The sequence below is a fragment of the Borostomias antarcticus genome (genome assembly GCF_949987555.1).
Source record: "Borostomias antarcticus genome assembly, chromosome: 11".
NCBI lineage: Eukaryota > Metazoa > Chordata > Actinopteri > Stomiiformes > Stomiidae > Borostomias > Borostomias antarcticus.
In genome coordinates, this window is record NC_140244.1 from 13530407 (window position 1) to 13602288 (window position 71882).

The 71882-nt window shown below is 44.2% G+C and overlaps 2 protein-coding genes across 13 annotated transcripts; both read left to right on the forward strand.

Moving 5' to 3' along the window:
• Positions 1-2529: 2529 nt before the first annotated feature.
• Positions 2530-23945, forward strand: dennd6a (DENN/MADD domain containing 6A). 2 transcript variants are annotated; one of them, XM_084445612.1, is made up of 20 exons: positions 2530-2810; positions 3125-3163; positions 3280-3322; positions 9671-9783; positions 10345-10425; positions 10867-11049; positions 11184-11324; positions 11483-11542; positions 11630-11685; positions 12343-12465; positions 12813-12908; positions 14049-14143; positions 18639-18704; positions 18839-18903; positions 19088-19177; positions 19303-19356; positions 19486-19595; positions 21117-21219; positions 21310-21384; positions 21684-23945. In XM_084445612.1, exons 1-20 carry the CDS (start codon positions 2583-2585, stop codon positions 21813-21815), a joined length of 1953 nt encoding a protein of 650 aa, XP_084301738.1. In that variant the 5' UTR covers positions 2530-2582; the 3' UTR covers positions 21816-23945. The 2 variants fall into 2 exon arrangements, with proteins under 2 accessions (XP_084301738.1, XP_084301737.1); XM_084445611.1 differs by having other exon boundaries at positions 10867-10972; positions 11245-11324.
• Positions 23946-34982: 11037 nt separating this feature from the next.
• On the forward strand, positions 34983-53097 carry znf740a (zinc finger protein 740a). 11 transcript variants are annotated; one of them, XM_084446294.1, is made up of 21 exons: positions 34983-35118; positions 36657-36825; positions 37139-37321; positions 37604-37753; positions 38429-38555; positions 38831-38914; positions 39651-39734; positions 40486-40569; positions 40980-41063; positions 41482-41565; positions 41913-41996; positions 42777-42860; positions 43594-43677; positions 44100-44183; positions 46519-46602; positions 47044-47127; positions 47678-47761; positions 48202-48318; positions 48748-48831; positions 49295-49413; positions 49765-53097. In XM_084446294.1, the coding sequence occupies exons 2-21, from the start codon at positions 36781-36783 to the stop codon at positions 49936-49938; spliced, it is 2007 nt and encodes a 668-aa protein (XP_084302420.1). In that variant the 5' UTR covers positions 34983-35118; positions 36657-36780; the 3' UTR covers positions 49939-53097. The 11 variants fall into 11 exon arrangements, with proteins under 11 accessions (XP_084302420.1, XP_084302423.1, XP_084302425.1 ...); XM_084446297.1 differs by having other exon boundaries at positions 48202-48285; XM_084446299.1 differs by lacking the exon at positions 47044-47127.
• Positions 53098-71882: the final 18785 nt, after the last annotated feature.

The following is a 71882-nucleotide window of genomic DNA, read 5'->3' on the forward strand; positions in this document are numbered from 1 at the left end:
ACCTAGGTGCTGGTTCTCACTGGTACTGGTACGATATTAGACCTAGGTGCTGGTTCTCACTGGTACTGGTATGATATTAGACCTAGGTGCTGGTTCTCACTGGTACTGGTACGATATTAGACCTAGGTGCTGGTTCTCACTGGTACTGGTACGATATAAGCCCTACTGTATGTGCTGGTACTCACTGGTACTGGTACGATATTAGACCTAGGTGCTGGTTCTCACTGGTACTGGTACGATATTAGACCTAGGTACTGGTTCTCACTGGTACTTGTATGATATTAGACCAAGGTGCTGGTTCTCACTGGTACTGGTATGATATTAGACCTGTGTGCTGGTTCTCACTGGTACTGGTACGATATTAGACCTAGGTGCTGGTTCTCACTGGTACTGGTACGATATTAGACCTAGGTGCTGGTACTCACTGGTACTGGTATGATATTAGACCTGTGTGCTGGTTCTCACTGGTACTGGTATGATATTAGACCTAGGTGCTGGTTCTCACTGGTTCTGGTATGATATTAGACCTAGGTGCTGGTTCTCACTGGTACTGGTATGATATTAGACCTCTGTGCTGGTTCTCACTGGTACTGGTACGATATTAGACCTGTGTGCTGGTTCTCACTGGTACTGGTACGATATTAGACCTAGGTGCTGGTTCTCACTGGTACTGGTATGATATTAGACCTAGGTGCTGGTTCTCACTGGTACTGGTATGATATTAGACCTAGGTGCTGGTTCTCACTGGTACTGGTATGATACTAGACCTAGGTGCTGGTTCTCACTGGTACTGGTATATTAGACCTAGGTGCTGGTTCTCACTGGTACTGTCCATTCAGGTGCTCACAGAAGCTTTGAGCTGATATTCAGGAAGTTCTGCAGGAGCACAGGCAGTAGAATGAGGTGCTGATGGAGGCTGTGAGGTCATGGGAGGCTGGGGCAGTAGAGTCTGTGAGGTCATGGAAGGGTGGGGCAGTAGAGGCTGTGAGGTCATGGGAGGCTGGGGCAGTAGAGCCTGTGAGGTCATCAATCAATCAATCAATCAAAGCTTTATTTGTATAGCGCATTTCATACCCAGAGGCAACACAATGCGCTTTACAGAGAACAAGGGAGGTGGGCATACGACCCACTCTCTACATATTCCAGAGTGAAGTAAAAAAAACAGTAATCACCCGGGGGCCAGATAAGTGAGCTGTAAAAATGTGTCTCTGACCCCTCTCAACAAGGCGATCGAGCAAGCTCCAGGAGTATGTTTGTCTACCGGCTAAGAACATTTATAGAGCAATAAATTACATGAAATTTCATTTTCAGAGTAAGAGAAGCTAAAAAACAACATAGGAGAGACATGGCAAACACTGGTGTGTGTTTGCTATGGCCCAGAGGGTGTGAGGTCATGGGAGGGTGGGGCAGTAGAGGCTGTGAGGTCATGGGAGGCTGGAGCAGTAGAGGCTGTGAGGTCATGGGAGGCTGGAGCAGTAGAGGCTGTGAGGTCATGGGAGGCTGGGGCAGTAGAGGCTGTGTGGTCATGGGAGGCTGGAGCAGTAGAGGCTGTGAGGTCATGGGAGGTTGGAGCAGTAGTGCTGGGAGCTGAAGAGGAGGTTGGATCTGCAGCAGCAGCATCTCTGGTGTCTGAGGACTGGGAGGTTGGATCTAGTGGAACTGCCACTCTGGTAGCTGAAGGCAGGGTGTTTGAGTTTGATGGTGCCATTGGTGCTGTTAAAGGCACAGAGCTCTTTTTCCCCATCAGCAAGAGTTTTCAGTCTGTCAAAGTGGCTTTCAAACTCTTCCAGTTTTCTCTGAGATCCTTGAACCATCACTGTGCCGGTGTTACAGAAATTGATGTTGAATGTTGGTACAGTGTGTGTGTATAGCTGTCGGGTGTATTAGTTGACAGACATTTGAAGGTCATGATGTTGCTCAGGGAGAGTGGAAAGCCAAGCTTCTGGGTGCTCCGTAAAGATCAGCAGGTCCGTTATTACTGCTCTGTCACCTTCCCTTTTAAAGTCTGCTATAAGAGTCTCAGGATGGTCTCTAAGCAGCTTGCTTCTGTATTTCTTTCTCCCTGCTTCACTGGTCATGTCCTTTGGGTAGTCGATCATAAGACTATCTAGATTCCATCCATCTGTTTGTTGTTGTTTTGGGTACATTTTCCCCACTCTCAGGAAAGTTCTGTAGTTAATCCTTCTTATTAATATCCTTCTTATATGCTTATTAATTCTTTTCCTGCTTCCGTGTAGGCACTCTATAGCAGAATAAATTGAGTGTCCCCTCCTAATACATCCATGGTCCCCTCTTGGCATTCCATACTCTTTGGCTGTATCCCTTCTAGCCACGAACCCCCAACAGTGGATATCTGGCCACGACCTCCCAGCGCTGCGTGGTTACGTTACGTAAAATTACGTCATACGTTATCCTGCAAAGCAAAAGTGGCTCGGCTATCAAGTTAGCCAGATAGCTAGCTAGCTGTTTTAGTGTGTCTAATGAGACTAAGAGGGAATTGAGATATAACAAGACAAATAGTGATTAGCAGTAAGTTAGCTATAAAAGTTCAACCGAGCGATTGTTCATCGCTACGCATTGCTATGGCTTTGCAGGGCTCTGAAGAGATAGGTGAGCAAATCGAGGAGCCGGAGGAATTGGACGAGCAAGATGTGAGCATCTCACCGGCCGAGGAAATAACGCTACCTACCGGACCTGGAGCTGAAGATGATTCCTCTGACTCCCTCCTCTTACCATGGGATCGGTTTTCAGCCTGGCTACACTGTATTTGTGTGGTTGGTTTCGATCTTGAACTCGGACAGGCGGTAGAGGTGAGAGCGAAATACTGGACAGAGTTTGCATGCTTTGTTTTGCTTTGGAGCAAGCTACCGTTAGCTGGTGCCAGTTAGCTAGACTAGCACTACAGTTAGCTAGCTAGCTAACATTAGCTAAATATGGTTGATTTTGCTTGCATATAGCATTATGTCGAGTAACAATTTTACCTCTTTAGTAGCTATTCAAGCTACACACACAGATAGCTAACTAAGTATCCGCACCCATTAGTTAGCTAGCTAGCTACGCTGTTTATCCTTTCTTTGAGCACCAAGCTAACATAGTACCTGGCTAATTAAAACGTATATTGTAGGTGATCTACCCGCACCATTCCAAACTTTCAGAGAAAGAGGTAAGACATATACTAGACAAGTTCATGTACATGCCACAAATATGGGACTTGATTAAATGTATGATGTATGCGGCAAAAGCCTAAGCAGCATCTAACCAAGTTACGTCTTCTTTCAGAAAACAAGCATTTGCTACCTGTCATTCCCCGACTCCAATTCAGGTAATGTCACACTGTTCCACATTAAGATAAAATAAGACATACTTTATTAAACCCCAGGGACTGACTCACGCGTTACAGCAGCAGAAGAGGTACTGAATAAAATCAAGAATCAAGAGTCAAGTATTCATAGCATACATAGTGCATACAATACAGCAAAACATAATAATAAATATAACATGCATAGTGCATGCAATACAACAATAACAATAATAAACATAACATACATAATGCATACAATACAGCAATAACAATAAACAAATGAAGCATGCAAATACCTATTGAGCTATACAAGCTAGACTATATAAAGTGACAGATGTGATATAACCATCCAATGGTTATATAACAGTTTTGTGTGGGTCGGTGGATAGATAGAGGTTTCCGTGACTCCCGAGCTGGGTTACTATGGGATGTAATTTATAAAGAAAGACAGATGTCCAGGGTTTCTGTCAGTGGAGGAACAGAGATGTGGCTGGGAGCGGGGAGGTTGCCAGGAGAAGAGGACTCCTGGGGTGTAGTTGATTCGATGTACACAGCGTCCCTGGGAGAACTGACCCTGCCTGTCTGATTAACTCACTTAAATTGAGAGATTGTGAGCACTTATGGAGGTACACCTAATGCCTTCCAAGAGGAATGTAAAGTCTGTTGAACTAGGCCTATATTCTGTACTGATTATGTATGCAGGGAGTTTTCAATAGGAACTAACAGGCATAATATCATCTGAGAAAGCCCCTCCTTACTGAAATGGGAGACAGCAGGGGAGTAGTTAAACCTTAATTCTCCCAGAGTCCCGGGATGCTTATAGCTGAATGCAAAGAGCAGCTGGGTTGATCAGTGAGTTTGTGTGCATGCATGCTTGCATGTCTATTAGACCAATGACAATCAAATCTTGCTCATGTGCCAGACAGATGTATATGGCTTTCTGAAGCGGATAATCAGACTTCCGTCCTTCTGTAAAGGTGCACCATAGAGAAAATGGTAGCCTATATTTATGAATCCTTTATTTAAACAGGGTTTAATCTCTTCTTGAGACCTAGGTCTCGTTTACAAAGACAAGCTGTGAACAAGTGAAGGAATACTCCCTTACTTACCTCCAGGCCATAGTCAAACCCTACCCTACCCTACCTCGGGATGAGGGGTTGCCCTGTCACGAGAAGGCACCTGCGGTCAATTAATACAGTCTTAGCTCTTTTCTCTCCTGGCCCCGCAGTGGTGGAATTAACTACCCACTGACGTCAGGACATCTTTAGGCTCAAAACTCACCTCTTCAAGAAGTACTACCAGGATCCTCCCTCTTTATATTTTGCTGCTCTTGAACTTTGGCTTTTGTACTTTATGCTCTTAGACACTTGTTTAAAAAGGAGATGGACCTGTTCTGGCAAGCAGTAGTACATTGACTACCTATGCAGGTAGGGTTAGGGTTATTGGAGTGGTTATGGAGTTGAGTAGGGCTGAGAGGGACAGTGGTGGAGTTGAGTAGAGGGACAGTGGTGGAGTTGAGTAGGGCTGGGAGGGACAGTGGTGGAGTTGAGTAGAGGGACAGTGGTGGAGTTGAGTAGAGGGACAGTGGTAGAGTTGAGTAGGGCTGGGAGGGACAGTGGTAGAGTTGAGTAGCGGGACAGTGGTGGAGTTGAGTAGGGCTGGGAGGGACAGTGGTGGAGTTGAGTAGGGCTGGGAGGGACAGTGGTGGAGTTGAGTAGAGGGACAGTGGTGGAGTTGAGTAGAGGGACAGTGGTGGAGTTGAGTAGAGGGACAGTGGTGGAGTTGAGTAGGGCTGAGAGGGACAGTGGTGGAGTTGAGTAGGGCTGGGAGGGACAGTGGTGGAGTTGAGTAGGGCTGGGAGGGACAGTGGTGGAGTTGAGTAGGGCTGGGAGGGACAGTGGTGGAGTTGAGTAGGGCTGGGAGGGACAGTGGTGGAGTTGAGTAGGGCTGGGAGGGACAGTGGTGGAGTTGGGTAGGGCTGGGAGGGACAGTGGTGGAGTTGAGTAGGGCTGGGAGGGACAGTGGTGGAGTTGAGTAGAGGGACAGTGGTGAACACGTGCTGTGTTAGAAGTGTCCGGGCTTTGTGGATAGAAAGGCATGCCAAGTTCTCTTGAAAACGGTTAAAAGGAGCCTGTCACTGGTTGGTTGTGCCCTTCATTTAGTTGTCAAATACACAATTCAGAATGTGACACAGCCTATTTATCTGAATAAAACACAAGAGAGCACTAGTTTTCTTTGTAGTGACGTGTGCATCTTGTTTGTGCTATGTTCTAGATTCAGGCCTAGTTTTTTGAGGATGCACAGTAGGATTGGGCCAATATGTCATCGTCCCTCGCCCATGTTAATAGCCAAATACGATGGTTGAGAAAACATTGTTACATCGTGTTAAAATAATGGCAGGGCACTTTTTAAACACTTAAATCCACAAAAGGATTGCGTGGCGTTTGCAGCGGCAAACCCCGTGCAAATGAGACAAAAAAATAGCATCCAATCCACAAAGCACATGCAAAGGGGGGAAAGTATTGCAAACTGCACCGATGAGCAACTAGCTCCATGGCTGCGCCAGGCTCATTTGAATGTATGTAAATTAGGTGATTCCCTTCAAAATTGCCTCAAATAAGCCTTTTCCATTTTTATTAGGCTAACTAATTCCGCGATTCTGTCCGTTGAAATCATAGGGCCCTACTTCAAGCTGTAGGCCTATTTCTGATTGGCAGGTTTAGATTGACTGACAACCTAGAAAGAGCCAATCAGAACCTAGACTTTCCAATGGGACCTGAAACCTAGAGGCCTATAGACCTACCTAAAGATAGAGAATATTATTATGAAATTCCCGGTTCTCATTTTGTAATTAAAAGGTAGCTTTGCCTACCTTAATCAAAAGACAAAAAATACTGTGTAAATACATTTTAATAGGCTTATAAAATAATGAAAATCAGTAGGCTATTTTATAGGATTAGGCTTTTATTTTTATTTTTAAAACCACAATAGGATGATGTCATCGTGATGTTTGGATGTGCACATTGTGATGTTATATTTGAGTACATATCGCCCAACCCTAATGCACAGTTCTGTTGAAGGGCAGAGTTAAGGTCAGTATTCGGGGGAGAAACACATTTAGCTTCATTTATTTCTGTAGTTTTCACTCCAAATGCAAACATCCTTCCACTAGGCTCTTGCCGTGGGTTAGGACAGTCATTGGAAGAGTGTGTCTGGCAGTGCGTACTGTAACATTACTAATGTATGTTGGTGTAGGTTATCTAGTGTTGGGTCCCTAGTTCTTTCACCATCGCCACGGATCACTCTAGACCCCCGTGGCTGATACTGTCACAAGGAGATTGTATTACAACCCCTCCACCCCCCATCCTTGATCCCTGCGCATCTCCCCTGCATAACATGGATGCTGGAGTCAATACGAGTCTGGTCCTGAAAAAGGCTCACTTACATGGAACAAGGTTAGGCTGGTCTATATGAATACAGTGAGCAAAACCTAAACCTGAACTTGAATTGGATTGTGGGATAGTTCAACCTATAGGAGGAAGAAGCCAGTGCGAGGTTTAGCCTGTATTTACAGAGTTCAGAGTTCATCTCCTTGTTGACCTTGGTTAAACCACACCACTGCTTAGGGGTCCGAGCCTGGCTCATCTTAGAGGTTCCTAGATCAGCAGCGTTACACTGGAATAGCACACAGAAGCCTGTACTTATTAATCCTTTATTAAGACGCCCTGTGAACAAGCAAAATAATACAAAAAGCAGGTAGGACATACAATGAATCAAATTAAACCACATTAAAAGGGTTTGGGTTAACAAGAAATCAGTATTATTACTAGTCCTCCTAGGAAACAAGACAGCAGTATTATTACTAATCCTCCTAGGAAACAAGACTGCAGTATTATTACTAGTCCTCCTAGGAAACAACACAGCAGTATTATTACTAGTCCTCCTAGGAAACAAGGCAGCAGTATTATTACTAGTCCTCCTAGGAAACAACACAGCAGTATTATTACTAGTCCTCCTAGGAAACAACACAGCAGTATTATTACTAGTCCTCCTAGGAAACAAGACTGCAGTATTATTACTAGTCCTCCTAGGAAACAACACAGCAGTATTATTACTAGTCCTCCTAGGAAACAAGACTGCAGTATTATTACTAGTCCTCCTAGGAAACAAGACTGAAGTATTATTACTAGTCCTCCTTACCATGGAGGGTAAGGGTTAAGGAGGAGGAGGGTGATGTCATCACTTTTCCCTTTCTGTCACACCCTTCAGATCAGGCACGCACACACACACACACACACACACACACACACACACACACACACACACACACACACACACACACACACACACACACACACACACACACACCTTGCTGTATGACCTGTCATTATGACCGAGCCGCCTGCCTCCAACTTTAATAGGACTGTGTTCAGGTGCCAAGTGGTTTGCCTGATTTTATTTTGCCTGACATGCCTGAGTTGGCAGATACTGATTGGTCCCGTTGCACCTGCCACCTTCAAACCCCACCTCAAGTTTGTTTGAACAATCAGGTGCCAGCGTGAGCGTGTGCCACCCAGAAAGAGGCAGGGCCAGCGGCTTTATCTATGGCTCCTAGTGGCCCTGCCCCTGCTGGGGAATGTAGGAGGGTTTTCCACTGGGTAGTCAGTGGGAAGGAATCTTTGTGTGTGGTGTGTGGTGTGTGTGTGTGTGTGTGTGTGTGTGTGTGTGCGCGCGCGTGCGTGTGTGTGCGCGTGTGTGCGTGTATGTGCGCGCGTGTGCGCGCGCGTGCGCGTCCTGATTCTCAGACCACGAATGTCTTGAACTCTGGCCTGCCTTTCTTCACCCAGGCCTGAGATGTCTGTGTTTAGGCCGGTGTTGAATCTCGTTGTCTTTTCTCTATTGTCCTTGATTAGCTCTGCGTTGTGTTTTTTGTTTCCAATAAAAGAAGGACCCCCAATCTCCAAATATACCACACAGTCCAGTGTCTCCTTTCTCAGGTGTTCCAAATGAATCTCTACAACACGGGATTTGAGTCTCAAGCAAAAGCGGTTTATTCCAGAAGGTATAACATACAGAAGAACATGGCGATGTCTAATGCACAGATGACCTGTCTGGATGCTGGCTGAACCCAAATGAAAGAACATACAACTGAACAGTGGTTTTAACCCCCAGAGAGGAGAGGGAGGGGTGGGTGTCCCACACCCCCCTGCGTCCTTCGAGACAAAGCTGTCTCTCTCTCTTCTCAATCATGCGGCCTTGCAACTAAGATAGGATGAGGCGCCTGACGCCCTCGTATCTAAAGAGTCGGTGTTTGTGCACCACATGAGAGACTGTCACCCTTACCCTAGACAGCTATCAGGTAGGGACATTTCCCTATGCCTAGACCCCCCTTGGGTAGCAGCATGACTCCCCCTGTCGTAACCTCCGTCTCCAGGAACCCTCGGGCAGTCACACAGGAGTCATACACCCACACACACTGGAACCAGCTGACAATGTTAATGATTGACAGTTCTTTCTAGCAGCCAGCTCTAATACATTTTCATCACCGGTATCTATCCATGTCTGAGATGTCTGTGTTTAGGCCGGTATCTATCCATGTCTGAGATGTCTGTGTTTAGGCCGGTATCTATCCATGTCTGAGATGTCTGTGTTTAGGCCGGTATCTATCCATGTCTGAGATGTCTGTGTTTAGGCCGGTATCTATCCATGTCTGAGATGTCTGTGTTAAGGCCTGTGCTAGAGGGAAGCCGTCTCTCCTTAGGAATGTAATGACTGTTAAAAAAAGGTTAAATTACAAGTTTGTGACGCTTCTACACGTGATTTTTGTACCAGTTCCTACCTGCTCCATGTTCTCTCTGTGGTCTGTGTGTTCATCAGAGACAAACATACCTCTCATGTCTTATACACACACACACACACATACTCACGCACACACACACACACACACACACACACACACACACACACAGGCTGCGTTCCAAATCACGTACTTCCATACTATATAGTATGCCAAAAATGTATGTATGTCCCATTACATAGTATGCCACATGTACTGTAGTATGCCAAAAATACCAGCATGAACATCCGGTCGTATTTTCCAGCACACTTTTCTGGCTATTCTGACCCACAATCCTGTGGTCAGTGGAAATGATGTCACATGTCACCAGATACGTTTTGATGAATCCCAGCTGTGGACGAATGTCACTTCATGGACAGAGACGGATGTGGTCAAATCAAGGCACAAGGGTCAGCTGTAGTATATACTGGTAGTAAAAAGTATAAGTATGCGGAACGCAGTGACACACACACACAGCAATGCCGAACATGAGGCCTTGACATTATTGATGCGTTTCGTCTTCCCGTTGACAGGTTGCCTTGGCGACACACAGTTCTGCTTCCGTTTCCGCCAGGCGTCGGCCAGGAAGTCGTCTCTGGGATGTTTCCTGGAGCAGTTTGACAGGGACGCCCCTGTCTGCCTCAAGGTAGGCCTGCCTGTAGGGCTGCTAGACCCCCCTGTCTGCCTCAAGGTAGGCCTGCCTGTAGGGCTGCTAGACCCCCCTGTCTGCCTCAAGGTAGGCCTGCCTGTAGGGCTGCTAGACCCCCCTGTCTGCCTCAAGGTAGGCCGGCCTGTAGGGCTGCTAGACACCCCTGTCTGCCTCAAGGTAGGCCTGCCTGTAGGGCTGCTAGACGCCCCTGTCTGTCTCAAGGTAGGCCTGCCTGTAGGGCTGCTAGACACCCCTGTCTGCCTCAAGGTAGGCCTGCCTGTAGGGCTGCTAGACGCCCCTGTGTGTCTCAAGGTAGGGCAGCCTGCCTGTAGGGCTGCTGATGGCAGGGGGGACAGTTACAATGATACGGCCGGCTGCGTTACAACCTTTATTACATTAGAAGATCCCCTTAATAGATTTACCACCCAGAAATACACACACACACACACCTACAGTATATACTAACACTCAGTCATTCTCACATTGTCATAATGACAGAATCATGGTGATATTGCTCGTGTGTGTGTGTGTACATGTGTTGTGTTTTCGTGCCCCCAGAGGGACCAGGGTCATTACTACGGTTACGTGTACTTCAGGCAGGTGCGGGACAAGTCGCTGAAGAGGGGCTACTTCCAGAAGGTGAGCGTTGCTCTCTCCCACCACGCCCTGCAACAACACACACATTATTCACCTGTTGGGCTATCAGGCCAAATTTAATCACAGATTTGAATGCTACAATTGTTTAACTGGATATTCCCCCCCCCCTGTCTTGTGTTGGTCTGGTTTGATCTGCCTGTCTGTCCGTCTGTCCGTCTGTCCGTCTGTCCGTCTGTCTGTCTGTCTGTCTGCCTGTCTGTCTGTCCGTCTGCCTGTCTGTCTGTCTGTCTGTCTGTCTGTGGTTGTGTCCTGTCCGTCTGCTTGTCTGTCTGTCTGTCCTCTGTCTCTGTCTCTGTCTCTGTCTGTCTGTCTGTCTGTCTGTCTGTCTGTCTGTCTGCCTGTCTGCCTGTCTGCCTGTCTGTGGTTGTGTCCTGTCTGTCTGTGTGTGTGTCTGTCTGTCTGTGTGTGTGTGTGTGTGTCCAGTCCCTGGTTCTGATCAGCAGGCTTCCCTACGTCACCTTCTTTCACTCGCTGCTGAAGCTCGTCGCTCCGGAGTACTTCGCTAAGCAGGAGCCATGCCTGGAGGCGGGTGAGTCTGTGCTCTCTCTGTGTCAGGGGTCAACCCTACTCTGGCATATAGACCGACTGTGTCAAGTCTGCTTGGATGTATAGCTGGCCTAAGGGTTGTGGAGGTGACATTGGGAAGGTTGTGGTTGATCTTCTTCCTGTTGTTTTTCTGGCATCATTATTATCACTTCTTTTGTGTCTGTTCTTGACATTGTCTAATCTAGTGAGGACAGATATTTGGCTGTTTTGACGGAACCCGTGTTTGTGTTGTTTTGTTGATTCTGTATGGGACAGCTTGCAACGACATTGACCGATGGCCGACGCCCAACCCGGGGAAGATCCTGACCCTGCCTACCATGGGCGTGGTCATGAAGGTGTGATTGGCCCCTCCCACTGTATAAAACACCTTGTGTAAAGCACTTCACCATTGTGTACTACCTCGTCCTTTATGTAGCCCTGTTAAGGACCTTAAAATGCAGAATGGAAGTGCAAGCGTATGTATTGTAATTGTTTGGTGACCGATTGTCTGTAGGTTCGGATCCCTACCTGTTATGACAAGCCAGGGACATCTCAGCTGGTGCAGTCCACACAGGTGATCACAACAAAAAGACACTCACTTTACCTCACCATGTTTTCACACAGCAGATTTTCATTACTTTCACTATTTGCTTGTTTACAGAATGATAGCCTTGTGTCTATCGTGCTTCCCACCATCCATGAGGTGGATCTCTTCAGGTGAGCCACTGTCAGCTGCTTGTTCTGACCGCCACCCACACCTCTGTCTGTGGACTTGGACCTGTATGATGTAGTGACAAATAAAGCCTTTGACTCTGGATCTGTCATATCAGGCCCACAATGCTAACCTATACTGTCCTCTGGTGGTTGAAAGTGGAACTGCATTCTCAGTCCAGCAGGATGGGTGGCCCAACCCTTCTCATTTGGTGTTATGTTTATGGACTGGTTACATTCCTTGCTGCCATGGTAACCTCAGTCTCCGGGGAGCTGATGTAGGGCTACTCTTTAGACCTCTGTAACATCTCTCTTCCTCCCTCTCTCTGTCTCCCTCTCACTCTCTCTCTTTGTCCCTCTCACTCTGCCCCCCCCCTCTCTCTCCCCTGGCTCTAGGTGTTTTTACACAGTCTCTTTCTTTCTCTCTCTCTCTCTCTCTCTCTCTCTCTCTCTCTCTCTCTCTCTCTCTCTCTCTCCTCCCCTGGCTCTAGGTGTTTTTACCCAGTCTCCCTCTCTCTCTCCCCTGGCTCTAGGTGTTTTTACAGTCTCTCTCTCTCTTCTCTCTCTCTCTCTCTCTCTCTCTCTCTCTCTCTCTCTCTCTCCCCCCTGGCTCTAGGTGTTTTTACAGTCTCTCTGTCTCTCTCTCTCTCCCCCTGGCTCTAGGTGTTTTTACCCAGTCTTCTTCCACATTCAGATGTTGTGGGAACTGGTGTTGCTAGGGGAGGCGCTTGTTGTCATGGCACCATCACCAGCAGAGTCCTCGGATACAGTGCTGGCATTGGTCAGGTGAGACTGGGAGGGGCTAGGAGAGAAACAGTGCTCTACAGAGCTGAACCCTGACCCTAACTCTGACCTTACATCTGTATTCTAACCCTGACCCTTTGAAACAGCGCTCTATAGAGCTCACCATTCTGCATGTGGATTCTTATGTGCATATACTCAGCAGGATGCAATGTGTCGTACTGTTCAGGGCTCAAGTCCCATGAGTGCTCCTAGTTTGATGAACGTGTATGTATCTTTGTACGATCTCAAAGGGCCTATCTAAAGGTCCACTGCTGACCAATGTCTATAAAACATTATTTGCCTTCTTCTCTGTCTAACATAGTTTTCTGTGTGTGTGTGTGTGTTTTTAGCTGTATCTCCCCCCTACGCTACTGCAGTGATTTCAGGCCCTATTTCACCATCCATGACAGCGAGTTCAAAGAGTACACCACCCGGACACAGGCTCCGTGAGTATCCACTCTGACCTCAGGTCAGCCAGCCAGCTAGTAGTCCATGATTTCCTACATTATACGATGTTTGTTTGGTAGTGAATGGGCAGATGCTTGTTTAGTAGTGACTGGGCAGGTGCTTGGTTAGTAGTGAATGGGCAGGTGGTTGTTTAGTAGTGAATGGGCAGGTGTTTCTTTAGTGGTGAATGGTCAGGTGCTTGTTTAGTAGTGAATGGGCAGGTGCTTGTTTAGTAGTGAATGGGCAGGTGCTTGTTTAGTAGTGAATGGGCAGGTGGTTCACGTTTCTCCACTTTTAGGGTGTGTGCACACTATGGGTATTTTAAAAATACGCTGTGGATTTCAGCATCTTATTTTCCATTCAAAGCGATGGGAAAAGATCAAAATGCGGGCGGATATTGAAATGCGCTGCGCATTTGCGCTGTGCGCTGGCCAGAGCAGATTCCTGAAGTTGAAAATAGTTCAACTTTTTGAGAAATCCACTTGACGTGGAGCGTATTTTTATCAGACGACCAATCATGACGGAGGTGGGATAGCAGGCACGGAGGATATCCTGAACCCATTATCGAGTCCGACCAACTCTCTCCTCTTCAGCCTCTAAATAGTCTACAGCCAGAGCAATCTTTCTACTTTTTGACATGACAGTAAAAGCCAAAAAGTTGAGAAGTGCAAGTAAATAATGTAACGGTTGGTTACAAGATAATGTATCGAACTTGGGTAGAGTCAAGAATGTTGTTATGGAAACGAAATATGCTTCGCGAGAGCTGCATCTTTTTTTCAACACAAAATCCGCTCTGGGTAACTTATCTGCTACATAAAATATCGTCAGTGTGAACACAGCCTTATGTTCACTGCTGGTTCTGGTGGGAGTATTGACTGGCTAAGAGGCTTTAATTTGACCTGGATGTCAGTGTTGCTGTGTGACTCAATAGGATTGTCTTTGATTCCCAGCTCTCCTCCCCGAGGCTTCAGACTCACACCTGATATCAGATACGGCTCCGATACTGGATCTGCTGTCATCCTGTCATCCTCACCCGCCCGGATGTTTACATGCCTGTGGGCGTGTGAGTGATGCTTTGTTAGAGGACAGCGTTTGACTCGCTCATATTCTCTCTCTCTCTCTCTCTCACACACATACAGGCCCTCTGTGATTCTTGGCGTGACGAACCCCTTCTTCGCTAAAACGCTGCAACACTGGCCTCACATCATTCGCATTGGGGACATGAAGCAAGCAGGTAAGCTTATAGCAGCTCATACCGGTTTGACATTACAACTAGAAAGGGCGCTCGGAGAGCACAGACCTCCGTCTATGAGTGCATGTCGTGGCTCTGTGCACGCGCAGGTGTGTGTGAGCAGGATATGTTTGGTATTGCTGCATTATTTAGGTTGAGAACTTCATGCCAGTCCAAACCCTGTGTCTCTCTGACCTTCCCATGTCGAGATATGACTGTTTCAATTCCCCCCATTGACAATGAATGTCCAAAAAATGAATGGAGGTCAATAGCCAGCCCACCCGTGTTTGGGTAGCTCGTGGACCCGCCCCGGGATTTGGATCCGCTCCTAAATGTAACGCTTTCTAAGTTGGCACATGCTACACCCCTCCAACCTTGAGTTTCATGTAAATCGGTCCGGCCAAATTTGCGTAATCCTGCTAACAAATAAACAAATGGACACACTAGGGATGTGCGCAGCGACTATTTTCACTGACGACTAGACGGTGATTTTAGTCTAAAACAGATTCACCACCACTCAGCTGACTACACGACTAGTCTAAAACAGATTCACAACCACTCAGCTGACTACACGACTAGTCTAAAACAGATTCACAACCACTCAGCTGACTACACGACTAGTTTAAAACAGATTCACAACCACTCAGCTGACTGTATGACTAGTCTAAAACAGATTCAGACACTCAGCTGACTATACGACTAGTCTAAAACAGATTCACCACCACTCAGCTGACTACACGACTAGTCTAAATAGAATGCAAGTGCAAGTCAAAAATTCAATACAATAAACAAACACACCACCACTAAGGATGTATGGCCTAACAAGCCTCAAAAGCCAATGAAAACAAGTGAGTCTTCAACTGTGACTTGAAAACCTCTAGGGTCTAGGCAGACCTAATGTCCAAGATGTCCAAGATGATGGCCCAAATGTAAGCTGTGATAAATGTAGCTGTGATTGTCCTTCAAATAAAAATATAAATCACTTTGGAGTAAGTGTGTGCTAAGTTGATGAAATTTAGAGAAGTATCAGACAACACCAAAATAATAAAGCTGAAAAAATTCAACATGGGCCTGAGGGGGTTAAAGGACTGGCTCATTTGCACATTCTTGACCCTCCCACACACACGCACACGCACACACACACACACACACACACACACACACACACACACACACACACACACACACACACACACACACACACACACAGTTGGGCCTGAAGTACCCAGCCCAGTGATTCTCTTCATCCCCTCCCACTCTTCCTTGGTGCTGTTCAGCTGGAGTTTGCTCTCCTCCCTCTCTCTCTAGCTCTTTTTGGCTCTCTGCAGCTCCCTCTTCAGTTCCTTCTGGACTGACCTGGCCTCCTCTCTGTCCTTAGCCATAAAGGCCCTCTTTTTGTGCGTGGCTGTAAGCCAGCCCACCTAGGATAGCGTTTGTCCGGTTATCCGCTTTTTTTCTTCGTCTTTCTCAGATTATTTGTTGCTACTTTCCTACGTTTTCCATTGTTTCAGCACTAGTGCTCACTAATCACTTCACTTCAGTCACTAATGCTCTTATTTCTTTTTGGTTTGCTTTTTTGGTAACACTTTACAATAAGGGTACATTAATAAGCATTAGTTAATGCATTATTAAGCATTAAAGGACAATGCTCGTTTTTGACAACCTGGACCTTATTTACGGCATATTATAAGACGTTTCACTCACCGAGATCACTTTGGTGTAATTCGGAGGCCTGTAGAAGAAATTTTAAATCCAACGCGAGCCAAGTATATCCATGTAATGGCGGCGGACGGGGCACTGAGAATGCAGCTTCTAAAAATCTATTTTCTGCTGCGAAACGGTTGTTTTCATCAATCTGTCTTTATGAATCGCTAGTTGTGCTTACATAGAGCGTAGGCCTGTTGTGGTTTTTCACATGCCTCTGTAATATGATCTTTACAAACGTCTTTAGAAACGAAATAGCTTCTTCACTTGCTCCAGCACGCATGCGCACAGCGTGCTGGAGTAACGCTTGCGCGCTGTGCGCATGCGTGCTGGAGCAAGTGAGGAAGCGATTTCGTTTCTAAAGACGTTTGTAAAGATCATATTACAGAGGCATGATTGATGAAAAGAACCGTTTCGCGGCAGAAAATAGATTTTTAGAAGCTGCATTCTCAGTGCCCCGTCCGCCGCCATTACATGGATATACTTGGCTCGCGCTAGATTTTAAATTTCTTCTACAGGCCTCCGAATTACACCAAAGTTATCTCGGTGAGTGAAACGTCTTATAATATGCCGTAAATAAGGTCCAGGTTGTCAAAAACGAGCATTGTCCTTTAAATAACAGTTAATTACTTAAGCTAATTTCTCTATTAACCATTTACTAATGATATTTATGTTAACTAAGGTTAACTCACCTAACCCTAACCCTAACCTTAACTAAGGTATTAATTAACATTAGTAACCTAACCTAACCCTAAATAAGCATTAGTTAACTAATGTTTTTTGTGACCCTTATTGTACAGTGTGACTGCTTTTTTTGTATCACTGTGTATCGCCTAAACACAAAAAGTGGGGATGAGGGAGGCTGTGGAGAACCTCCAGGTCTGTTTCCAGACCACAGACTGGGACTTGTTCACGGAGGACTATGGGGAGGACGTGGACGGTCTCTGCTGCACTACACACTGTCAGGTTCTGTAAGGACTGCATCATGCCCATCAAACAGGTACGCTGTTTCCCCAATAACAAACTGTGGATCAGGAAGGACATTAAAGCCTTACTCAACAGAAAGAAGAGGGCCTTTATGGCAGAAGACAGGGAGGAGGCCAGGTCAGTCCAGAAGGAGCTGAAGAGTGAGTTGAGAAAGGCTAAGAACAGCTACAGGGAGAGAGGCTGGAGGGTCAGCTGGAGCAAAACAGCTCCAAGGAGGTATGGGATGGAATGAATCACTGGTCAGAGTGTCTCAGGCCCAGCTGTAGGGGGAGGTCAAGAACACGCTAATGAGCTGATTCAGCTCTTAAATTGGTTTGACCTGGCTATCACCCCCCACCCACACCCACCCCTATGAGCTCAAATGGCAGCCCAACGCCCCCTCCACAGCCCGCCTCCAACCCCCCCACCCCCACCATCCATGCATCAAAGAGCCAGGTTAGGAGAGAGCTTAGGCCTGGCTCACACAGCAACGTTTCCAGAACGTTCGGTTCTCGTTTGCACCTCGCAATTACACGGCAACGGCGTTAGAGTTTTGAAAACCTGTGAAATTTCGAGAACCCTGCGAACAGTGTTTTCATTCTCATTTTCCTGGATTCCGTTGTCGTGTAAACAAGCAAAAGTGATCTCGTTTTGATAACGATGAAGGACGTTCGGCTATTGTACAGTTAAATTATAACATCATTTTAAAGCCCAGAATGTGATTGTAGGATTCAATGTGATTACTTAGTCGAAATAGGCTACTCTTGTCCAACCAAGATTCTATATAGATCTAGCCTATTAGTCGAGCAATAAAGCTTGTTAGACAAAAATAGGCTATAGGCTTTATTACATTAATAAAAAAGACTACAAGTTTCCTAATGATATGATTGGCCCCGCCCAGCAACCGCTGCCGGAGGGTATATTTTCGGTTGTGTGTTATTTCGTTTGTTCGGTCGGTCACATAGCAGGATTATACAAAAACTACCAGAGCGATTTTCATTAAACGCGGTGGAGGGGTGTAGCATGGGCCAAGTTGGAACACATTACATTTTGGTGCTGATCAGAATCACTGGGCAGATACAGGAATGAGAAGAAAAGAAGATTTCCTATACCGCTGGTGGCTGAGCGGTAATATATCAGTCTAGCAATGTGTCGGCCCGGGTTCGATTCCCGGGTTCGGCTTTTGATATCAACTTTGTTTTTTGTTGCTGTTTACGCCCAACATTGTCTTATGTTTCTATGCATGTAAAACAAAATCATATCTGACTCATGAAAAACAAATCAGATAAACACTGTATTAGGAAATGTTACATTTTCTTAGCCTGGATCCTGTGGTATAAGCCTACATATAAATCATAAGCTACCTGCACATCTGGGCTTAAGTTTTGCCCCTTGAGTGTCAGGTTTCATTAACTACCAGAGCGATTGGAACATCCCACAAACAATTTTCTACTAAATGCACTCTGATATCATATGAAAAAAGACAGAGACAGTCAAACCGTGCTGCTTTCTTATCTATTAATTTTTTATCAACTTACACATTCTTGTGCGGGTGCTCTGAGAACACTTTCTAGTCTTTACTTCTTCTGCTAGGCGTACCCATAGCCTGGTGGCCGAGCGGTTAAGGCGTTAGTCTCATGAATGTCCTGATGGACCGCGGCCTCTTGCCGGAGGGGACTGGGATCTAGCCTGCTTTCAAAGAGATTGTGACCGGAGTGGGAGCGGTCCAGCATGCCTGACCTCCCCAGTACCCCCACCCTCCCTGGTTCATTTACACAATCCCACACAAATATGTGCACCAATGTGTGTGTGTTCGCTTTGTCTCTAGGGGAGATGGCCAAACAGATGAAGGTGAAGAAACTGAAGAATCTGAAGACCCTGGACTCTAAACCAGGTGAAAGATGGCAGAGGGCTTCAGCCACGTCTAATGATACTCATGGTCTACCTCTCTGTCTTTGTTTCTATCTCTTTCTGTCCTCAGGTGTGGTTCTCGCTGACTGTAAGAGTGTTATTATTGTAACGTTTCAGGTGTGTACAGCGCATACAAGCCCTTCCTCAATAAAGATGAGGACATCATCAAGCAGTTACAGAAGGTAAAGTCTGCTCTTTGAGCTCTGCTGCAGCTTCAGCTCTGTCATTCATTCATGGTAACAGTAAGCAGTCTTTTACCACTGTGACAAAAGTTCTCAGCAAACAAAAAGTTCAGTATGAAAAAGAAAAATCAGTATGTTTTCAATCTTGCAAAACGATCTGTTTGTTTATTTATGGAAACTTCAGGGAATTCAGCAGAAGCGTCCCTCGGCGGCCCAGAATGCCATTCTCCGGCGCTACTTCCTGGAGCTGACGCAGAGTTTCATCATTCCACTGGTGACCATGTTATACATTTATGTTTCATGTGTGTGTTGTGTACAACACCAAGGCATGTTGCCAGTTTCCTGTTGCTAGTCAGTGAAGGTGATTGTGCTTCACATTCTCCATTCTCGTCTGGACAGGAGCGCTACGTGGCTAGCCTGATGCCCCTACAGAAGAGCATCTCTCCCTGGAAGGTGAGCAGGAAGTGGTATGGGTCACATCTGCGTGGTTCTGCTGTATGCTAGTGTGTGTTAGGTGTGTATGTTCATGAGTGTGTATCACACACCTCCCGTCGTGTCTGACCTGTGTGTGTCTTCCCCTAGAGCCCTCCCCAGCTGCGTCCGTTCAGTCAGGAGGAGTTTATGAAGACTCTGGAGAAGGCGGGTCCTCAGCTCACCTCGCGCCTTAAAGGAGACTGGATCGGCCTCTACAAGTAGGAACACCAACTGGTTTATTTCGTTCAGAAGAAGAAACTGTTGTGGGTCCTCCTTACATGCTGCCAAAGTGGCACAATCGTTACTGCAGCAGACTTGTAACATGGTTCGCAGTTTCAACTCCCTGTCCTACCATTTGATCAAATAAAATAAAATAAAAATGTATTTATAGAGCACGTTTAAAACGACAGCAGTCGACCAAAGTGCTGTACAAAGGTGGGTCTTGGGTAAAAACATTTCTCAACAAAACAATACAGACATTGAACATGAACAAGGCTTGGGCACAGACTGGTTTAAACACCAGGGAGGAAAGGTGGGTCTTTAGGGAGGATTTAAAAAAACTCAAGGGTCTTGGAGGATCTAACATGGAGGGGCAGGTTGTTCCATAGCCTGGGGGCAGCTGCCGCAAAGACCATGTCGCCTCTAGACTTAAGTCTAGTTTTAGGCACCTCCAACAGCAGTTGGTCAGCAGACCTGAAGGCTCTGGCTGGGGTGTGGAGATGCAGAAGCTGGGAGAGGTACAGAGGGGCCAGGCTGTTAAGGGCTTTAAAAACCATTAGCAAGAGTTTTAAATCGATGTGAAAGCGGACCGGGAGCCAGTAGAGTGGGCCAGGACTGGCGTGATGTGGTCACACTTTTTCTTGCCTGTGAGGAGGCGAGCGGCAGCATGCTGGGCAAGCTGCAGGCGGCTGAGGGAAGACTGATCCATGCCAACATACAGGATGTTACAGTAGTTGAGTCTAGATGAAGGCATGGATCACCCTCTCTAGGTCAGTAGCAGAGAGGTAGGGCTTTGTCTTAGCTAGGAGACACAGTTGAAAAAAGCTTGTCTTTACTACAGCACTGATCTGTTTATCAAAATAAAATCACTGTCAAAAACCACCCCAAGATTCTTCACAGATGAGCGAATGTTGGAGCTCAAGGGGCCCAGGGCATCGACAGAGCAGTCTGAGGGAGTGTGTCGTCCAGAAAGGATGATCTCGGTCTTTCAATGCTAGAATTAACGTAAGACTGTTACAGACGACCAGAAGAGAGGATTAAACCCCCCCGGCGATAAAAATTAATGATCAGAGAGGGGGAGATCAAGAGCAGAGACATGGAAACCCCCTCCATCCCTACCAGCAAATCGAACTTTGATTACATCCAATGTTCATTGGAGTGATCAGGTCATCCACAGACGGACCTCCATCTTTGTCTCCAGTTATCCCGGTCCTCCACACACCTGGCCATCTCATCAGTGGTCTCCACTACCACATCCATCTTGATTATGTCCATTCATGTTTTAGTAGGACGTCCTTGTGACTTGCGTCCGTGCCATGGAGATGGCTCCCCTAACACTAGCTTGCTGGTCGGAAGCTCACGGTGTGTGTAGCAGTGCCCAGCCAGCCTCATTCTCCTTGCTGCTGTCTTCCCACTCACCCTTGACCTCTCTCCGTACAGATCTTCAGTACTGATGTGCGCGTTATGACTTTTGTCCAGTGCTGCACATTCAGTTCCTGTGTCGTTGTGTCTACCTGCAGACAGTTCCTCAAGTCCCCCAACTTTGACGGATGGTTCCGGAACCGGAGGAAAGAGATGATGCAGAAACTAGAAGCCCTTCACCTGGAGGCACTCTGTGATGAGGTCAGCAGGACTGAATCTCTCTCTCTCTCTCTCTCTCTCTCTCTCTCTCTCTATCTCTCTCTCTCAAATTAATTTCTCTCTCTCCCTCAGGACCTGCAGATGCGCATCCAGAAACACACCGAGGTTGAGACTGTGGACCTGGTGCTGAAGCTCAAGGACAAACTGGTCAGTACTCTTTGTAGGCTCTGCTGCATTCTTTGCACAACCGTTTGCCATAATGTCTGATTTTACCCTGTTCTGTTCATTTCAATAGTAGTAGTATTAATATAGTATTAATAGTACTGTAGTGGGGTGTAATGTAGAGGTAGTAGGTGTATTTTTTTTAAAGAAAATTATTTTTTTATTAAACCTTTATTTTACCAGGGAAGTCCTATTGAGACAGAGGTCTCTTTTACAAAGGTATGTAATGCAGAGGTAGTAGAGTCCTTCCTCACCGTCCTCCTGTTCGTCTCCCTCCCTCGCAGACCCAGGCGGAGAGGGAGCAGCTGCCGCTGCAGCCGGGGACGCTGGCCAAACTCCAGGCCCACATCCAGGCTGTGATCCTGGCCTTGCCAGAGGACCTGCAGGGCATCCTCCACAAGCCCGCCACACCCTGACCAGACAGCTCCCTGACCAGACAGCTCCCTGACCAGACAGCTCGCCAACACACCGGGGGTGCTTCGGCCCAACCGCTACCCTGGTCCGGCTGAACTGAACTGAATTTTAAACTAGACGTGTTTTTAAAGTGCACTTGGACCCTTTAGATATGCGTGCTCACACCGTGTGCAATGCTGGCATTGCTGTAACAAAAAAACAAAACCTAACGAATATGCAAACGGTCATCCAGTAGAGGAGGGAAGAGGTGCATTATCCTGTGAAGAAGGGCTGTTTGACCACACACACACACACACACACACACACACACACACACACACACACACACACTCCCAGCATTAACAACACCAGCCTGCCTGAAGCTCACACACACTCACGGTGCTGGTATCTCTGGGTGCTCATGGTGCTGGTGTCCCTCAGGGCTCTGGGTGGTGCTGGCCTGAGTCGGGATTTTCAAAGGGAATCGTTGAGAGATTCATGACTTAACAGTGTACACCAACACAAATCCTATCAGTCTTGGTGGCAATCTCTCCCACAGATGCAATACAAATGACAGTGAACTTAAGGGGCATAGTTGCATGGTTTGGTTGTCCCAAAATTTTAGAGAGTTTTTGTTGAAGTTATCCCAAGTTGCAGTGCTATTGTTTCCCTTGGGAAGAGGCTGTCTGTGCTCAAGGTATTAAGTGGGAAGGAGAGAGGATGAAAAGATTCAGATTCCATGTTTGGCTCGGAGCAGCGCTGCTGTGTCCTCATAGCTCAAGTCTACTGTTAAACATTAACATGAAGTCTACTGTTCACAAGAATTTCTGACCAATTTCTATTGATATGGACCGTTTTCCATGATATGCCTACCCAGGCCCAGTCATTCTTGAGTTTATGGTTTTCACAAGGCTAGGTGTCCGCCCACAATGTCATTTGTGATTCATGGTTTTAAAATGGTAATTCTGCTGATCAATCATTAACATAATTAGCTCTGTACTTAATAACATTGTGCCTTCTATCTGACCCGTATCTACCCAAGGTGTTTTAGATTTGTAGTTTTATTTTAGATGTTTTGGTCTTGTAGTTGTTCATGTACTGTATTAGTCCTCAGCCATGAAGAACATAGTGAGCCGATCGGTCGTCTGGCCTGTCTGTTCCTCGGTTTCCAACGGAGAAAAAGTCTGTCCTACAGAAAATTACAACTAAGCACGTGTTGGGCACAGAGCTTTAGCAAAACGACATGTACAGGATTTTCTGAACCAGTGTGTAGAAATACAATTGTTACGCTGATCTTTATTGGCGTTTATGAAAACATGTTCTTGTCTTTATCAGTTGATATTATGCAGGTGCCTTAGTGGGAAAGATGGTGAGGGGAACCAGAGAAGCAAACCAAAGACATTTTGTTTTAGGTTACTTTGAATATCAGCACAATATAACTGATAATCTGGTGGTGGTTTGGAACTAGGCTCCCATAATGAGGTTGTCCTTCCTGAGATGTGTTATGTGATCGAATGTTGCTCTTGGGTCACGAGGCTCTCTTGGTCTAATGGTACACATTTGGCTTTGGTGAACTAGAGACGGGTTCGAACTCCGCTGGATACATTAATAACATCATCCGTACGTAAATGTTGCTGTCCTCCTGCGATAACATTGACTCAAATTCTCCTGTAGAATCTGTAGGAAGCACCATGTAACACAATAATTTCATTGGTGATCACCTTTTGAGGAAAAATAATGGTTGTAAAAACCTGTGCTGTGACTATTGGTTGTTGGGCAACCATGTAAGTTTTATATTTTGAAAATACTTATTTTAACAAGTTAGAGTTTTGTATAGAGGGCTATTCTCATATTACACTCATCTAATAATGACATTTTGTACATAAAGTTGTAAAAATGAAATGGATTTAACACATATATGAATCTTGTCTTACTAAATACAGATGTATTGCTAATATGGGGTATTTTTTGTATGTACAGTTATACCTTGAATGGGCTTTCAATCTGTTGAAGAACGAGAATAACAATGTTAACTAAAGCACATGATATTGTTGCATATTGCTTTGATCTTAGTGTTAAGATGTTTGCTCATACCTGTTCCTTTCTATTGAAGCCATAACCACTAAATGTACCACTTTCTGAACTAGGACTCACAAAACAATGGCTTTCAATGAGAGGATGTATGTGAATAAATAGACCTTGATCTCATCTGCATTTGCCTGGTTCATTTTTCACTATCACTTTTAAATGATCATTTGAATGGCCTGACTACACCAAAGTAGCCTTCTAAAATGTTTTATTCATGAGATTCATAACTATACTTACATTTATTATAGCCTATATTTCATAACTATGCTTATGTTTATATTGTTATTTTAGCAGATAATATCACCTATAATGTGTGTGTGTATATATATATACTGTATATGTATTCCTCTACATTCCTGAGTTGGCCGAGACATGTCTTAAGATCTTGCTTAAAAGTTCCCATAGTTTCGGCCATCCTTAGGTTTTCTGGCAGGGTATTCCAGAGGCTGGGGGCGTAGAAACTGAAGGTTTCCTCCCCACGTCTCGTGGTCCTGGCTCCAGGAACCGTTAAAAGTTTTGTGCCAGAGGATCTCAGGGACCTACTTGATGTATAACGTAAAAGCATGCCAGATATGTATTCAGGTGCATGACGATGTGCTTTATAAACTAATAGAATCTTAAAATCTATTCTAAAACTGACTGGTAACCATTGTAGTGATTGTAAGACTGGTGTGATGTGTGCCCTCCTTCTGGTCTTAGTGAGGACATCTGCTGCAGCATTTTGTATAATCTGAAGTTGACTAATAGCTTTCTTTGATAGACCAGATAGGAGTGTTCCAGTAATTCAACCTGCTTCTGATAAAAGTATGCATTCATTTTTCAGTGCCGGCCTGGGAGAGAAGGTTTCACCTAATGTTTCTCAGGTGATAAAAAGATGTCCTTGTGACATTCTTAATATGGGCCTCAAAATTAAGATCAGAATCGAACATGTCACCTAGGTTTCTGACTTAATATTTGATGTTCAGTGTCTGTGTTTTTAAGTGCCCAGATAGTCTCTGCCTTTCAACTTTATCACCAATGATCAGCACATTTGTTTTGTCCTGGTTTAGCTGAAGGAGGTTCTGTGATATCCATGCATTTAAAGTGAGAGAAATAATTATTTGATTTGGTATGTTTGTCCTCTGACAAAGACATTATCAGTCTATAATTGTAATGGTAGGTTTATTTTAACAGTGAGAGACAGAATAACAACAACAAAATACAGAAAAACACATTTAAAAAATGTTATAAATTGATTTGCATTTGATCGAGTGAAATAAGTATTTGATCCCCTATCAGCCAGCAAGATTTCTGGCTCCCACAGACTGGTTATGTCCATGAGGCACACAAATAGTCCTCTCCCTTTAAGAGAGTGCTCCTAATCTCAGCTCGTTACCTGTATAAAAGACGCCTGTCCACAGAAGCAATCAATCAATCAGATTCCAGACTCTCCACCCTGGCCAAGACCAAAGAGCTGTCCAAGGACATCAGGGACAAGATTATAGACTTGCACAACGCTGGAATGGGCTACAAGACCATTGCCAAGCAGCTTGGTGAGAAGATGACAGTTGGTGCGATTATTCGCAAATGGAAGAAGCACAAAATAACTGTCAATCTCCCTTGGTCTGGGGCTCCACGCAAGATCTCACCTTGTGGATTTTCAATGATCATGAGAACGGTGAGGAATCAGCCCAGAACTACACGGGAGGATCTTGTCAATGATCCCAAGGCAGCTGGGACCACAGTCACCAAGAAAACAATTGGTAACACACTACGCTGTAATGGACTGAAATCCTGCAGCGCCCGCAAGGTCTCCCTGCTCAAGAAAGCACATGTACAGGCCCGTCTGAAGTTTGCCAATGAACATCTCAATGATTCAGAGGAGGACTGGGTTAAAGTGTTGTGGTCAGATGAGAAAAAATCGAGCTCTTTGGCATCAACTTAACTCGCCGTGTTTGGAGGAGGAGGAATGCTGACTATGACCCCAAGAACACCATCCCCACCGTCAAACATGGAGGTGGAAACATTATGCTTTGGGGGTGTTTTTCTGCTAAGGGGACAGGACAACTTCACCGCATTAAAGGGAAGATGATTGGGGCCATGTACCGTCAAATCTTGGGTGAGAACCTCCTTCCCTCAGCCAGGACACTGAAAATGGGTTGTGGATGGGTATTCCATTTTTTTGTTATTCTGTGTCTCACTGTTAAATAAACCTACCATTAAAATTATATATATATATATTTCCCTCACTGTATATCAACAATGCATTCTACCTGGTGGTCAACTGAACTGTAGTCATCGGGTAATATAGAGCTGAGTGTCATCTGCATAGCTATGGTAGCAAATATTGTGCCTCCTACTTACATCACGTATGGGTAGCGTATACAGACTGAAGAGTAAAGGCCCTAGAATGGATCCTTGTGGGACCCCACATGTCATTGAAGTGTTTTTGAGTGGTAATCACCAAGGGAGACAAACTCTTGGCCAATTAGGTATCTCCTGAACCAGTCAAGGACTGGACCAGAGAGGCCGACCCAGTTCTCAAGTCTTCCAACAAGGATGTCATGATCTACAGTGTCAAAAGCTGCGCTCAGGTCCAGAAGGACAAGGACAGAGCGCTTTTTGGTCTCATCGTTAATTCTGAGGTTGTTTACAGCTTCAACCAGTGCTGTCTCCGTACTATGATGGGAAAAAGCCTGTACCGAGGGAGCAGTTAATGACAGCTAAGGTGTCCTCAGACAGAGTTGGCTGGCATAGGATCAAGAGGGCATGTAGATGACTTAGGTTTTGACACCACTTTGCCCAGTGTATGTGTCGACCGGTGCAAACAAGCTCATATCACTGCTCTGTGGTGGAGGAGGGTCAGCAAGCAGAACATTGGGTCTTAACTGTGTGATATTCATCCTAATGTCAGTATATTATCTCTAAAATATGCTACAAATTCCTCACACTTGGAAATAGACAGCATGTTGACAGGTGTGTGGGGGGCGGGATTTATCAGGCGGTCAATTGTTGAGAAAAGCTCCCTGGAATTATGATTTCTGGAGATCAATTTCGAGAAGCAATCTCTCCTAGAATTCTTTATTGACTTATTATCCTGGTAAACCTGTAGCTTTGTCTTCCTCCATGTGCGCTCAGCTTTTCTGCATGTTCTCTTGAGTTGATTTATCTCCTCATTTCTCCATGGAGCTTTATGTTTGTCAAGAGCAGCACTCAATTTGGTATTAAAAGTGGCCACTAGATCATTAACATGTGAAAACCCAACTTCCAGGGTTGTTACACTATTTGTGTTCATCAGTATTTCAAAATTATCGACTGCTACGGAGTTCAAAAAGTGTTTCTTAACAAAGCATTGTGCTAATCTCAGCTTTGGGTAACAGTGCTGTGAAGAAAATACAAAAGGGTCAGAAACTGCAAGGTCACTGATAGTAGACACCACAGTCGTAAGACCCTTTATGATCACAAGGTCAAGGGTGTGACCTCAGTTGTGAGTGGGTCCAGTTACTTGTTGAGTAAAATCCATGGAATTCAAAAGGTTGATAAAGTCTCTGGTCTTTGAGTCACCCACATTATCAACATGCAGATTCAAATTGCCTGTGATAATGTTATCATAGTTTGTGTGGATAATGGACAAGAGTTCAGAGAAATCTGCTAAGAAGGTTGGACATTGCTTGGGTGGCCAAGCAATACACAGTTCTATCAGAACTGGAGGCTTGCACTTCTTAATTACAGCATGGTATTCAAAAGAGGTAAAATCATCAAAGGAAATGCTCCTGCAGCTCAGAGCATCTGTAGCTATGGTGGCCGTCCCTCCTCCTTTTTTCCACTTCTAGTAGATTGAAAGAAACTATAGTTGGAGGAGAGGCTTCAATAAGGGCTACTGACCCATTTACATTCAGCCAAGTTTCAGTTAAAAACATGCAGTCTAATTTATGTTCACATATATAGTTAATGAGAAACATTTTGCCAGCTAGGGACCAGGGCTGAATTTCCCAGAGGCATCGTAGCGCTACGTTCATCGTAGCACTATGATGAACGCCATAGCTTACGATGAACGTAGCGCTACGATGCCTCTGGGAAACTCAGCCCTGATATTTAGCATTGCCGAGTTACATCTTGTTAAGAGGCACAGATATCAAATTGTCTGTGCATACTCCATTCGGTCTGTGACTGATTCTTTGGGATCTTGAAAGAGAAATGTATTGTGCAATCGCGTTTATTCACCTACCACTACAAACACTAGGATACTAAAAACTCAGATCAGAGGTAGTTACTATGTTGAAAATCCCGCCAGATCCATTTGTGAGCACTGGGTCAACAGGATCAGGGCCTAGAGGAGATGGATCGGTAGAACTTTCAACATGATGTCAGCGCCTGACGGAAGAAGCCATGTTCTCAGAGAGCAGCCTCCTTTGGTTTGGGTGGAGACCATCACGTTTCAATAGTCTAGGCCTGTCCCAGAACAGGTCGAAGTTGGAGATAAAGGGGACTCTAAAGCCGCATTTACACTGCCTGTTTGAAGTGACCCAATTCCTTTTTTTGCTTACATGTGGCACATATCAGATATGTACGGAAGAGCATTAGGGCCAACAACTGAGTTTATTATTTTTTTAAGCTTCTAAGTTTAAAGTCAGAACTTCTGAGAAAAAAGTCAGAAATAACTTCTGAGATTAAAGTCAGAATTTCTGAGAAAAAAACTCAGAATTTCTGACTTTAAAGCATTAGCACAGCTATGTAAAAGGTTGAGGGAGGTGGTGAGATGGTGAAACTACAATTTCTATGACAGTGGAAACACGCATAGCTGGGTGCTTGGCTGACATCTCGGAGTGGATGACGACACATCACCTCAAGCTCAATCTGGACAAGACTGAGCTGCTGTTCCTCCCGGGGAAGGGCTGCCCGCACCGGTACCTGGCCATCACCATTGAAGACACAGTGACTCGGACTGCGAGGAATCCGGGTGTGAACCTGGATGACCAACTGTCGTTTTCCGCACATGTCACATCCGTCACACGCTCCTGCAGATTCATGCTCTACAACATCAGGAGGATTCGCCCTTTCCTCACTGATGAAACGCCGCAGGTACTCATCCAGGCCCTGGTCATCTCCCGCCTGGACTACAAGTATGGGCGTTGATGCATTGTATTTGTAACCAAGTGTTAGTGTGTTGTAAATAACTGGTTATATGCTGCTAGGTCAACCTAGCAATGTTTGGTATCAATCTGAAGCTAAAATCATGAATCAGTTGATTATGCATGTTGGGGAAATGTAATATGTTGAAACCATAACAGGGATATTTGATGATTCCAGACTCTTAAGATAATCTTGCTCCCCTTTTATGTTCCCAAGTGAGTGGGGGTCAAAGCTCGTCCACAGACTCCTCACTCTGTGTGGGTGACCAATTGTTGCTGTCTATGCAAACAGGACACACCTCAGTCTCCTGCCCTTTTTAAGTGGGGACAGGACAGATTCTCTCTCTCTCAAGTTTCCCTCAAGTTTCTCTCAAGTTTCTCAGGTTCTGTGTTCTCAAAGTAACACGTAACCCCAGGATCCATGCTTGTGCCTGATTGATGAAAATCAATCTGTATCCGTGGAATTGCTGAACCGCTACCTGCTAGCTAAGATCTCTGTGTAGTCGACGCCAGGGTCTTAGGAATTTCCACAAACTCTTCAAACGATCCACCTCTGGCGAGTGCAGAGGTTTGGAACGAGACATTTGCAACTTTTGAACCATTTCAGTAGGTGTGCTACACCCTGCATCAAACCGAGCGACCATCAGTCACGTGCCTCTTCCTTTCTTCGAACCAAACAATGTCTCTGGATGCATCGCTTAAATCAGTTAGAAAGCCGCTGGATCCACAGACTACAGGCTTTGCGTTCCCCAAGGCTGAATGATGCTATAGATATTTCTTTTCTATAGATCTTCTACCTTCAGGAATTTGGTAGTCCTCTCTTCTGCTTACAAGGGTTATTGATTATGATTATTATATATGTATTTTCTTATTTTCTTGGTGTCTCATTATATAACCGCAACCTAGGACAAGTGATGTTGATTTTATGTATTTTCCTGTTGTCCTTTCATCTAGCCTAGGTATTGAGTCTCTTATGTATTGAACAAATGTCAGTAATGTATATGTGACAAGAATGCCCTCCTGTGGGCAGCATGATATATCCAGTTCCCAGCTACACAGCTGTCTAGAATTGTGATCACTGGTCGCACCCATGGGTGCAGCCTGCTAGCCTATTAAGGCCTTCTACTGACTGTTGCTCTAGTTTGTAACTAGCCCTGATGAAGGCCCCATGGCCGAAACATGTTGGCTTTTTTATTGTTCTGTTCTAAGATGAACTAGCCTATTATTAAAGGACAATGCTCGTTTTTGACAACCTGGACCTTATTTACGACATATTATAAGACGTTTGACTTACCGAGATCACTTTGGTGTAGTTCGGAGGCCTGTAGAAGAAATGTAAAATCCAGCGCGAGCCAGTATATCCATGTAATGGCGGTGATCAGGGCAACGAGAATGCAGCTTCTAAAAATCTATTTTCTGCCGCGAAACGGTTGTTTTCATCAATCTGTCTGGATGAATCGCTAGTTGTGCTTACATAGAGCATAACTGTTGTGGTTTTCACATGCCGTGATCTTTAGAAACGTCTTTCGAAACGAAATAGCTTCCTCACTTGCTCCAGCACTAATGCGCACAGCGCGCAATCGTTGCTCCAGCACGCTGTGCGCATGCGTGCTGGAGCAAGCGAGGAAGCTATTTCGTGTCTAACGACTCTCTAAAGATCATATTACAGAGGCATGGGAAATACCACAACAGGCCTATGCTCTCTATGTAAGCACAACTAGCGATTCATCAAGACAGATTGATGAAAACAACCGTTTCGCGGCAGAAAATAGATTTTTAGAAGCTGCATTCTCGTTGCCCCGATCACCACCATTACATGGATATACTGGCTCGCGCTGGATTTTACATTTCTTCTACAGGCCTCCGAACTACACCAAAGTGATCTCGGTGAGTCAAACGTCTTATAATATGTCGTAAATAAGGTCCAGGTTGTCAAAAACGAGCATTGTCCTTTAAAGCATTTTAATCAAGAAGAGTGCCTTGGACCTTTTTGATTAATTCTATGTTTTCCCTGACATCCAAAGAGCACCTTCTGTAAGATACTTTGACTACAAGAACGCTGAAGCCCTCCTTTCCATTCACACTACCCGTAAGGTTGCCATCCAGCATTCTCTTTTGATGTGGGTTGATGGCAAGTGTTGTTTAAGATAGCAGGATTTAGGATAGGCTGTGATAATCTATGACATCATTAATTTCATTTCAGCAGGATTTAGGATAGGCTGTGATAATCTATGACATCATTAATTTCATTTCTGCTGTGTTTTCATATTGCCACATTTGATTTCCATCTATTATTGAATTGTGTTTCATATATTTTGATAATTGATTAGTATAACTTCAATAAATATTAAGCTTTGATCACATCCTAGCGTCATCACATGATATTTAGGTGACTTGATTGAGTCAAGACCTCCTCCTGAAGACTGAGATTGATGAATTAGACTATTGATGAAGGTTATCTGTTTCCCTGTACAGAACAGGGTGGTGCCCCATATGAGTTGATTTAATGTATTAAATACATATTCCTTCATATTTGTTTGATAACTGTGGTATAATCATAAATGATACCTAGTCAGTCATATTCCCATAGATCTAACCCTTAGACTGCTACACTGTACTAAGCATTTCAACTAGAGGGTGACAAATATTTTAAAGATATAACAAAGTAAAACTATACTGGGATACTCCCATAAGGACAAACTGTGCAAGAAGGCCAATAGCTAAGCTCAATGAAACTATGAGGAAGTGTGCATGAGGTAGAAGGAGGAAGAGGAGACAAATGATAAATACCTGAGTCATGTCAGAACTAGACGAACGCCCGGACCATCATTTAAAACTTTAAAATATCTTTAAAATCATGCCACACAGCACACTGAGTATGCATTCACATTTTTATTCTCCATCCCCCTGGGCGTGAACTCACAAAGTTACACCAAGGGCAAGTTTCCACAAAATGTTAAAGGCACCACGAGAGGTAAAAAAACGAAAAACGAAATCAAAGACTAATCAATAAAACCAAGGTATACAATCAAGTGGAGAACAAAAGACAAAGCTTACAAACTTACAAGATGACACAGGAAACACCATGGAGAATGCACAGCTACAGCAAATAATGAAGAGACAAAGAATTGGACTGGGGAAGCTACAGTACATGTAGGCTATATACTCACAGACTAACAAGACTGGTGGAAACTAATCAAACCATTGTAGCTGCTGTGCAGCACTGGGTCGGGCCGGGCGGAGTTAGAGGAAGGAGACAAATTACAAATATATGAGGGTCTAGGTGTATTCATATAAAAACTAGTGCAGGCATATGTTTTCCTGTTAACTGCTACAGTTAGGAGATGGAACAAGGTTTGAGGTTGTGACATGGTCACAGCTCTTTTCTGTCCTGGCCACACAGTGAACTGCATAAGTGGAGTAGTGGTGAAAGCGCTGGACTCCCACCCAGGAAACCGGAGTTGGGGATGACATTATGGGACTATACCCCCACCCTCCACACGTTCGTCCTTTCACTCCAACCTTTAACACTTGCCTTATAGGTCAGATCCTGTCCCAAACCCAACCCTTATACTAACCTCAGCCCACACTAGGGACTGGAAGGACACCAAAACCAACCTGCTGATCTCCACTGCACAAGTAGAGTAGTGGTCAGAGCATTGGACTCTCACACGGGAGACCGGGGTTCAAGACCCGGTGGGGATGACTGTCATCAGTGTAACTGCTTTAGCCACTGACCGCTAATATTAATGTTATGGAAGCTGCTGCTAGTCGTAAGCTCATGAGCCAACTGGCTATCCCGCTCTTATTGTGCTGGATTAGCATTAGAACTGATGTGTCCGGCGACAAGACCCATCTTTATTTATCAGACATTTCATGTCATTTCAATTCACAGCTATTTCAGTGGCATGACTAGCTTCCATCCTACCAGTCCTGAACAGAAACAAGCCAGCCATACACATAGGCCAGACTGGAGGCAGAAAGCATGCCGCCTTGTGTGGATTTTGTTTGAGATCTTTCATTTGTAACACTAGGTTTATTAAAGAGACAACCTCTGGCTATTTTCTGCAACTTGCTTCCCTTGTCTGTGCCACTGCCATTTTGACATTTGGAGTCCTCCCTGTCCCCTGGGTTGCCACAATACAAAAAAAACTATGGGGAAGTGTGCATGATGTAGAAGAGGAGACTATGACAATCACATGAGGGTGTGCTCATGTATTTGCTCAGCCCATAATTTAAACCTTTATCTTCAAAAAATCATGTCACAGCACAAAGCCTGAGTATGCATTAGCATTTTTATTCTGCATCCCCCTGGGCTTGAACTCTTGTTGAGCTACCTGCTATGTGAGAAGCCATAGATGGTTTCACTCTGACAAGCAGTCAAGGACTGCAAAAAATGTCACAGGTGTATGTAACATGGAGGTTTCATGAGTTCCCACAAAATGTTTGTTAAATGCACCACAAGGGCTGCAAAACTAAACCAAAGACTGAAAAATAAAACTAAGGCACACACAAAAACAAGTGGAGAACAAAAGACAACGCTTACAAACTGACAAGATGGCACAGGAAACACCAAGGACAATGCACAGCTACAGCAAAACAAACAAATAGACAAATAACACAAGGGGAGCTACATGTAGGCTATATATACACAGACTAACAAGACAGGTGGAAACCAATCAAACAATCAGTGGCACAGGTGTCCTCAATCAGTCAGTTTAGCCAGTTGTAGTTCTAGGATCCGTTATTGGGGCGGGGTTGCCAACAACAATATCTCTGATTGGTGGAGACATTGCTGTTGCACTATATTGTGGGTAGTGCATTTTTTCCTGTATGAACAGCAGTAGTTTGAAGGGACAAAATGAGGTCAGACTTCAACATACTATCAAAAACTCATTTTGAGATTTAATTCTGAAAAAATCACACTACATCTACCATGTCATGAACATTTTGTATTGTTTTTTTCAATGAACATTGGAGATTTGTTGAGTGAGTTTTTGCAGTAGCTGCATACAGTACTGTTTACATTAAAACATTTTGATGTGCTGTGGGCTCAATTTTTGATATTTCAAAAATCTGTGAAGATTGTTTGTGGAGGACAGACTGAAGATGTAGTTTAGCAATTGGGGTGTCAATTGACCAAAACGTGGGAGGAAAAACAGAGTAATGGACTTCATAATTCCTGCCATCTTAAAGCATATGGAAGTTTCTGCTCACTTGGGCCTACATGTTGGTGGTGGTTACAAAGTGATAGCATGTAGGCCTATTTGTTAAGGTTTTAAACTTAAGACGTTTGCTATAGCGCCACCATCAGGACTATTAGCCCCCAATGCCAGTTGAGGACTTCTGGCATAGGATTGTACTTATGTGCAAAATATCATGCATGGGAAGTCAGACTTGGTGTCTGCCCTTGGTGACCTTGGTTTTATTGATTAGTCTTAGATTTAGTTTTTTTTTTAATATATTTTTTTACCCCTCTTGGTGCATTTTGTGGAAACTTGTTAGACTTGCCCTTGGTGTAACGTTGTGAGTTCACGCCAAGGGTGATGGAAAATAAAAATGTGAATGCATACTCAGTGTGCTGTGGCATGATTTTAAAGATATTTAAAAGTTTTAAATGATGGTCTGGGCGTTCAGATTCAGAATATTGGGAAATACGAGAGGGACTGGCAGCTGAGGCTGCCCGGCCCCTAATAATAATACAAATATAAATAAAATAAATAAAAAAATACATATTTTTTGTAAAATAATATTAATATTAATAATAATATGAATAATTATACTAATAATAACGGTAATAAGTTATCCTCCACTCACTATGTTTGTTTGTTTGTTTCTACAAACAGCTTTCTACTAAGAATTCCCAACAAGTTGGACATTGTCGGCAACTTGTTATATCCTAGTTTCCGATGTTGCCCGAACGCAGCATGACACTACCACAACCAAAATGGAGTAGCTAGTTAGCTCTTCACCAACATGGTTGACGTACGCCTTTTCTCCAATCGCATGACTGTATTTTCTTCGAGGAGCACGTCCGGTCGGTGGCGTTTCCTGTGTTTGTAAACTGAGAGAAATTGGAACTCTGGCGACGGGCTTCGAAAGAACGACTGACGAGTGAACATTATAGGTAACTTAACATCCATAAATCTTTTGACATAAAACGGTCGATAATTTGTTCATTTTGCATCACACTAGACGATATTTGTATATTGATAAATTTCGGCCCTGGAATTACAGCAAAGGGGCTGCTTGACACGACTTGTCTGAAGGAGCACAACCAGAGCTAGCAGCTAGCTAGACAAGGGGAGAATAGCCTGTTCAGTTCGTCGTGTCGAGTTATACGCGATTCTAGGAGACTACCCGCCAGGCTAGGGGAAAAGCGGCAGTAAATGCAAATGTACTAGCTTAGCTCCACAACATTACTTTTAGTACGATTTGTATTACCAACATATTCTCATCTGCTGGGTTTATTTTCTGAAGGAAAAATAATGAGCAGTAACCTTAGCTAGCTTACGTTAACCAGCTAGTTACTGCCAGTGCCACTCCATCTCACAGTGCTACTGCTTGCTTGCTAGCTTAGCTGGAGCTAGTAGATAGCTAGCTAGGTAACCTCAGATGGGGATTTTTATAAATGAGACCTTAGAAGGTTAAGATGAGTAAAGCTTACATTAGCTAGTTTAAAAAAGAGTTACCTTAATGATATCTAATTAAATATATCTAGCTACCTGATATTGTTGGCTAGCAGTAACATTAACGCTAGGTAGCCCCGGAGCTAGCTAGCTAGCTGTGTAACGTTAATGTTACGTTAGCTAGCCCAGCTGAGTCTGAGAGTTCGGAACTGACGACGAACATCTTATTTTAAAACCTATTTGGGTAAACCGTGCTTGTATCGTGTGTAGTAGTGAGAGCAGTCACATTTAAACTAGCCTAGATCGGTCCTGCTGATTTGATAGCCCATGTTAGCTATTAGCTAGCTTTGTTTCCACAATACTGGGGCCCAGGCAGGTAACGTTAGCTACTGCTAATGTTAGCTCAGCAGGGTAACGTTCATGCTGTGTGTACGATCGCTGTGGTTAGTTTGCGGGCCTGGTCAGTGTCTGCCTGCCACAACACTGTTAAACACACATCTAGCTGGCTACATGTGCACGCCGGCGGTAGTTTGGCCAGCCTAATTTGACCAGATTAGGTAGTGTTGATGATATAATAGTTTCTACTTCTAGCCACTGGATCAAGCTCAGCTACAGCCACGTTTAGTTATTAATATGTAGATAGCCCTACACAGTGTGCGTTAGCCGTGCCAAGATGATTTATTTTAGTCTCCGTTATCATTAAGCCTGAACATCAATCAAATTAATTATAATGGCTTTGTGGTTCTACAATATCATCTCGTGTTGTGTATTGTTAGTTGTTGTAATTCAATCAATGTTGTGGTTGACTTGGGATGTTTTGATGTTGATTTGTGGAGGCGTATAGTTTCTAAAAGCTTAATTATGTGAGCAGGTAAGGACAGTCTCAATAAAATGGACACCTGTAAATTGAATTTTGGATCTGATACACATACATTAATACAAGTAGTGACTAAAGGATTTAGAGTGGAAACATTTTATTCTCACAGAATGTTTTCCCCTTCCCCATGTTTTATTTCTACATGCTCCCCTTGCTCAGTTTTTGTGCTAGATGAGTGAGGTGGGTGTGGCCTCCCGTCAGAGCGACCATCCTGATTGACGGATCTCTGGATGACCTTCTCCCCAATCCTGTCCCTGCCCTCACATACACCGTTCCCACTGCAATGTCACACCTGCCCAGCAGTTCAGTCCGCGACCATATGAAATGGGTTTGTTTTCCTATTGAGAAATTAGAGCTCCAAAAACATCAACAACTCCACATTAATGCAATCATGTCACTCAGGATGTTGTCATTTAATCCAGTGAAATGTTGTTTGAAACTGTTTATCTAGGTTTTATCATTGGCTTATAGTTTTGTTTTATGTAATATTTACATCTTTGGTACCCTTGTTTTTTCCTTCAGATAATGGCTCTACACACCCAGATTGATATCTATATAAGGCGTTATCATTTTTATTAAATGTTTAATTTACTTGTTCCATCGCTTCTCCCTAACTCACCTTCCATCGAAATAATTTCCAGGCGGGGCTCCTTGGCTGTGAGGCTGTGCTGTCGAGTATGGCCCTGATGCAGGCGAGCTCCATGGCCGGTCCCCCCAAGAAAATGATGGCCCCCCTTGGCCATGGGCCGCCCCAGAGGGATATTCATGACCGTGGGCCCCAGAGTCACATGATCCTACCGTCCGGGATGAGCTGTCCACCCTTGGTTAGGAGATACTCTGGCAATGCTTATTCTCTATTGTACCTATGTTATCACAGCTAGTATGTCAATATTCATGGGTGATGATTGTAGAGATAATTATCATCATATCAGCATTTTTTTTAGGTTAGGTTTGGGAAACTGAGTAGTCTCTAGCTCTTCTAAATTTTAAATAGATACATTTGAAATAAATACATTTTAAATAGCCTTTTCATAGGATTAGGCTATCAGAAAACACAGCCCCATTCAGCAGACTCAAAAGCTTTCTATCCCGCCTGTGATCATCAGCTTATTCGTAAAGAGGGAGACTTCCATGCGCCCCGCTTGCTGGACGAGAAGGAGATGAGGGCCAACGAGGACATGCAGCTGAAGAAGAAGAACAGGAAGTCAGGGACGCCCTGTAAAGTGAGAGAGCAGCAGGAGGGGAGGGGAGGCAAGGTCAGTGTCCATGAATATTCACATAAAATAACTTTTCCTGTGTGGTTCACTCACAGCACAAGTAAACGGTGTGTATGTGTGCTCAACTTCGTGGGCAGATGGCTCTGTGTATAGTTTTGTGAAGAAGGCTGACTTTTTTTTTCTTTTTTTTTTTCTCCCTGTGGCCGAGTTGGTGCATTGGAGTCGAGTGTGCACATTTAGTTTGTGTGGGGGTGGGGGGAGGAGCTGAGGGAGATGTGGAGGGGGTGGGGATCTCTGGAGAGGAAAGAGGGGGAGGGGAGGGGGGAGAGAGAGAGAGAGAGAGAGAGAGAGGAGCACAATAACTGCAATTGTGCGCGCAAGAGGGTGGGCTGTAACATGGGGGGTGGGAGGGCGTTAACCCTTATGTAGAGTTAATGCATTTAATGCTTTGAAAGGCCCAACACTAAAATAATGAAAATAAATGTGGATGCCCTTTGTTCTTTTGACTAGGACTGTGTTGCTGTTATTTCTTTTAACTGTTAAGATACTCACAGTTGGCAGTTATGATACCAATCAAAGTGTTAGGTCTACACTTTTTCTGCATCAGAAGTAACCATGTCTGTTTTTCAATGTGTTTGAGTTAATTTGTGGTTTATTACTTATAGTATGAACCATAGTAGCTATATTTTAAGTCTACTTTCCTCTGGTTTCTAGGTGGTAGTTGTTGATGAGAATGGTAACTGTCCAGTATCCAAAGTGCAGAAAAATTTCATCTGCGATCACTGTTACGGAGCTTTCCGGAGCGGATACCACCTGAAGAGGCACATCCTCATTCATACAGGTATGTGTTTCAATCACAACGACCTGCTGCCTTAAGTTGACATTTAACAGTTAGGAAACAAAAATGCCTGATTTAGTAAACAAATGTGTCCCCAGAGGCCATCAAAAACACCAGTATGGATTAAGCTTAGGCTGTCTCTTAAGGAGTGTGCATCAATTTTAAGATTTTGGAATGTCCTCCTGAAGAGCTTGCTTGGTGTCTTGGCGCTGCTGCCTCACAGTTTCTTGGTGTTCACTGTGGGGACCATTCACTAAAACTGGTGCTCTTCGGTTTAGGGGAGAAGCCGTATGCTTGTGCCATATGTGACATGAGGTTTATTCAGCGTTACCACCTGGAGAGACACAGCCTCATTCACACGGGTATGCGTCCCTTTACCGTACCCATCTCACTAAAGGTTCCCAGGGTTCTATTGGTCATTGGACAGTAATTTCCAACAAAGCCCAAAATTCCATTTACCTCAACAAGGTGAGGAGTCATCATAGTTAATATGGGTCCCCCAACACCAGTGAAAGGACAAAGGGTAGGCCTATTTCTTGCTCTACATGTTATTGTCACAGTAAAGCCTAGATGTTCACAGAGAAGTCACAGTGAGATGCAGGTTCATAACCCTACAATTTTGCTTTTGTGTTCAAAGTCTTGTTCTCTTACATCTTAGGCGATATCTTTTCTGTTTGTATGTAGGCTAGTGCATGGACATCAAGGGACTATGCTATAATTTGAAGGTGACACTTATCAAGAAGCATATGCATCACAATTGCACAATTCATAGCTCTTGACAATACAATCATTGTCTCTCAATGGTTGTCTATATAGCTTATTATTGGTAAGTAAACAGCTTGGCCAAATTTGTTTGTAGAGGTTACCATAAGCATCTCATAATGAAAGAATCTAATTGCTCATCATCCCATCTAGATTTGATCAGATTTATCCTTCAGGCAGATTGCCTCCCTGTGGCAACATGTATGAACACTCCCCATACAATGTAAATGTAAATAGTAACTTTACCAAAACAATATTAAACAGCACAACTTAATGATAGCAGTTTTTCCTTTGTGCAGACTGATTAGCTAATATTCTTGTGCTCTGTGTGTATAGGAGTGAAGCCGTACGCTTGTTCCATGTGTGACATGAGGTTTTTCCAGCGTTACCACCTGGAGAGACACAGCCTCACTCATACGGGTATGCGTTCTCCTTCCGTACCCATCTCACATAAAACAAGCCTCCCATGCTACTATCATTGTCACTATTTAGCCATTCAAAGTATATGTTGAGTGTAAATTGATGTCTTCCGTTTGGCGCCTCAGTAGGCCCGTGGTCAGGCTGAAAACCTTTCGCTTGCCATTCATTTAGAAACTTTAAGACATTTATGGTCGAACCTCTCAGATTCAGGCTTCATGTGCTATAATGAAGCTTAAGTGCTTGTTGTTTGAAGTGGGAATAGTCTCTTGATGTCCAAGCCTAGTACTTAACATATTTGATGAATGCTGTATGCAACTACAATCTAGCCTCATTCATAATGGCTTGATGATGTGTGCATGAATAATTGAGAGATTAGCCAGATGCTTATCTTTGGCATCAGTAAAACATTTTTCACTGACAGATTTAAAATGTTGCTATTGAGCACCTGTTTTTTCCTATGTTTATATCACACTGGCTTGATAATGTCCTATGTTGCAGTGTTTGTATGAAAGGCTGTAGCCTTTTTATTTCTATTATCTTTTTGGGAATCTCTAAGAAAATAATTTGTAGCAACAAACAGGCTTCCATAGCTTGTGGAAGTACAAGCATGTGCAACAAAAGAGCCCATGAAATGCAAGCTACAGTCTAGTTACATCATCTCGTCATCTGGTGATTTGTTGATTAGGCTATACTTTCCAGTTAATGTAACAGGAACCATCTAGCTAATGTGTTGATACTCTTGTGTGTGTAGGAGTGAAGCCGTACGCTTGTTCCATGTGTGACATGAGGTTCTTCCAGCGCTACCACCTGGCGAGACACAGCCTCACTCATACGGGTATGGGTCTGCTTACCATATCCCTCACACAAACCTCCACAAAACGGGAGTTCACATCCAATTTTAAGTTTTAATGAAGGCATTGATTTGCTACCATTTTGGAATTGAGCGCAACGTTCGTCATAAGGCTTCCAAACATCATTCAGCTAGCTGTATTTACATGTAGCTGAAACCACTAGATTTTACTAAATTAATCTGTAAAATGCTTCAAAATGCATAATTTGTGGATGTTATCATTAGACATTGTCGTCAGACTAAAGTGTAAAGTCTCAATAGACTCCCCTGCTGGTACTGAGGATAGAACTTTTTGGGGTGGCGTAACTTGGTGGTTGCGCAAAATGTACATTTCATGATGAGCTAAACCAAGATGTTGGTGGTGGCTAGCTAATGTTTTGATACTCTGTGTGTAGGGGTGAAGCCATACGCTTGCTCCATGTGTGACATGAGGTTTTTCCAGCGCTACCACCTGGCGAGACACAGCCTCACTCACACGGGTATGCACCCTGTAGTACCCTTGGTTGCTATAACCGCGCCCCATTAGACAGGCTACCAAAGGGCTTCTATTCTAATGGGTAGTTCCTCATTCAGTGGACTGACATCACAACAAACTCGAGTTTGTCCTTTTAAAATCATTTAAAATGTTTTGGGCTTTTTGTTCATGGATGCACTGGATTTGTATCCTAGAAATATCCATGGAAATGTCCTATTCTTATTTGGTAGTGTCTTAAGACGTGTGCAGTGGAAAACTGGAACGACAGATTTCTATCAAGCCCTGTTGTGGGTTACATTGTGACAGATGATTGTTGTCTGGTCTTATCAGATGAGTGTGCAATGGAATAGTGACAATGATCCAGTCAGCTCAAGTCCTGTTGTATGCAGACCTTTACTAAAGTTGGTACTCTGTGTGTGTAGGGGTGAAGCCATATGCTTGCTCCATGTGTGACATGAGATTTTTCCAGAGATACCACCTGGCGAGACACAGCCTCACTCACACGGGTATGCGTCTTACCCCTCTTACCTGCATTAGACACCAGATGATCTAGCCCTTCACCCAGGTGCACAGTGAAAGGGTCAACAGTCCCTCCAAGCAGGAGAATATTTTCACATAGGAACATATGCTCCATCAGAGTTTGAAATGGTGATAATTTGGATTCGTGATGACTCATGTATTACTGTTCTGACACCTTGTTTATTTGCTATATGTAGGGAGACTTGGTCCATTGAGTGTTCTATAATAGACACAATACAAACCCAGCAAAACTGATTAATGCATGTAGCCTATACAAATATGTTGTGTGTATACAGTTCATGGGATTCTAAAGTTTGGCACTGTATGCATTTAGGGGTGAAGCCGTACGCTTGCTCCATGTGTGACATGAGGTTTTTCCAGCGCTACCACCTGGCGAGACACAGCCTCACTCATACGGGTATGGGTCTGCGAACTCTTCCCATCTCATTGCAAACCTCTCTCTATTACAGTTTTGTCAGAGCTAGGGACATATTTATTGAGTTGCAGAAGAACATGTTAAACCTCCAACAATTTAATCTGGTGCATTATCGAATGTATTCTCTTAGAGTCTTTACCGAGGGTCTCATAACTGTAGATCAGCTATTGTAAGAGTTATTTAATTGTTGTTGGTAATAAGCCTTCCCCTTTTCAATCACAAAATGAATGGAATCTGAGGCTTTGTTGGAAACTACTGTTCACTTCAATAGGAAAATAACTGATGTATTTTTTTCTGATATTTGATGTGATATGAATGCAAATGTTGGCGTATTGTTTTAGTTTGCCAGATGTAGTTAGACTTCCAAGGTGGTCCAGTGTCAAGATGATTCCATGTCTAATGTCATTGGCAGTGCATGCTACATCCAGCAACATGCCTGAACCCCAATTACATGTGAATGATGCACGATGAATGTTTCAATTCATTAAACTGATGGCATAGGATTTGGACACACGTTGACATTAAACCTGTGGTTGTCATCAGTTGATAATCTCTCCCATCGATCACCATTCCTCATGACAGGGACACACTTTGTCTACTTGAAAATGTTTGATTTATCATTGGTTTACTTCCGGTGATGGAGCTAAGAGTTAAATTCAGCAAATAATCTAAATGTGTAGGCTAGAGCAATCAACAAGTGCATGCATAGTAAACAGAGACAGAAAGATAGCTAATGTTTTTATGTGCTCTGTGTGTGTTTAGGTGTGAAACCGTATGCTTGCTCCATGTGTGACATGAGGTTTATTCAGCGTTACCAACTGGAGAGACACAGTCTCACTCATACGGGTATGTGTCCTCTCTTTGAACTTCTCTCAGTCGGATCATGCATGAAACTCAGTGCATGGAGTCAAATTAGCCCCTCCACCCACCCAGAGATGGATAAATCTAGTGGCTACATCAAACTCGAGTTTGTATTGTTTGAGTAATTTGTATTGAGCAATCGGGTGCTTATGGACTGCTTCAACTATAGTCATGTTTGAGTGAAGATGTTTCATTATTTGTTTATGCAGGCATAGGCTTTCAAGGATATGCAATTTACAGGAATTAAGGATTGTTCTAGGTTAATCAGATAGCTACAGACGTTTAAGATGCAATTTCATGGCCAAATCAGTTTTGTCCTTGTGTGTGTTGTGCTTAGATGTATTCCAACTGCCTAAAATTGTCAATGTTCATATGAAGCGCATGAGGTGAACCCCAGAGTCCACCAGCACTCCATCTCCAAAATTAAAAACCCGGACACATTTATTCCATCTTGTTAGTTTGGAGCAACTTGCTGAAACATTGGCCCAATTATTAGCCAGTGATTTTTGACATACGTAGTTAGTATTTGCCTCTGAACTTTCAGATTTGCCTTATGCTACTTGCGCTGATTGGGTACGCTATATCTAGTTGAATTCCTGTAGGTGGCTGGTGAACAAGCCAACTTTACTAAACCTTTTTCAAATGGTAAAGTTGATATCGATCGTTTTTGGCAGTTGAAGGACTTAATTATGCTAAAGTTGGTGCTCTGTGTGTGTAGGGGTGAAGCCGTACGCTTGCACCATGTGTGACAAGAGGTTTTTTCAGCGCTACCACCTGGCGAGACACAGCCTCACTCATATGGGTATGCACCCGCTCACCGGCCCCTGGCTCTAAGATCAGGGAACACTGAACCCCAGTACTCTGGGTTGGACAGGATTTAACAGTCAGTCGTTATGTATAGATCATTATATGGGCCAGGTATATTGTTTGTATGTTTATCCACCTTTGCTGTTATAAAGGAGATGGGCTAGTATTATTACCACCAGATGACATCATCAGCTCATGTGATGTGTTGTGGCTGTGGATTATTAAAGCGTTAAAGAACCAACAAAGCTTTAGTTAAATTGGAGAAAGTAATCGTATTCACTGTCTCCCCTGTACGTAATTGCATGGATTGACATTGGTTATTAACCACCTATCAATTTAGCATAGATAATGTGTTAAATGGGAATATTGGAAGAACATGAAACATAAAAATGATATATTGATGCTCTGGTCGTTTAGGAGTGAAGCCGTACGCTTGCACCATGTGTAACATGAGGTTTGTTCAGCGCTACCACCTGGCGAGACACAGCCTCACTCACACGGGTATGGGTCTGCTCAACGTACCCCTCTCACTCTAGTCAGGGAGGAAACGTAGGCTGGATAGTTTATCACAGGCACATGCATTTAAGGTAGGGCCTTCTATCAGTTGTGAATCTCAGCTGTATCAAGTATCCGATGACAGATTTGTAATTTGTTAATTTTAGCTGTATACGTTTTGGCCATCACTCTGCCAGTCTAAGCTCTCAAACCATTGTTGCTTAATGAAAGGTGCTAGTGACTGTCTAGCTTGAGAGATGAGTACAGTAGAAAAGACAGCATTACCATAAGAAAACATCACCATTGTGGCTTAAAGGAGTAGTAAAGGGAAAATGCATGTTTAGCCCTGTTTTAAGGTTACTTATGATCATATACAATGGTTCAGATCAAAAAGTTGACAAAACTAGCACTTTTGAGAGTCTGATAATTGCTCTACCACCGTTTTGGTCATACAATGGATGTGGGTGGGCACCGTGAAAAATCATTCAAAAAACATGTTAAACTCTCAATTTCAAAGACAAGAAGCTCACCGAGGGGGTAATTGGTGTCCGTTGGTGTTCTGACATCAAATTCGCTGCAAAGTATGAATCCTGTAGGGTTTTATTTATCATTTTATGAAATCCATTGACTTGTATTGATGCGACTGTTGTAGATGTGTAGATCAATCCGCATAGGGGATTCAGGAAGCGGAACTACTTACGGTAGCTATTCGCCTTATCCACCTGGCAGCCATATTGGTCAGTCTGGGGTGCGAATGCGGAAGTGCCCGTTGACTTCAGTGTAAAAAGTTCACTGTAAAAACACCACTTCAAGAACCAAAATAGTCCAAATAATAGGCTGAATACACTATCGGGGTTACAAACTCATCATTACCAGACTGTTTTTCACTGCCGTTGTTTTCGTGTTTGGAAATACATGGCGGTGAATGAGCCATAGTTAGCCATCAGCTGCATTCACTCCCATGTATTGACAAACGCGAAAAAAACGGCAGTGAAAAACAGAGTCGGGTAATGATGAGTTTGTAACCCCGATAGTGTATTCAGCCTGTTATTTTGACTATTTTGGTTCTTGAAGTGGTGATTTTACAGTGAACTTTTAACATTGAAGTCAACGGGCACTTCCGCATCCGCACCCCCAATTACGTCAGACTGACCAATATGGCAGCAGAGGTGAATAAGGCGAATTGTTATTGTTTATGTTAGCTAGGCTAGCTAGTTTGCTCACTGCTCACGCTACTCTTTCGCTCACAGACAAGGAAGCCCTAGGCTACAGTTCAGAAAACGCTTAGCAAAATGGCTGATCTTGAAGAGTATGAATTTGATTGCGAGGAATTAGACTTTGACGGTAGCGCTTATCGTTTCGAGCCTGCCCAAGATCAAGGCATTGCGCAAGATCGGAATCAGTTCAAAGCAGAAGTTTACACATGTATGTGCTGCGACTAAATAGTTAAAAAAGCCTTTCCAGATGAACTAGAATCTTACTTTATGGCGATATATGTCAGAACGCCAACTAACACCTCAGTGAGTTTCTTGTCTTTGAAATTGAGAGTTTAACATGTTTTTTGAATGATTTTTCACGGTGCCCATCCACATCCATTGTATGACCAAAACGGTGGTAGAGCAATTATCAGACTTTCTCAAAAGTGCTAGTTTAGTCAACTTTTTGATCTGAACCATTGTATATGATCATAAGTAACCTTAAAGTCGCATTAAAATGACAAAAGCATTCTGTCCCATTTTGGTTCACATAATTGGTCACAGTGGTCACCTATTCAACGATGTATGCCAAAAAATGTACAAAATTCTACTTTTGTTGTAATCTTATATCAAAGTATATCATTTCTTACCTCCTGGAAAACGGTAGGTCACGTGCAATGACGACAACGGGTACCTTAGATTTTAGGCCAATCTCACGACATCCACCCGTCAATCAACGCTATCCTTCTATCGAATCTGTCTAAAGTTCTTAAAACCCGTCCACTTGTCAATGTTCCAATCAAATTCCTCTAAACATTATGTCCCACCCTCATAGCTTGATTGCTTCGGAAATACGTCAAACTAAGGAAGTTAGATGATCTCAAACGTCCGTTTCAGTGCGACTTTAAAACCGGCTAAACATGATTCTCCCTTTACTACTCATTTAAGCATGGGAAAATGCATTTTGAAATTCTTATAAGAAAAGCAATTAAGCCAACTCAGATTCTTAAATGTGAATTCTGTGTATTGTATGAATTGGCCTCAGTGGTTAATAACCAATAATTTTAGCATCATTATGTCTGATGTTTGAAGAGGTGGGGAGTGAGGCGCAGTAATGATGTATTGCTACTTATCTGTGTGTGTAGGGGTGAAGCCGTACGCTTGCACCATGTGTGACAAGAGGTTTTTTCAGCGCTACCACCTGGCGAGACACAGCCTCACTCATATGGGTATGCACCCGCTCACCGGCCCCTGGCTCTAAGATCAGGGAACACTGAACCCCAGTACTCTGGGTTGGACAGGATTTAAAGATTTAAAAGCCAGTCATGTTTTAAAATGTAGGATATTTATATATCATATTTCTACTGTGTTTGCATTATAAGAGCTGATATATACTTTGTCAAGGGCTTGTAGGGTTGCAGCCAGGAGTCATTAGCAGATTGTGATGTGGTGGTGCTGAGGACTAAAGCATACAAAAGATTATAAAACCTTTCATGCTTCGGGCAGTTAATTTGAATCATTGTGAATCCCCTGTATAAAGTTGTGTGTTTAATGTTATTGACATCAGTGGTTAACAACCCATCAATTTTGCATAGCCATACCTTAGATCGCAGACTTGTATGGATTGTGAAGCTATCCAAGATTAATAAGTCGCTGCTCTGGTCGTTTAGGGGTGAAGCCGTACGCTTGCACCATGTGTGACATGAGGTTTTTTCAGCGCTACCACCTGGCGAGACACAGCCTCACTCACACGGGTATGGGTCTGCTCAACGTACCCCTCTCACTCGCTAGTCCGGGAGGAAAGATGGACATAGGCTAGGTTGTCACAAGTGCACATTTATTTAAGGCAGAATCGGTCACAGATATCAGTTGTGCATTTGCCAAGTTCGTTTGGAGACATTTAGTCTCTGCTTATTTTATTTGTGCAAAGTATATCCATCGATTTATCAGCGTAATCCTTCACATTTATCAGCGTAATCCTTCACATTTAAGTGATTCTTGCGATATCAATGTTAGACTCCGATCTCTGTCCAGCATGAAAGATGAGTGAGTATTAACACAAGATAACATCAGCTTATGTAATGTGTCGTCATTCTGGCTAAAGCATTTGGAAACCATTATAGAAATCTTACTTGGAGGGAAAACATTCAGGATAATTCAGATTCTTAAATGTGAATTCTGTGTATTGTATGAATTGGCCTCAGTGGTTAATAACCAATAATTTTAGCATAATTATGTCTGATGTTTGAAGAGGTGGGGAGTGAGGCGCAGTAATGATGTATTGCTACTTATCTGTGTGTGTAGGGGTGAAGCCGTACGCTTGCACCATGTGTGACAAGAGGTTTTTTCAGCGCTACCACCTGGCGAGACACAGCCTCACTCATATGGGTATGCACCCGCTCACCGGCCCCTGGCTCTAACATCAGGGAACACTGAACCCCATTACTCTGAGTTGGACAGGATTTAAAGATTTGGGGATTTAAAAGCCAGTCATCATGTTGTAAAACATAGGGCTACACCCTAGCCTATCGGTATTATATTATTTGCAATCTCAGATATATAACACTTGGTCAAGGGCTTGTAGGATTGTAGCCAGGTGACATCATCAGCTCATGTGATGTGGTGTTGTGGACCAAAGCATAGAACATTTTTAAAGTTTTCATGATTCGGGCAAAGATCATTCCAATCATTGTGAATCCCCTGTATGGTATCAAATGTAATTGATATCAGTGGTTAATAACCCATCAATTTTGCATACATATACCTTGCAGACTTAAATTGATTTAGAAACTAGGCAACATTAATAAGTCGATGCTCTGGTCATTCAGGAGTGAAGCCGTACGGTTGCACTATGTGTGACATGAGGTTTGTTCAGCGCTACCACCTGTCCAGACACAGCCTCACTCACACGGGTATGGCTCAGCTCATCGTCCCCCTCCCACATAGTCAGTACTGCTGCTTGTCTTTTATTGCACCGTCTCTGTGTATGCTAGCCATTGAAGCCAGGCTAATTTATTGTTTCACTTTTTGAAGTAGTCAAATGGTCAGCTATGTAAATATTTAGGTGTAGCTTGCCAGCTGTTGTGTTGTTGAGTGGGAAGGTGAACGCTAGTTGTCTACAGTCCATGTGCTGTCATAGTTTTTAGACGTTAGCCTGTATGTTGTAATGCCAGTGATACATTCAGAATTGCATGTATTGATAGCTCTTGTTCAGCCACTCATCTTTTATGAATCAATGGGGAGGCACACTTTGTTACAAAGGCTACAAGTCTGTCTCAAGAGTAGCCAACTGTAGTGCCAGATTTAGATTGTTAAGTATTTGTATGTGTTGTGCTTTTTGGAGGGAAGGCTAATATATTGCTCTGTGTGTGTAGGGGTGAAGCCGTATGCTTGTTCCATGTGTGACATGAGGTTTATTCAGCGTAACCACCTGGAGAGACACAGCCACACTCACACGGGTATGGGTCCATTTACCGTACCCCTATCACTCAGAAAGGCTCTTCTACTAAAACAAATATTACAAGACCACAACAAACTCGAGTTTGGATTGTCAAGTCATTTGATGGGATGTTGAACCAGCCTCAAACTATCAAATTACACTTTTCAGGGGCATCATGTTTGGTAGATCGAAATGAAAATCTCAGATTCCACTCTGATCTACACATAATGAGTTGATGAGAAGGCATCTCAAAATGTTAAAGTGTAGTTTGTCATCATGCATAGTTCCTGTTCATGAACTGGCTCATAGTAGTTCTTATCTCTTTTTTTTGTCCCATAGATAGTTTTCCATCGCTTCATTTTTAGATGTAGAAAATAACCTGTAGATTCTAACCCTAGTTAGCGAGAGTAAAAGATGCACTGTTTGTTGTGGCTCCGGCGCTGAATGTGATGTAATGGCTTTGTGTTGGTGTGCTCTTTCAGGGGAGAAGCCGTTTGCTTGTGACATGTGTGATATGAGGTTTATCCAGCGTTACCATCTGGAAAGACACAAGCGCGTTCACAGCGGAGAGAAGCCGTACCAGTGCGAGAGATGCCAGCAGGTAAGGGGCATGTACACAGAGAGCCACATAGGCCTCCATCTTCAATAGTGTGCACATACGCACAACAACCTTGTAGGGTAGGGAGACATGGGCGTGTTTGACCACCCACCCAGGCAGATGTCCGCCCACACGAGTCTCTACCCATATCAGCAGTACCCGCACGTACTAGACAGCTCCTAGCACTGCACGGTGGCTTGCGTGTTCTGGTGCGTGTTCTGGTGCGTGTTCTGTGGTCTGGACACATGCACATGAGAAAATCCTTTCTTCACATACCTGCCCTCATGCTGTCATCTTACTGCAGATATGATCTTATGAGAGTCACGTTAACCCCCTGTTCTCGCACTGCTCCAGAACTTCTCACGGACCGACCGGCTGCTGCGGCATCGACGGCTGTGCCAGGGCCGGGGCGTGGCCAAGGTGGAGAACCAACCGTGCTGCGAGCCCCGCCCGTACCCCCAGGAGCCCCCGCCCGCTCCCCCTACCTGGAGCCCCCTGCACCCCCCTCCCGGTCGCCTGGCTGTCTGACATTCCCCACACACATGACCCCCACCACCCCCCCGGAGAGACAGGATAGGCCCCATGGTCTCTGCCACTCAGCCCTGCGCTCAGTGGCGCCACCCTTTGGCACAGACTGATTCTGCAGCTCCAGTCCTGAGGTTACTTGTGACGGAGGGACATTTTGTTGTTTTGTTTTCTTTCTTCTTCTTTTTTTTAAAGATAGTTTCCTGGTCTGTTTTGTACTTAATCTATTTGATTTTTGCAAAGAAGTTTTTATTGTTGTGCAGATTTATTGTTTGGGCCTTTGGTGGTACTTTGAGGGTGGGGAGAAGGGAGGGGGGTGCAGTTTAACACCATAGCAATGAAGTGGCATATATACATGATTATATAACAATATACAGCAGAGAACATCTGGAAAGTGTAGAAATTATAGTTGTTACCGAAAATGTGTGAAGTTGTCAGACAATGGTACATGTTCAGAACTGTAAAACAAGAAGGGCTTTGAGTAGTGGGTAATTTCAGGACAGACTTCGGTTTCATTGTACATGGTACCCATATCTTGTACATGTGACAAATAACGATCCCTAAGTTGAGAAGAGGCAGTGGGAAGTCCTAATAGGTCAAATGTGAAAGGTCAGGTTACAGGATGTTGTCTCATGGCGTCCTGTGCCACGTTCTGTTAGTAGAGAGGTGCTGGTGACTCAGGAAATGGCACAGGATGACGGCCTTAGCATGTCCCCTCCACACAGGAACCATTACACTCATAAAGGTGTGTGTATGTACAGTGGTCTACGAAAGCAGTGACTCTCTGTCACAGTTCATATATGGATCTATGTTTGAGATGGCACAAGATGGCAGCTTCAGCAAGTCCCATAACTTTGTGTATGTACAGATCCTCACGGTCAGAGGATGGCAGGAGGTATACAAAATCTTGTGGCCTTAGAGCGTGCTTGTTTTATGTTTTTGACTTTTATTTTCTAAGCTAATTGTTTAATTATTATTTTTGAGCTAATGGTTTAATAATTATAATTGTATTACTGTTATAAGATAGATTTGGGACGAGCCACTGCCTTTTACCGTTGGGGTGTGTTTTCCCCAAAGCTGTCACCCCAATAGAAAACTGCTAACTCCAATGGTGTTACAGCATACTGGTGGGCAAAAAAAGAATATCTGTCTCTGGTTATTACTGATGATCTTGTAACCCATCATAATCATCCAGCAGCACCAGGAGTTTTGACAATTCCAGTGAGATGCTAATAGTGCTTATTTTACTTTCCCTCTTGCAGTGCTTTGACCAGCACTTGCTTGACTCCGCTACACACTAACGGATGCCTTCTTTTGAGATATTATGTGGTTAGTGTGTATATAATGGATGTCTATGTTCTTGGGCTTAGCCTTGAATAAGAGCGGATTCACCAATAATCATTGTAGTGCTAAATGATATTGTAATGAATGATTTTCTGTAACCTGTATTGAACTTTGATTATGCTGTCTGTGTTTTCCCCTTTTTTAGTGAAATGGCAACAAGTGTTAAAATGCTCTGTTCAGTGTCTACTCACTCTGGCATCTATCTACTTTGGTCAGGTTCAGTATGTGTATCAGTGGTGTTACACAGCTTGTCTATGGGCTAGTAGAACAGTGGCAATTTGGTTGCCCTATGGAGGTTTTCTTACTCTTGGTCCTGAAGGACTTTCTATTAGCTGGACTTCACTCTAACTGTACATTCGATTACAATATCAAAATGTTACTCATGATACTTATTTTCTAGTGCCCATGGTATATCCTGTGTGCGTGTGTGAGAGAGAGAGAGAGAGAGAGAGAGAGAGAGAGAGAGAGAGAGAGAGAGAGAGAGAGAGAGAGAGAGAGAGAGAGAGAGAGAGAGTGTGTGTGTGTGTGTGTGTGTGTGTGTGTGTGTGTGTGTGTGTGTGTGTGTGTGTGTGTGTGTGTGTGTGTGTGTGTGTGTGTGTGTGTGTGTGTGTGTGTGTGTGTGTGTGTGTGTGTGTGTGTGTGTGTGTGTGTGTGTGTGTGTGTGTGTGTGTGTGTGTGTGTGTGTGTGTGTGTGTGTGTGTGTGTGAGAGAGAGAAGGGCCTAAACCTAACTTGAGACCTGTGCATGTAACATGTAAATCATGTACTGATATCCATTAAGAGATGGGCATACATTTACTTGCACATGGATCTCAAGGTAGGATTTGACTCACTAGTTGTAAAGTAATGCGATCCAGTGAAACACAGAGGATTCTATGGACCAAGTTTGAGAGAAATGATCTGTATGCTCTGGCACCCTCCTATCTTTTTGCCAAGATATCTTCCTGCTGCTCTGCCCCGAGTTGACGGCTGCTCTGTCTCTTATGTGACGCGCCATTGTGGCTTGTAGTTCGCAAATTGAGGCAGTGGTGTATGTTAGGATATGGAAAGGATGCCACTTGCCATGGCCACCCACCAGAGTGGCCGCGGGGGAAAGCAGGGCTGCTTCCACCTGTTAGATCCCTGACTGTTCTCGTCATACTGTTATAAATCTCATGGTGAAAATGCAATAGAATCCTTGAGTCTCTGATCAGTTGATAGTACGAGGCTTTCTTTACTGAAGTGTCCGACAAGGGACTTGTCTTTCTGCTCCATATTATGATTCTGTTTATAATAAGGACCTTTTTTTCTGATGAAATGTAAACACTGGAGTGATAGAAACAAAAGACAAAAAAACATGAATTATGGGATATTTTTCCTTTTTCAAAAAGTACTAGTTTAGTCTGTAGACAGCCTCTTACTCCTCAACTTGACAAAGAAGATTGACAGAACCATTTGGATCAGTACTGTTGAGAGCCCAGGATGTTAAGTGATATAAAGATTAGAGGCAGTAGTACTTCAAGAAAACTGTTTTTTATACAAACTCCCTGGTATTTGTAGTGGATTATATTGGTAGAGATATTAGGTAAACAAGAGCATCTACAGTAGTTATCACAAATTAGTCTTTTTGTTTATTAGTCTTGCATGCAGAGTTATGGTCCTCAGTTAAGATAGGACCTTATATTGAATATTATTTTGTGTAGGCAAAATGAGTGCATAAGAATAACTTTTCCTAAAAAAAAATGTTACATTGATTATTGTAAAAATGGGCAAACTAATATGTACCCTTGTGATCCAATTAGTTTTAATTGTACGGAGAGAGGGGAGAGGCTTCTTACCATTATGCTGAAATAAAATACTTTCTAAAAGACTTGCTGTGTTGTGTGCTTGTTAACCTCAACAACCAACATCAAGTTCTTTGTGGTAAGATCACATGATCGTACACAGAACTCGATTTCTAATTTCTTTCAAAAGTGTGCATAGTAAATCCCATTCACTACCTCCGCCCCACAGGGCTCACCCCTTATTGGCTTAACCAATTGTAGCTAGCTATGCCCGCTGAAAAGAAACAACAGGCAATCATTTAATGGCATATCATGAATGCATAAAGAAAGAAAAAAGAAAAAACCCATTTTAGAGGGGTGCAGTAGCTTCCCTCTCTGGAGTCGGACCACCTCCCCTAGCTCCCCTCAACCACCTGGAGCTGAGGTGGGGCGCTTGTCAGTGCGCGAGTGATCAAACAACGCTCAATACTGACAAGAACCGCAATCCCCAACACCAATAGGAGAATAGGATCTGCCAGCTGGACCATGAAAGAGAGCAATGCTCTCTTGCCTTTGACAACCACCCAAACAGCTCCCAACTATGAGATGGAGTATCTTGAAACTCTGTAGCCATCAGCCGAATCTTGTCAATATGTTCCTCTAGGGTCTAGCTGTGTCAGGGATATAAAAACCCATTAGATTCTCAATTACAGCTTGATGCATTTTCATAATTTATAATTCCTGATGGTGGCGCTACAGCAACCATCTTAAGTTTAAAACTTACTGTACATACACCTGTGACATTTACATGGAACACTTGATTGATTGCTTGTCAGTGTGAAACCATCTATGGCTTCTCACATGGCAGGTAGCTCAACAAGAGTTTAGGCCCAGGGGGATGCAGAATAAAAATGCTGATTGCTGATCTTTGGCAGGTGTGGACAATCAGCCCAAGTACAGTCATTCAGCTCTCTAGCCCACAGCCTGTGGGGTTCTAGGAACTGCAGTCCCACAGCTAGCGGCCACTTTGTGGCACAGACGGCCATTTTGAGCTGTGAGGGCCCCGGGTTGCCACAGTATTCTATCAAAATCCAATCATGTTCTCATGTAAAATAAAATTACGTACAGTAGTTGGACTGAATCAATTTCAACCAATAATATGACATCCACCCTCAATCTTCAACTTTCAGAAACACAGCTAAGATTCATTATTTGGCTAGTTAGCAATAGCATGGCATGTCTTTGGGTGTTTGAATTACATTAGTCATTTAGCTGACACTTTTATCCAAAGTGACTTACATAAAACATAGGAAGTTAGTGTACTACTATTCACCAGAACTCACAAGTGCATCTCATTTCTAAACAAGTTACTAATAGTATAATCTAGTGCTTAGAGTAAAGTGCAAAAGTAAATAACTAAAAAGACAATAGGTGCTTAAGAGGGACAATCCTGGTTGTAGGCTACTTCTCGAAGAGGTGAGTTTTGAGCCTATGGCAAAATACTGTATGAGCAGTCCTGATGTCAGTGGGTAGTTCAATGTGTGGCCAGGACAGAAAAGAGCTGTGGCCATGTCACAACCTCAAACCTTGTTCCATCTCCTAACTGTGGCATGTAACAGGAAAACATATGCCTGCACCAGTGTGTGTATATGTGTGTTCACCTAGACCCTCATATATTTGTCATTTATCTCCTTCCTCCTCTTCCTCCACCCAGCCCAGTGCTGCGCAGCAGATATAATTATAGCAGTTGTTACTGTAAGGGGATGACCACAGCCCTTAGTTACCACCCCCCTTCCAGAGGCACATTATCAGACACCCTCATAACTGCTTGGCATGCAGTTGAAAAGAGAAACCTCATAGGTGAGCTTGCCAATGTGTCAAAAGTAGCCATAACCAGCAATGGCTGGACAAGTATCACACATGATCACTATATTATACCACTATGTAAATGAAGGCCAACTGAGACAGAAACATCGACCCAGGCACTGTATGAGTCTCAAAGTGGTAGAGTAGTATCGATAAGAGTATCGACAAGTATTGGTATCGATAAGCAGTATTGGTATCGCTAAAATCCTAACGATACCCATCCCTATTCCTAAGTCTAGTCTGTCTCCAGATAGTCTGTCTGGTCTTCAATGAATAGCCTGTACCTGAACTGAGGACAATGGGTTGTCAGTAGAATAATGATAAGACTATCAATTAACCTACACGTCATCCTCACCCATAACCTGAATGTTCTGGAATGGAAAGAAGAGGTTAATTCTTTATTGAAGCATCAAGCTCAGAATTGTCCATAAGTATAGTTCTCAAAGTCTCAGGTGCTCTCCTTGGGCAGGTCTTGTGTTGGTGCACCGTCGAAGTCTGGGGAATCAGGTTTCAGTCCCCACTCGATGCTCCGGTTGGCTCGCACAGCACCTCAGTTCACCTCGCCGTGCTGGCCATCTGTAGGTTCTGGAGAATCACAGATCAGCTGCCGGTGATAACGGCCGCCGGCCTCCAGGTGGCCGCTAGGCTAACTGGCCCGCGGTGAACTCACTCAGCCCCCCCCCCCCCCCCTTTTGACAAATCGCTCAGCACCCCCCCCCTCGACAAATCGAAAACATTGTTATATATACAGAGGTGGCTGGATCAGACTCCAGGGCCGTTTTTTCCTCCCAGCATGTCCCTGACCTTGGCTGGTTTTCTGTAACACAGGAAGACACAGAAACAAAGCAGTATCTTGCGAGGATGCCAAAGGGGTATTTAGGTGCGAAGCCTCTATTGTAATTGGTAGTTTTATGAGGTATTAATCAATCAATCAATCAATCAATCAAAGCTTTATTTGTATAGCGCATTTCATACCCAGAGGCAACACAATGCGCTTTACAGAGAAGAAGGGAGGTGGGCATACGTCCCACCCCTACATATTCCAGAAGGAAGCAAAAAAACAGTATCACCCGGGGGCCAGATAAGTGAGCTGTAAAAATTCTTCCCTGACCCCTCTCAACAAGTCAATCGAGCAAGCTCCTGGAGTATGTTTGGTATTAACAGCGTAGCAGTGGATACCTCTTGTTTCTGATAGGATTCCGTATTATTATTTTTATTATCACATTTTTAACAGAAATGGCCAATTGGTCAAATGTTTTCAAATTTGTCACACACAAAGTGGTAAGCAGGTCTCCAAGAAATATTGCATCGATTGGCCAAGTGGTAGGCTACTGCTATAGGAACCATTCTAATTTGCGAAATCTGAACGGGTATATCTCATGCCCTGTATGACTTGGAGACTTGAAATTTTGCACAGACATGCCTTTCCTCACAAGGAACAAATTTACCCCATAACTTCCGGCTATGTAGATTTTCCGCCATTTTCTTTTGAAAAACACTTAAAATCTATCTCCTCCTAGGAACCTTGACCGGTCTGCATAAAACTCAGTAGATGCAATCTAGGGACCGATATCTACAGGACTATCTTGGCACATTTTTGAAAAGTTACAAAACCTTGCCTGTATGAGGCAATTAAGTTTGCAGAGTGTGTCGCTTGGGCGGGGCTTATTACACAAAGGTGTATAATGTCTCAATGGTTTGACCAAACACCACCAAACTTTGTAGCCATGTCTGGACACATAAAAGAAAGGGACATCTCCAATATTGGCCCAATCAAACCAAATGGGGGCGCTAGAGAGCTAATTTTCGGTTTAGGCCTAACTGCCATGCCGAGATTTCCTAGACTTGGTACAGTAGTAGAAGGGCATGCTAAAAGGTAACTGGGTAAATATTCTGCTGATTGGCCACTGGGTGGTGCTATAACTACCTAAAATACTTAAAAATGTCTAAAATGCAACCGATCACTGTGGCTCCCCCTGTGGCCAAAAATGGTTCAAATTTTTGTATGCGTAGCACAGTCACTGTACTGGGTGGTGGCTGTATTGGATGGTGGCTGAAGAAGGCGGTGGCTGGAGAGCTGCGAAAACCTGTAGAGGCTGCTTGCAGCTTTAATTACTCTTCTGCTTCTGCCATGGAAGTCTATTCGCCTTATTCACCTCAGCTGCCATATTGGTCAGTCTGACGTAATTGGGGGTGCAGATGCGGAAGTGCCCGTTGACTTCAATAGTTAAAGTTCACTGTAAAAACACCACCTCAAGAACCAAAATAGTCAAAATAACAGGCTGAATACACTATCGGGGTTACAAACTCATCAATACCAGACTGATTGTTTTTCACTGCTGTTGTTTTCGTGTTTGGAAATACATGGGAATGAATGCAGCTGACGGCTAACTATGGCTCATTCACCTCCATGTATTTCCAAACGCGAAAACAACGGCAGTGAAAAACAGAGTCTGGTAATGATGAGTTTGTAACCCCGATAGTGTATTCAGCCTGTTATTTTTACTATTTTGGTTCTTGTAGTGGTGTTTTTACAGTGAACTTTTAACATTGAAGTCAACGGGCACTTCCGCATCCGCACCCTCAATTACGTCAGACTGACCTGAAGTGAATAAGGCAAATGGCAGGCCCTATAACCGACTGGTCGATTTTTACTAAACTTTGCACATTGGTAGAGGTTAATGTCAAGACACCATGGAACAGATTTTACATTGATTGGCCAAAGGGAGGCGCTAAAGCAATTGATTGAAATTGCAAACTTTGAACAGGCATAAACTCATGCCCTGTTTGACCTAGAGTCATGAAACTTTGCACACATATGTCTATCCTCATGATGAACAAATTTGCCTCCTGGACCCACAACTTCCGGTTATATAGATTTTCCGCCATTTTGAATTTTTGAAAAACGCTTAAAATCTATCTCCTCCTAGAAAATTTGGCCCATCTCCTTGAAACTCTGTACACACAATCTAGGGACCAATATCTAAAATTCCATCTCCAAAAGTTGGAAAAGTTTAATTTAACAGCCACTATGAGCCAATGAAAATTGCAGAGGGTGTGGCTTTTCACATAAATGGGTATAATTTCTGAAGAGTTGTACAGAACACCACAAAACTTTGTATGCATGTCCCCAGATATAACCTGAGACTACCCCTGCATTATTGGCTTGATCAAACCCAATGGGGGCACTAGAGAGCTCATTTCTGGTTTAGGCCAGGCTGATCTTTCCAAAACTTGGTACAGTGGTACCAGAGCATATCTTAAGGTAACTGGAGAAATATTAAGCAAATTGGCCACAGGCTGGAACCTCACTCAGAGGATCCTTCAAGGCGTTCAGGGCCTTCATCTTCTCTCCATCAAGCTGCATCTTCTCCTTGCAGTCATTGCAGTCTTTGGCCCAGGGAGCGTGTCGGGATATGTCATCCTTCATTAGCTTTCTCGGGCACCAAATCACCTTTTTGCTCCCTTGCATTCCAGGGAAGAGTAAAATTTAAACAGTACATCGAGCCCTAAAAGTGGTTGAGGCACTGGACCCACCCATATCTCTGCTTAAATTGTCATTGGCCCCACCTGTAATTGGCTCATGCAAGGTTTGGTCAAATAGAGTCCCCCTTCCCCCGCTCCATGGACTGATTGTTTCTTCGTGCTTGGCGGGATGTCTGTACTACACCAGTCAGCTTCCGGGATGATGGTGACTTCAGCTCCCCTATCTAATATAAAGTTGACATTCTTCTTTCCATTTCCATTACATTACATTACATTACAGTCATTTAGCAGACACCTTTATCCAAAGCGACTAACAATAATTGCATTTAACGTAGGAAGAGCCAATGTACTACTACTTGCCAGAACTCACAAGTGCATCTGCTTTCTAAAACAAGTGACTAAGAGCATAATCTAGTGCTGAAGGCAAAGTGCAAGAATCACAATCTAAAGTACAGTGCAATATAATACAATAAGTGCTTAGGTGGGAGGATTGTTGTAGTACTTCTTGAAGAGATGAGTTTTGAGCCTGCGACAAAAGATGGGCAGCGACTCTGCTGTCATGACATTAGTGGGCAGTTCATTCCACCACTGCGGGGCCAGGACAGAGAAGAGCCGTAACCGTGTCTATCGACCGCAGGAGCCTCGGAGTGACGGGGCAACCAGTCGCCCTGAGGTAGCAGAGCGTAGCGGTTGGGAGGGGGTGTAGGGTTTGACCATGGCCTGGAGGTAGGAGGGGGCTGTTCCTTTCATTGCCCTGTAGGTCAGCGCCAGAGTTTTAAACTGGATGCGAGCCGCTACAGGGAGCCAGTGTAGGGAACGGAGGAGGGAAGTTGTGTGGGAGAATTTGGGGTGGTTGAACACCAGGCGAGCAGCAGCTTTCTGGACAAGTTCCAGAGGTTTAATGACTGACGCCGGTGCCCCAGCGAGGAGGGAGTTGCAGTAGTCCAGGCGGGAGATGACCAGGGCCTGGATGAGTACCTGCGCCGTTTCATTAGTGAGGAAAGGGCGAATCCTCCTGATGTTGTAGAGCATGAATCTGCAGGAACGTGTGACGGATGTGACGTGAGGAAAATGACAGTTGGTCATCCAGGGTCACACCCAGATTCCTCGCAGTCCGAGTCGGGGTCACCACTGTGTCTTCAATGGTGATGGCCAGGTCCCGGTGCGGACAGCCCTTCCCCGGGAGGAACAGCAGCTCAGTCTTGTCCAGATTGAGCTTGAGGTGATGTGTCGTCATCCACTCCGAGATGTCAGCCAAGCACCCAGCTATGCGTGTCTCCACTTGTGTATCAAAAGGGGGAAATGACAGGACCAGTTGGGTGTCATCGGCATAGCAGTGATAGGAGAAGCCATGCGAGCGAATGACAGAGCCCAGAGATGTAGTGTAGAGGGAAAACAGGAGAGGACCCCGGACAGACCCTTGTGGAACCCCTGTAGTCAGACTACGCGGTTCCGACGTCGACCCTCTCCATGTCACCTGGTAGGAGCGGCCCGTCAGGTAGGATGCAAACAGGGAGTGTGCAGAACCATCGATGCCTTTCTCTTCGAGGGTGGAGAGGAGGATCTGGTGGTCTACCGTATCAAATGCTGCTGACAGGTCTAGGAGTATCAGGACAGAGGAGAGAGAGTTCGCTCTTGCGGCATGGAGTGACTCTGTTACTGCAAGGAGGGCGGTCTCTGTCGAGTGGCCAGCCTTGAACCCGGATTGGTGGGGATCTAGGAGGTCGTTCTGGTGGAGGTACGAAGACAGTTGGTTAAAGATAGCACGTTCAAGTGTTTTGGATAGAAAGGATAGAAGGGAAACCGGTCTGTAGTTTTTGACATCAGAGGGGTCGAGAGATGGTTTCTTTAGGAGGGGGGTGACTCTCAGTCTTGAAAGCAGAGGGAAAGCATCATGATACAAGGGATGCATTGATGAGGTGGGTTAGGAAGGGAAGGAGTTCGGGTGCAACAGACTGAAGGAGAGTCGAGGGAACAGGGTCTAGGGAGCACGTGGTGGGGCGGTTAGATGTTACAAGGTTGAGGGGAGAAAAGTGGGATAAGGTGGGGTGTGGAGAGGAGGGGGGGAGCAGGGAGGGGAGAGAAGGTGGGGGGGTGAGTTTCGTGCATGGAGCGTTGCCCGGGGGAGGGGGGAAAGAGGATCTGATATCGTTAACTTTCTTGTCAAAGAAGTTGGCAAAATCATCAGGGAGAAGGGAGGAGTAGGAGGTGGGGGCTGGAGTAGTGAAGAGAAGGTTTCAAAGAGTTTTTTAGGATTGGAAGCAGAGGTTAGGATTTTAGAGCGGAAGAAAGCAGCTTTAGCAGCAGACAGAGAGGAGGACAATGTGGAAAGAAGAGATTGGAAATTAAGAAGGTCCTCTGGGAGCTTGCCTTTCCTCCATTTACGCTCAGCTATTCTCAGGCTCCGTCTATCAGTACGCACTGAGTCCGACAGCCATGGGGCAGGTGGAGTTGGGCGTGCAGGCCTGGAGGTGAGGGGACAGAGATTGTCCAGAGAAGAGGAAAGTGTAGAGAGGAGAAGATCAGTGGCAGTATCAGAGGGTAGGAGAGAGAAGGATTCAGGATTACTGTTGTGGTTACATACAGACCATCATCCTGCTGACACACTGCTGCCTGGAGCACTCTGAGGGATTTCTAAAAAGGACAAGGGTTTGGAGGAGGAGAAGGCGGGTAGCCTGCAGGCGTTGTCACGTTGCGTATCGCCTCCTGTTGTTCCAAGGTGAGGACGGTGAACCACTGCCATGCCGTGGCCCCCTGTGGAGCCACTGCAGTCGCCACACCAGGCTGTTGGCCTTGCCCCTCGTCTTGCTGTCTCTTCCTGCAGTCCTTCACCTGACATCCCATTTAGCCACAGTAATGACAGGCTGTAAAGGTTTGGGTCAGGACTGGTTACTGGTCTCTGTCGATGTTCTCTTCGGTGAGTCCGGTTAGACCGCTGTATCTCAGGAACAGGGTCCTGAACCGTTCTTCAAACTCAGAGAATGGTTCGTTTCGTTGCTGGCCGTTAACTTGCTCCAATCTGTGTCGATATTGGAAGCCTCTCTGATCCAGTTCTTCACTGCTTTCCATCCAGCCTTCCAAGTCCATCATCAATGCCACTGGTTAAGGCATGTCTGTTGCGTGTGGATAGGCGGTAGCTCAGGATGGCAATTGCATCATAGGGGTGGAGATTGTAGATGTCTTTCAATTTGTTTAATTAATCCAAAGCTGTACCTTCTCACACCAATTCAATGTATTTTGGTTCAGCTGGAATGTGTTTATGGAAGACTTGAGTCTCCAGTCCCGTTTTCTTTGGCTTACTAGTCTGTAGAGGCCTCAGAGACACCTTTGTGTGTAGGGGGATGCTCATCCTCTTCTCCTGATGTTATGGTTGTTTCATAATCACAGTCAAACAGGCCCATTCCAGCTTCTAGGTGAAGTTCTTCCTTTAAACCTAAACATTGCTACCATTAATCATATATGAGAGCCACTACTGCCCCTCACCATCACTAGGGGGCGCCATAGTTGAGCTTCTGCCATGATGTTGCGCCATCCCTTTTCATTTGTGATGAGGCTGCTCTCCAGCACAGGGCGTCATCTCTCCTTTGTCATGGGGCATGAGTCTGCTCATCAGTGTCTCACACAATCTCCATTTCTCCTCAGAGGTAGCCCACCTTCCCTCTGCCTCTTGCCTGGCTTCGTCTGTTGCTTGTTTGGCCTCGTCAAGACCCCTTACTTTCTGTCTTTCACTTTTCAACTTTCAGTCGGTTGCACGCCGCTCAACTTCAGCAGTATATTGTCGAATTTGGCCCATTATCACCAGACCATTGCAGTCTCTCATCTGAGTCTGCCCTTAATTGTGTACTCTTCCCCCAAGCTGATGTCATCCACTCTCCACACGCCATTGTTATTGTTAAACCATTGTCGGCAAGAGACACCTCAGGTGGCGTCATTCCACCTTTCTCCAACGTCGTTTTAACTGCAAGGATGGTTGTACTAGCTCTTAGTGTTGCCATTGTCTGACCAAGTCTTTATCTCTGAGCCACAAATAAATCTCCAGGAGGGGCTGAGCATTTTACAGCAAGCTTGCTGGAGTCTTAACACGGCCCTTGTGTGTGTGTCAGATAGAGATAGAGAGAGTGGGAGGGGGAGAGACGAGAAAACTCCTTTTCCACCTTAATCTAAATGGCTTCTGTCATAGACTACATCAATGGTCAATTCCCTCAGACTATTGATGTCTTTTCACTGATGTATGTGTTTAGGAACATACTCATACAGTGAAGATTACCATTCCACTAACATATAGGCGTATGCTCAGTGAAGATTTCTTTCAGACTGCATCTGTTGGCTCTTACCCCTATCTGTCATTCGATATGGTAGTGCAAGACTGCACTCTCTTGTTTGCAAACACTCCACTCCTCTGATTGAGACCAAGGCTTTTCAGACAAAATATTCAAAAACAACACAGAACATACCAAAGCAATAGAACATTCCAAAACAACAGCTCTGGTGACACACTTTCGCTATCTGTTCAGCTTTCCTTACACACATTAGATTAAATATGAATCAGCTTGACATACATGCATGTATTTACCGTTACTTTTAACGTGTTGCAGTGCTGTGAAACGGTTGGAAATGTGGGACGCTCAAGCTTGCGACTCACCCCTTCTCACACCACGACAGTGGTTGTGGCTTTTGGGACGAGTTGGATTTTGGAGCTGACAACTGTTTCGGCTCTGTCGTGGAAGTCAGCCAATTTTTTTCACAGTTCAAATTGAGTCCAATTCTTCGAAGTCCACATCCGGGTCTCACGGCACTAAGTTTATTGGCTTTCTGTGTTTTTGTATTGACTCTGTTCAATGACTCTGTTTGTTGGCACTGCATTGTTTGTGCCACCAATAAAATGAACTCTGCTTCAATCAATCACACACACAGAAGATCTCTTGATGAATGAAGATCCAACACGGGATGGAGCGCTCCTTTGTATAATAGATGTTTATTGCATAATCAAGCAAAAGTAAAGTTACAGCTCAGCTTCTCTCACAGCAGCTAACTTTCACAAAGGAGACAATTCACAATAAAGAGACACATTCCTATCACCATCTTAAGTACCCTTCTTGCCCTCCTCGTCTTATGATCATAAGATGCCCATACCACCAGGTTATCTTGACTCCTCTCTCTCTCTCGTGCGTCACACATCGAGCAGTATGAGGACACATCGTAGAGAAAGCTTCTGGCTAATAGATAAGATGTTCTCAAACACATAATATCACTTACTGAGACGCCTTAGAGACGCCATTACCATTTGTCTTTACAATATAGAAGACTGGCCTTTAAACCCTGTGTCAGAAAATACTTAGTCAAATATATATATAGTCAAATATTGGGAGTAGTTAGAAATTATCCATCCCGCGGCATTTCACCATTGCGGTATTTCACCATTGCGGTATTTCACAGGGAAATCCCGTTGGAAATCTCGTGGAATTTCAGACAGGTGTTATTTTATTTTAGTGATGCACCTCTGCCAGGTGGCGTCTTAGTAGATTTAGTAGACTTGGTTCACAGTGTACGACACGCCTGATCACTGCATCATTACATTTCACATTCTTTAATTTAAATGCTCTGTTGTAAAACACTTTGAGCTGAATTTATCTGTATGAAAGGTGATATACAAATAATGTTTTGTTTGAGTTTTGAGTTTGAGTTTATTTAATTCACAATCGCAGTTTATACTGATAAAGATTACAAAAGTAGTTAATCTAAAAATTGTTATTATTACCTTGTTCTCAATCTATCTCAGTAACTGACGTCGGGTCAAGACATGTTTGTAAAGTCATATGCGCAAAATAACATAGTATTGATAACAATGGCTAACAATAGCTAACTTGCCTAGAACTACAAAGATTGGGCAAAAGTGGGAGGTTTGCGTTTTGTTTCAGGAACGCATTCAACTGGGATGTGACACCGTCCAGGGCACCAAATCCCGAGCTCCGATACAAATTCGTAAACCCCGGAAGTAGCTTTGAAGACGGGCTAATACATCCATGAAGATGGGGCACCAGCTAGTGTAGCTGAGCCAAGCCCCCAGGATCAGCTTGGCGCGTTGAAGCCACCATGGGCTTAGCGGCCAAGCTCGGTATTGCAAGTCACGTGATGGCATGCGGCCCAAAAGGCTTATTTCTACTAGAAATAGATTAGAATATATATGACATATAATGGGACGGCTTTTCCTGCTTCCGCTCAGGCACTCTATTGTAGGCTAGACATGCACCGTACACAAACATCATCCACGTGACACAGGGGTCATGGGTCAGTTAGCTAGCTACCTAGTGTATCAGTTGCAACAACGGACGTGGGGGACGGATGTTATCTGGAGATTGTGTGTTCGGTGAGGGAGCTGACATCACCATTCGGCCTGGTGGTGACGCGCCTGGGGACAGGAGGTGACATCGCCACGCAGCCTGGAGATAACGTGCCAGGGGCAGGAGATGACACCGCCATGCAGCCTGCCCGAGCAGTACCCCCATCCTGCCCCCCTCCCTCCACACAGTCTCCTCTCCAGCCCCCTGCCTCTTGCCGCTCCCCCTTCTCTCAGCCGGATTCTCCTCGTCCACTCCTCCTCCCTGACTTGACCACCTCCACCATCATTATTGGCAGCTCTATAGTAGGAGACATTTACATCTCTCCCTCATCTGGAGGCTCCTCCAGAGTTCACTGTTCCCAGGTGCTTGAGTCCGTGATCTCCATCAGAAACTCGCATGCATCCTGGCCAGCTACCCCAAGGCACAATCCATCATCCTACACGTAGGAACAAACGACATGAGAGCCCAGCAGTCAGAAGTTTTAAAGGATGATTTGATAGCACTTATAAGTTCCCTGCTAGACACTGGAAAACTGATCCTCATCTCTGGGCCACTCCCTACTGTACATACCGAAGGGGTGAAAATAGATGGTCCAGACTGTTTGGGCTTCACACCTGGCTACAGGACTACTGTGCTTTCCTAGAAGTCCCTTTCATCTCCAACTTTGACCTGTTCTGGGACAGGCCTAGCCTACTGAAACATGATGGTCTCCCCCCATCACTGGGGGCCAGGCTACCCTCCCAGAACATGGCTTCTTCCCTCAAGTGTTGACATTGTGTTGAAAATTCTACCGATCCATCTCCCCTAGATCCTGATACTACTGACTCACAAAGTGCACACAAATGGATCAGGTGATATTTTCAACAAAGTAACTAATTCCAATCTGACAGTTTGTAGTGATTTGAATGTTTTCAGTGGTAGGCCTATAAACACGATTAGACCAAGCCTCTCTCTTCTAAGAACCTACAGAGCCAGTCACAGACCAAATGGAGTATCTACAGACAACTTGATATCTGTGCCTCTTACAAAATGTCGCTTGAGCCAGTCCCCCCACACAGAGAACATGTCAATGGCAATTCTTAATATCAGGTCCCTTGCTAGCAATATGTTTCTCATAAACAATCTTATATGTGAACATAAACTAGACTGAATGTTTATGACTGAAACTTGGTTAGATACCAATGGATCAGCAGCCTTGATTGAAGCTCATCCCCCAACTACAGTTTCTCTCAGTCTACCAGAACTGTGAAAAAGGGGCGGAGGAACAGCCACCACTGATGCTCTGAGCTGCAGGAGCATTTCCTTTGATGATTTTACCTCATTTGAATATCATGCCGTAGTTTTAAAGTGCCACTCCCCAGTTCTAGCAGTAACTGTGTATAGACCACCCAAGAAATGCACTACCTTTTTAGCGGACTTTTCAGAACTTCTGTCTATGATCCACATGAACTATGATGATCATCTGATCATCTAACTACTATGATTATTATCACTGGCGATTTTAATCTGCATGTAGACAATGAGGGTGACTCGAAGGCCAGGTATTTCAATAACCTCCTGAATTCCATGGACTTCAGTGACTTCGAAAGTTACTGGACCCACTCACAACCTAGGCCACACCCTTGACCTTGTGATCACAAAGAGTCTTAAAACTGTTATATCCTCTATCAGTGACCTTAACATCTCTGACCACTTCTGTATTTTCTTTACAGTGTTGATACCTAAAGCTGTAATTTGCACTCAACGCTTTGTTAAGAAGCACTACCTTAACTCTGTAGCAGCAGACCATTTTAAAATAATGATGAATGCAAACAGTGCAATGATCCCAGAAGTGGGTTCTTCACATGTTAATGATTAATGATATTTTAATGACAAACTGGGTGCAGCCCTTGACTCTATAGCACCAATAAAACTGATAAAGGTCATAGCTAAGCAACCAGCTCCATGGAGGAATGAGGAGATAAATGAACTAAGGAGAACATGCAGGAGAGCTGAGTGCACAGGGAGGAAGACCAAGCTGCAGGTCCACCATGATATTCTAAAAGAGCACCTTTACTCTTTTAACAAGGCCATAAGAAATGCTAGAAGAGATCTATAGAAATCAAAACAATTTCAGGGCGCTCTTCTTAACGATTGATAACTTCCTAAATCCCGCTCCCTATACAACTACCAACATGTCCTCTACTTCAAAGTGTGAGGAATTTGTAGCATATTTTAGGGACAAGATTACTGACATTAGGATGAATATCACCCAGTCGAGACCAAATGTTTTGATTGATGACCCTCTTCCCCCATAGAGCAGGATTGTGAACTCGTTTACACCAGTTGACACAGAGATACGGAGCAAAGTGGTGTCTCAACTTCTACCTGCTTTGTGAATATGCTTTGTTTACATGGAGCAACTATAGTCAAGGAAACCACATTTTTCTTTATTGTTGTGTGGGTGTCTAGTTGTTGAGCCTAATGTTGTTCTAGGGTGGAATTCTCCTTTAAGTAAAATTCTAGATTTTTATTTTATTTAAACAGCTAAATGATTTCCTAGCTGCAAATTCTATCTTGGACACTTTTCAGTCAGGTTTTCACCAGTATCATAGCACAGAGACAGCACTGGTCAAGGTTGTTAACGACCTCAGAATAAATGCAGACTCAAAAAAGTTCTGTCCTTGTCCTCCTAGACCTGAGTGCAGCTAACCCTATCTTTATTAGAAGACTGGAAAACTGTGTAAGCCTCTCTAGACCTGTCCTTCACTGGTTCAGCATGTCTTTAACTGGCAGAGAGTTTTTCGGTGCCCTTGGTGACCACAGACCAAAAAACACCAAGATGACATGTGGGGTTCCACATGGATTAATTCTAGGGCCCCTACTTTTCAGTCTGTACATGTTACCCCTACACGATGTCATGAGAAACTAGGCTACTGTTCGAAGGTAATTGCCACCCACGGAAACATCCTTCCTTTGTGCGCGCAGTTCATCCCTGAACCAAACCAGGCCAGGCCCAGCCTGGCTTATGTGCGAGGCTGACTTGTTTCTGTTCAGGAAACTAGCTAGGACGGAAGCTAGTCATGCCACTGAAATAGCTGTGAATTGAAATAACATGAAATAATGTCTGATAAATAAAGATGGGTCTTGTCACCTGGACACATCAGTTCCAATGCTTCCAATGCTAATCCAGCACAATGGGAGCGGGATAGCCAGTTAGCTCATGGGCTCACAACAACTAGCAGCAGCTTCCATAACATTAATGGTAGCGGTCAGTGGCTAAAGCAGTTACACTGATGATAACATAAAGTCATCCCCACCGGGAACCCCGGTCTCCTGGGTGGGAGTCCAATGCTCTCACCACTACTCTACTTGTGCAGAGGAGATCGGCGGGTGGGTTTTGGTGTCCTTCTTCCAGTCCCTAGTGTGGGTTGGGGTTAGAATATGGGTTGGGGTTGGGACAGGATCTGATCTATAAGGCAAGGGGTAAAGGTTGGAGTGAAAGGATGAACATGTGGAGGTTTGGGGTATAGTCCCATAAAGTCATCCCCACCGGGTCTTCAACCCCAGTCCCCTGGGTGGGAGTCCAATGCTATCACCACTACTCTACTTATGCAGAGGAGATCGGTGGGTTGATTTTGGTGTCCTCCTTGATTTTGGTGTGCTGGGACTACTGCCTCTTGTGGTGCCAACAGAGAAATGCAGGCCAACATTTTCCGCAGTAACGGAGGGAGGGAGTGATTACCGGACGAACGCTATACTAGGTGCGCTGGCTTACAGCCACGCACAAAAAATCATCAATACATTAAGCTCATTCCTCCATCACCACCTAAAGCTGTGCTAGTCAACAGTCAGTCTAATCACTGAAAATAAACCACATGTAGGCGTAGAGTGACCCCCCCCTCCCTCGCACACCCTGTACACACACATGCAGATAGGGAGAGAAACTACGCACGTAGGGGTCAGTGGTGTCTGGTGGGTCCTAGAACTGGGTAAGCCAGGACCAACGAAGCACGCACGCGCAGCACGCATTATTTTTTTGGGGGGTGCGCTGTCAAAGCATGCCCTGATGGGTTTCACAGCACCAGAAGGGCGCTGAGCATTGGCATTTATATGTAAAAACATACAGGAAAACTATAGTAGCCTAGGCTACTGATATTTTTTTTTAACACATCAACAAAGGCCAATAATTTGAGAACGAGCGAATAAGAGGGCAATATTTAGGCTGAAACAACCAAGCTTTTAGAGCCACACTAAATAAACTACAGAGCCATTATATGACAACAATGGCCAAGCACCACGAAGAGGAATGACAGGATGATAAAATACACCCCCTTAGGGCACAGCACTCAATAGACCCTACTTCACTAATCAGTGTTTAGGCTACTAGCCTACTAGGCTACTCAGGTCTTGATTTCGTCTTGATTTGATTTGGTCTTGACTTCCGTAAGCTAGAATCATTTTACCTGGCCTACAATGTTAAGTGAATGACGAGCTAGTAAGACCGGTGTCAACGGATCATAACGTGGACTGTATTTTCATGAGGACTGTAGGGGGCGACGGAGCACTACCAAAATGCTAAACACGGATGAAAATGAAGCGATATGGCAGAATACAAGATGCATTTAAGTCAAAAACAGTCTGAAAGTCGATAAAATCAAGTTTTATTTGGATTTGTATGGGTAAGCCAGGCTTACCCTGGCTTATAGGAGCAATCGCCACTGGTAGGGGTACGAATAATTTGCAACACTTGGGACAATTTAATTGTTCCTACCAAAACATAAACAACTATAATTCCACACTAAAACGAAGTCCATCACAAGGGTACGACAACTCGTGCTCAAACACCACAACGCCTTTTATCAAACTGAAAATAGCCCTACCAGTGCTAACCATCTCTGGGCTACTGTATAACATCGCATTCGTTCTGACACCATAATAAGGGGAAGCTTTTGTCAACGACATGCAACAACAGGTCATTATCTCTCACCTAGCAGCAAATTCACACACATTGCCAAAATAATCAATCTGAAATGCATAAAGCTGAAGGCAGGACTCACCATTTCATTAGGTTTTGCTATCCGTTAGTCATCTCCGACTCCCCGGGCCTTGAGTTAGCTAGCTAACACTAGCTACCGTGTTAGCTAGCACTAGCTATCATTAGGCTTCAATTCCTGAACTTAGCTTTAGCTTAGCGTGCAGCCAGGTTATGGGTTACTGTTTACTTCAGATATTACTCTACATTTCAACCAGATATCCCAGTGAAACCAGGTAGTCAAAATAACTTACCTGATATAAAATGGGCACCGCAAACGCGGTTCTGATGATGTCCTCAGTCCAGTCTGTACGCTTAATGGCTTGTAGCCACAGGCAACTCCAGTTCTGAAAAGGCCGGTTTCCTCTTGAAACTAATAAAGTTTGCCAGTAGAGCACCTATTTGTACACCTGTAGAAGCAACAGCCAGACATCTTGATGGTATATAAAATATTAGTCTTTGCACTAAAATACGTCTCACTCTGTATTCGTCTGTCTCCCCCTGCTAGTGTTTCAAGAATGCTTGCGCATACTTGTGCTGACGAAGGCTGTAATAGGGTCTATAATGAACAAATATGACCCACGCTCGTTTATTTATGGGCGGTGGCTCTACCACATAAATTCAATAACTGACATAGAGCTCCTTAACCACTAGGCCACCGGAGCTCTTGAAAATCAGTGGTGTCATAGTCTTTTGTTTTGATGTTCTGGGACCACTGCCTCTTGTGGTAGCAATATAGAACTGCAGGTCAACCATGGAAGGGACGGCGAGGGACAAATCGGCATATGCTTTTCATGATGTGACAGCTTCGCCTCGCACAAAAACAATATTAGCTACCATATGCGGATAACACTCAGCTCTACATTTCTGTGACACTCCTCGACTACAGCTCAATTGACCGCTTGACAGAATGTATTGCTGACATAAATGTGTGGATGTCACAGAACTTCCTCCAGTTGAACCAGGACAAAACTGAAATATTGATCATTGGCGAAAAGGATGAAAGAGAGAGACTATCGGTGCATTTAAAAACACTGTCACTGAATACGAAATTCCAGGCAAGAAACGTAGGTGTTGTGCTGGACTCTGACCTTAGCTTTGAGGCCCATATAAAGAATGTAATAAGGACCTCATTTTATCACAAGAAACATTGTCAAGATGAAACCTTTCCTCTCCAAGACTGATACTAAAAGACCAATGCATGCTTTTTTTTACTAGCAGGTTGGACTATTGCAACGCTCTCCTGACTGGCCTACTAACAAAGGTGATTAGTCAACTCCAACTGATTGAAAATGCTGCAGCATGTGTTCTTACAAAGACCAGAAGGAGGGCTCACGTCAGACCAGTTTTAAAATCACTGCACTGGTTACCTGTCAGTTTTAGAATAGATTAAGATTATTTTATTAGTCTATAAGTCATTACATAATCAAGCACCTAAATACATATCAGATATGCTTTTAAAATATACCTCTAGCACTAAGGTTTTAATGGTTCCTAGAGCCAGGACTAAGAAGCATGGGGAGGCTCCCCTCAGTACGTATGCCCCCTGATTTTGAACACCCTGCCAGAGGATCTGACAATGTCTTGAGACCATGGACACTTTTAAGCGAGATCTTAAAACATACCTTTTTAACCTTGCTTTTACCATGTAGCGTTACTAATCTTAATACCCTAGTGTTTCTAAATTTGCTTTCTGTTTTTATATTTTTTATTCTATTTTACACTATATTATTTTTTATTATTTTATTTTACTTTGGCTGTTTCTTTTAAATCTGTTCTCACTGTGTTTTTATGATTCATATTTTTATCCATCTCTTTTTATGGAAAGCACTATGTGCAACATTAATTTATATTAATGGTGCTATATAAATAAACTGACATTGACATTGTCATTCGCTCACTTGGTTTCTCCTACCACTTTAATGCTGGTGACACCCAGCTGTATTAGTATCTCCAACAGAACAACCTCCTGGACCCCCACCAGTCCGGGATAAAGGTGGACCTTGAACCCGGCTTGATCAACACTGTCACGGCTCTTCTCTGTCCTGGTCCCACAGTGGTAGAAGGCACTGACGTCAGGACAGCAGAGTCACTGCCCATCTTTCACTGCAAGCTCAAAACTCACCTTCAAGAAGTACTACCCTGATCCTTCCTC

Bases quoted from the DNA above. Each gene is read 5' to 3' on its own strand.
- dennd6a (XM_084445612.1), top strand. From the start codon at position 2,583: ATGGCTTTGCAGGGCTCTGAAGAGATAGGTGAGCAAATCGAGGAGCCG. The intron at 2,811-3,124 runs GTGAGAGCGAAA...CGTATATTGTAG, and splicing joins AACTCGGACAGGCGGTAGAG to GTGATCTACCCGCACCATTC. The intron at 14,144-18,638 runs GTAAGCTTATAG...CTTTGTCTCTAG, and splicing joins TGGGGACATGAAGCAAGCAG to GGGAGATGGCCAAACAGATG.
- znf740a (XM_084446294.1), top strand. From the start codon at position 36,781: ATGTCACACCTGCCCAGCAGTTCAGTCCGCGACCATATGAAATGG. The intron at 38,915-39,650 runs GTATGCGTCCCT...CTGTGTGTATAG, and splicing joins ACACAGCCTCATTCACACGG to GAGTGAAGCCGTACGCTTGT. The intron at 44,184-46,518 runs GTATGGGTCTGC...CTGTGTGTGTAG, and splicing joins ACACAGCCTCACTCACACGG to GGGTGAAGCCGTACGCTTGC.